This window comes from Lactuca sativa, chromosome 2, assembly GCF_002870075.4.
Source record: "Lactuca sativa cultivar Salinas chromosome 2, Lsat_Salinas_v11, whole genome shotgun sequence".
In the NCBI taxonomy this organism is placed as follows: domain Eukaryota; kingdom Viridiplantae; phylum Streptophyta; class Magnoliopsida; order Asterales; family Asteraceae; genus Lactuca; species Lactuca sativa.
In genome coordinates this window covers 116,778,296-116,850,384 of record NC_056624.2, presented here as the reverse complement: position 1 = coordinate 116,850,384, position 72,089 = coordinate 116,778,296, and the positions used below count along the sequence as shown (strand labels likewise).

The 72,089-nt window shown below is 35.2% G+C and overlaps 2 protein-coding genes and 1 long non-coding RNA gene across 8 annotated transcripts; 2 read left to right on the top strand and 1 right to left on the bottom strand.

Annotated features, from left to right (window-relative positions):
• The first annotated feature begins 37,675 nt into the window (after positions 1 to 37,675).
• On the top strand, positions 37,676 to 41,192 carry LOC111884579 (probable magnesium transporter NIPA1). 6 transcript variants are annotated; one of them, XM_052768396.1, is made up of 8 exons: positions 37,676 to 37,693; positions 38,636 to 38,692; positions 38,945 to 39,035; positions 39,249 to 39,409; positions 39,510 to 39,637; positions 40,240 to 40,377; positions 40,460 to 40,552; positions 40,653 to 41,192. In XM_052768396.1, exons 2-8 carry the CDS (start codon positions 38,683 to 38,685, stop codon positions 40,836 to 40,838), a joined length of 807 nt encoding a protein of 268 aa, XP_052624356.1. In that variant the 5' UTR covers positions 37,676 to 37,693; positions 38,636 to 38,682; the 3' UTR covers positions 40,839 to 41,192. The 6 variants fall into 6 exon arrangements, with proteins under 6 accessions (XP_052624356.1, XP_042755092.1, XP_023736654.1 ...); XM_042899158.2 differs by lacking the exon at positions 37,676 to 37,693 and adding an exon at positions 37,767 to 38,436 and having other exon boundaries at positions 39,282 to 39,409; XM_023880886.3 differs by lacking the exon at positions 37,676 to 37,693 and adding an exon at positions 37,770 to 38,436.
• Positions 41,193 to 46,039: 4,847 nt separating this feature from the next.
• On the top strand, positions 46,040 to 48,642 carry LOC111884581 (uncharacterized). The gene is made up of 3 exons (XR_002847828.3): positions 46,040 to 46,284; positions 47,300 to 47,353; positions 48,437 to 48,642. It is a non-coding gene; the product is annotated as an uncharacterized LOC111884581 (long non-coding RNA).
• A 15,390-nt stretch (positions 48,643 to 64,032) lies between these two features.
• LOC111884562 (coronatine-insensitive protein 1) lies at positions 64,033 to 66,230 on the bottom strand. Its single transcript, XM_023880869.3, has one exon. It carries the CDS (start codon positions 65,948 to 65,950, stop codon positions 64,181 to 64,183), a length of 1,770 nt encoding a protein of 589 aa, XP_023736637.1. The 5' UTR covers positions 65,951 to 66,230; the 3' UTR covers positions 64,033 to 64,180.
• Positions 66,231 to 72,089: the final 5,859 nt, after the last annotated feature.

Here is a 72,089-nt window from a genome sequence, read left to right as displayed (position 1 = left end):
TGATTGGGTTCAAGCAATGCAAGACGAACTGAATGAATTTGAAAGGAACAAAGTCTGGCGCCTCATTCCAACTCCTCCGGATGCTTCGGTTGTTGGTCTTAAATGGGTCTTTCGAAACAAAATGGACAAGGAAGGTAATGTCATAAGGAACAAGGCCTGTCTGGTGGTCAAGGGATACTGTCAGGAGGAAGGAATTGATTACGAAGAGACATTCGCTCCAGTAGCTAGGCTAGAATCGGTTAGAATATTTCTGGCCTATGCTGCTCACAAAAACTTTGAGGTTTTCCAAATGGACGTCAAATGTGCATTTCTCAATGGAGAACTCGAAGAAACAGTGTATGTGGAGCAACCTCCTGGGTTCGTGAACGAAAAGTATCCAAACCATTGCTACATTCTGGATAAAGTTGTATACGGACTAAAACAAGCTCCGAGAGCCTGGTATGAAACGCTTACAAAATTTTTAAAGATGTCCAAATTCAAACAAGGTTCGGTTGACCCAACCTTCTTTCGCAAAAAGGAAGGTAACCACCTTATGATAGTTCAAATTTATGTCGATGACATCATCTTTGGCTCCACGAATCCCAGCTTAACAGTTGAATTCCGAAAGTTGATGGAGACTAAGTTTGAAATGAGCTCAATGGGTCCTATTAACTTTTTCCTTGGTTTAAATATAAGACAGGGACCCGAAGGCATCTTTATCAATCAGGAAGCTTACACGAAGACTCTCCTAGCGAAGTTTGGAATGATGGGAGACTCAAAAGTCAAAGTCCCAATGGCATTCGGCACCAAACTTACCCCTTCACTAGATAAACCAGCTGTCGATATCACGCTCTATCGTCAAATGATAGGATCATTGATGTATCTAACTGCTAGCAGGCATGATATCATGTTTTCTGTGTGTTATTGTGCTCGATTTCAGGCTAACCCACGCGAACCTCACATGCTGGCGGTGAAGAACATCCTACGCTATCTCAAGCGAACCACCTCCTTAGGTCTATGGTATCCATCCAAATCAGGCTTCTTTGTTCAAGCCTATTCTAATGCTGACCTTGGAGGATGTGGACTCGACCGCAAAAGCACAACTGGTGGCTATCAATTTCTTGATGGGAAGTTGGTCAGCTGGCAATCCAAGAAACAAATGTGTGTGTCGCTGTCTACTGCCGAAGCGGAATACATTGCCGTTGCATCCTGCACATCCCAAGTGATTTGGATCCAGAGTCAACTTCGTGACTATGGACTCAATATGAAGAAGATCCCTCTATATTGTGACTCTGAAAGTGCAATTAGGATCTGTCATAACCCAGTACAACACTCCAAAACCAAACACATAGCATTGAGGTATCACTTCATCAAAGATCATGTGGAAGATGGAAATGTCGAAGTTCACTTCGTAAGAACCACTGATCAACTGGCTGACGTCTTTACCAAAGCTCTTCCAGAAGCATCGTTTAATAAAATATTGCAAGGGCTAGGAATGATGGAATCAGAGTCAGTTCCTCACACTACCTCTCAACCTCAAACGTAAGAAGCGAAACCAACCGAACGTTCGGGTTCGGTTCAATCATCTCACTCGCTCATTACTTCAAAGGTAGTTTTTCTGTGTTGTATATTTCTTGTGCAAAATTTGTTTTTCTTTGTGTAAAAAGTTTTTCCAAATGGCATATCTAAACTCCTTGATTTCTTCTAAATTTTCCAAAACCGAAACCTCCTGAAGGTTCGGGTTTGGTTTTTCAAAATTTTGTGGAACCGAAACCAACCGAAGGTTCGGGTTCGGTTATTTCAAAATTTTGTGGAACCGAAACCAACCGAAGGTTCGGGTTCGGTTTTTCAAAATTTTGTGGAACCGAAACCAACCGAAGGTTCGGGTTCGGTTTTTCAAAATTTTGTGGAACCGAAACCAACCGAAGGTTCGGGTTCGGTTTTTCAAAATTTTCTACAACCGAAACCAACCGAACGTTCGGGTTCGGTTTTTCAATCTTCTTCCAAGTTTTTTTTAAAAATCGTATTTTTTTTTCTTTTCCATCTTTTCAATTTTTGTTTAGTCTTATTTTTTTTATTTTATTTTTTTAAACTTTTTAAATATCAAAACTTCAAAAATATTTTTTTTCTTTTCGTGTGCTCATTCGCTTATGGGGATATATATTTAATGGCTTACTTAAGTGTCCCTAGAAGCATGTTGCTGTATGTGTCCCAAGCCCCATAAGATTTTGAATAATAGCCTTCATGACCTGGTAAACACAAACCTTGTCTTCCCAATAAGGCTAACTCATTTATTCTAATCGTGAGCTACCTCACTCTCTTCTCACATGAGTTCAGAGTCTCCTGCTTGGTCCTTATTTTCGCAAGCAGAGGTACTATGTTTTCTTTCACCATCCCCATTACACTTCTCCATTACATTCGTTTCATCACTGTAACCCTTGAGACTCTCAGAATCTACCACTGAGGTTTATGGTTACACAACATCTGTGTTTATGATCTTAGTTTCGTGCCACTACGAGCTGAGTGAAACCCAAAATTCAACACCAACGAATTGACGGTGACCAATTAAATTGATCAAGTTTTCACCAATGAATTGACATATGTACCTTCATGGAATCTCATTTTCTTTGCGTGATTCCAATGAAATTGTTACACACCATAACATTTCTTCCCAGGGGATCCAGTTTTAAATTTTATTTGAGATTTCATAATAATCCAAGCCACTACAAAATCAACTCCAACCTACTTGTTCAACAGACTACACTGGTCTCACAAGTACTTTGTTCACATTCGTTCTTATATCAAGAATTGAATTGTTGAATCAAAGCGAAGCCACCCTTAATTAGCCTTATTAAAAGAAACCTTTCAACATTTATTAATAAATGTTTGATCGTAATTCAACGGGATTCCACACTAACACTTCGGGGTCTCTGTTGACCTTGAAGGAAGAGATTCGTGCCCGGGATCATCAATTTCGTGTCATTATTCACATCACAGATCATCCTAAAAAGAGTTGCTTTATTTCTTTATCTTTTACACTCCTTGCACGAAAATCCTTGATTTTCAAAAAAAAATTCCGTTACTAATTATTTTACAGGCTGGATTATTACTGGATGGTTACAAATGAAGTTGTGGTAAAAAAAAATTAGCCACATGGGTCTTTAATTGATAACAGCTGTTTAAAAGAGGATAAGACAAAAAGCTGCTGACTCGGCGGAAGTTAAAAGGATAGAAATTCAAACGACGGTAAAAAGGAGGGCGCGTGAATTTGAAACGGCCGCGCTTTTTCTGACACTTATGGACGCGTGTGCGATATTGAAGCGTCATCCATCTGGCATTAATGGCGCGTGTGGAAATGGAAACGGTTCCTCTCTCTGAACCGACGCTTATTGGGCGGCGTGATCCTAGGAATCTAACACTCTCTCTCCTACGTGATCATCGCACGTCCCAACTGTCACCAATCAGTCACTCCAAAAACCCGCTTCGTATTTCCATAAGAGATTTGAAACGATTTTTCTCTCTCCTATCACCTACTATAAAAACCCATCAACACCACCTTTTACCTCTTTACTGCCCCCATAATTCCCAAAGCAAAAATTCTCCCAAAACCTCTCCCGTTCTTCTTCTTCTCCAAACCTGCAACAATGGCTGAATCTTCATCTATTCATGCAACGTCTCAGATTCTTCCCATCAGACCCCAGCAATGCCTTGTCATCGATCTGAATCCACTGGCGTATGATCCATACATGTCGCCGGTCATCGAATGCCTCAAGTACTCCCAGCTTGCTCCGGCATTGTCCAGAATTGAAACAGTGCCAATGGTGGCTCTATCTCAGGTCTATGTGACGGCCTACTACGACAAGGGCGTCGACCGGGTATTCTTTGAAGTGGGAGATCACAAGACTTCAATTTCTCGCCCCCGTTTCTGCACTTTGTTAGGGTTTGCCGCTGACCCATCGCGAGTTAACCCGGAGACGATTCCGGTTGGAATGTTATACAGCATGTTCTACAACATGGGCTACACGGAAGTTCTCACCTCCGTCGCCAGGTTCAAGAAGTCCGGCCTACCGCCCCAGTGGAATGGGTTATTTACAGTTCTCTTCAAGGGACTGTCAGAGAGGAGCTCAGGATCTGACGGTGCCAGTCGTCTTTTCCTTTCTATAATGTACAACGTGTACAATGGGATAAACCTGGATTATGGGTTTGTCCTCTGGCAACAGCTGCTTCAGAGCCTCTCTTCCACTTCTCGACACTCCGAGGTGTCGCTGGCCCGGTTCTGGATCTTGATCACAAGATGGGCCATGGACAGGTTTGAGGTCCCAACTGCTGATGGTGCATCGATGTCTTCTATTGGTACGTTCCATACCAAGAAGATCATCGTCTCGGATGCATCAAAATTCTCATTCATTGGCTCCATCCCGGAGACTATGTATGGAAGTGTGCCCTCAGACAGCAGTATGATCAGGGCGATCAAGGAGTTAGGGCCATCTGGTCCGAGGGAACTGACACCGGACATGCTACGATCGATTCATGATGCCGACAAACCGGTGGCCAGGGGTAAGAAGGCAGACAAGGGGAAGAAACCAGCCAAAGCCCCAAAACCTTCTCCCAAGAAGCGCAAACAACTGAAGGCTGCTTCATCCCCACAACCGAAAAGGAGGAAGACCCAACAAAAGCGAAAGCTAGTCATTCCCTCCTCCTCAAGTGAATCCGAAGGTGGGAGTTCGGACTCTGAGGGATCCCAAGGAGACGAATCTCCTCAACGAGGCAGCACACCCCCTCGGTCCCCAACCCCGGAGATGGAACTTCATCAATCCCCAGTTCCTTCCCCTCCACCCATAATACCTATTTCCATTCCCACCATAAACCCCACAATTCCCCCAACCTCTATCCCTATACCTCCACCCATATTCACCACATCAACCGAAACACCACCTGTCACTGAAACCCCTCCAGTAACCGAACCTCCTCAAACCGAAACACAACCACCACCCGAAACTAACCCCCCACCCACTCAACCTCAACCAACCAAACCCATAACACCCCCAACTTCACCACCACCTCAATCTCCAGAAGACGCCTCCGATGGCGACGATCAATACCTTGGTGGTGATCACATGAATTTTGACTCGGTCTACTATAGTCCGTTTCAAGTTCAAAGTGATGAGGAGGATGATGCTCCAGTGACAAAGAAGCATCTTCGTGAGCTTAACGAGAAGATTGATCAACTTCTCGCCTCCTCTTCCAACCAGCAGTCATCTTTGTCTGAAGCTGCCCTTCAGAAGATAGTTGATGCCTTCTCCAGGGCTCAACATGATTCAGTGGCCTCAGCAACTGCTGCGATAGATGCCTCCACTCGAGCCTGTGAGGCAGCGACCCAAAAAGTCGATAAACTATTCTCCGACGCTTCTGACCTGCTGAAGTCCTTGCAGGAAAGCGCCGACGCCACAAAGACAACTCTGGAACCGATTGTTCAGCAATTGGCCAAGTTCGTCTCAACGGAGTTGACTTCGTTCGCTACTCTCAGACAAACTCTTAGCGACGACAACTCGGCACTTCGTGCCTCCATTGATGCCCGCCTGGCAAAGCTACAAGAGGATCTTGCAGCTGAGAACTCTCTGATGGACTTTTTGGCGAGTAAAACAACCACCCTAAAGGTCAAGAGCACACAACTTTCCAACTCTCAAGAACAATTGGAAGCTCTTCGATCCGAGAGGGAGGTCATAAAGACGTGTGTTTCGGATGTCCACGCAGCTCTCTCAAACATCCTGGAAGCACACGACCCCATCCTTAACCACTCAGTGAGGCGTACCCTCGCTGAAAAGCTCTCCCTGGCCATGGACCTTTTAAGCAAAATTGCAGGCCTATCGAGTTTCGTGTCCATTCCGAAACAAGGGGGAGATGAGAAGAAAGGATCGAAACCACCTCCTTCCTCCAAAGCTACTCACACAACCGAACCACCCCTAACTGGTCATGCCTCGGGTTCGGGTGTGAAGAACAAGGGTAAAAACATAGCTGAGGGAGGAGATGAAGATGAAGATGAAGATGAAGACAAGGAGACCATTGCCGACATGTTGAAACGGAAAAACAGTCGCAATGCTGAAGACGATGCCAGTCGTGTGGCGCGTGAGGCTGAAGAAGCCGAACAAAAGCAAAAAGAAGCCCACGATCTCCTTGAGAGCCGAAAGTTGCTCTTCCCTGCCTGGACCAGGGATCGTTTGATAAAAGAGGCCATAGAGACTCCAAGCATACTATGGCTCGAGCCGGTGATATCGTTCGACTGCAACAACACTATCGATTCGCAGTTCGATATGCCACTGACTCGAAAGGCGTTCATCTTCCACGCCTTCTCTAACATCTTTGAAGTCCCGCATCCGAACGATGAGCTTGACAGGGAGCTCATTGACTTCTACCTGGAGGCCGCTCGCCCTCAATACCTTACATGGAGCGCCCAGAAGATTGTTAATGTTCGGGTGCTGAAGCCTTTTGCCGTGGGGAAATTTACAAATGTCAAGTTCAAGCTCATCCGAGGATCAGCAAGAACTGCTCACATCATCACCCTGGCGGATCTGCCGAATCTGAATCCTCATGACTGGATAGTCTTGTACAATATCCTGCTGACTAACGAAGCCGAATATGGTCCCATCTTAGACCATGTCAAAAGGATGTTGGCTTGCTACATCATGGAGGTTGCCCAAATGGATCAGGAGGTCGCCACTGTTTTCAAGAAGAAACCGAAAGTAGCACCAGTGGGATCGGCCAGTGATCTAAACACAATGCAAATGGGTAAGATAGATCCGAGGCGAAACTCAGTGATGTTCACCAGAGCCGAAGGACAGAAATGTCTATTCGCTTTAGCTGACAAGCACCTTTACACCACAGCCTGCTTGGAACACGTCTTATCAATCATCAAGCAGTGTAAGGACAATTCGGCTGATGACATCAAGTACTTCAATGATATGATCAATTGGTACATCCGGTTTAGACAGACCATTCTCTCCATAACCAAGTGTTTGTTTAGTACCGTGAAGAAGAAGGTACCAGCTTCAGCTGCCGGCCCAAGTAAGAAGTGAAAGTCTCGCTCCAAAATTGACGCAAAGGGGGAGATTGTTGGGCTGAAGATAGTTTTGATGTTGCGTCTTTTGGGCTCGTTAGAATAGCCTTGTATTTTCCGGTTTGGGCCTGTCCAACCGTGAGCCTTTTATGTATTGTATATAAGTTAAATACTTGCATGCATATTAGGTTAAGTTTTCAGATTTAAGATTGCAGAGATTATCGATTTAGCGATTCTTCAAGAGTATTATATTTCCTGTAATCGTTCTTGTAATCTTCTAATCCTTTACAGTTGATGTTCTTAATCGAGCTCTTCTAAGGATTTTATTTAATCATTCGACACGATTGATTCAAGCTGTTTTGTTCTTAATATTATGTTCCACTTTGTTATTTTTATTGCGTTCTTGCAGTTTCATATTCATATACTTGTTCAAGATCTAATCGATCTTCATAGATTAAAAGTTGTTTTAATCTCATCATTAACCATACTTGATTATCACGAATTCGCCTGTCTTGGCGTTTTCAGGCGTCGAATTGATTAAGGTAAGGTTTGTCACCCTAGACTGGCTTAGTCTAACTGTAGCAAACATCTCAGGTGTGGGGTGTCACCCTGTATAGATCTATACACAAACTCTCGCTCTCCCTCTAGGAGACTCTAGTTATAACTACAGGTTACGATTGTACACTCGAGAGGTGTCAACCGACATGTCTCACTAGTGTCCTTAACTGATTTTACGTGAATATGGTATTATATTATATAATGTTTTTGTGTGCGTTTTATATTTGAAAAGCCCAATGAGTATGTATATGAATGTACGAGGCCCAACAAACATGTAGGAGGACATTAAGACCCAATAACAATGTAATTTATAGTATAGGCCAAATAAACATGTAATGTATAATCCAGGCCTAAAAGCATGTAAATGGGCCACTAAGGCCTAATAAAATGGATTATACATATTAGGCCCAATAAACATGGAAATTTACATATTTAGTCCATTTGTATATAAATTAACATTTTGGCCCAAGTATATATATATATATAAGGTGATGTTTTTGGCCCATTATTATAAAAATTTACGTTTTCAGCCCTTTTTAGAAAACAATGGCATTTTCGGCCTATTTATTAGGGCTGTGCATGGGTCGGTTTGGGTCGGTTTTCGACCCACACCCAACCCAACCTATAAATGGTCGGTTTATGGTTTTCAGAACCCAATAGGATCGGTTTCTGGTCGGTTCGGTTTCTTGGGTTCTGAGGTCGGTTTGGGCGGTTTTTCGGTTTCTTGGGTTCAACCCATACATTCACGGGTTTTGGGTTTAAACCCATGAGTTTTGGGTTCTTACCCCTTTTCCATAAATGCAACAACAAGTTAAATACTTCAAAAACACCAAATTTACGTTAAATACTTCAAAAAGCATGAGTCTTACAACAAGTAGTCTATTATAAGTTACAACAAAAGCCTGAAATAGTCTATTACAACAAAAAAAATAATCAAGTATAGGACGGTTTCTCGGGTTGGATGGATCGGTTTCTTGGGGCGGTTTGTTGGTTTTAAGTATGGGTCGGTTTGTCGGGTTAAATGGGTCGGTTTCTGGGTAAAAACCAAAACCGAACCCGATTTTTCGTTTTTTAAAAAATTCAAACCCTAACCGTCGGTTTTACTTCGGTTTCGGTTTTTTCGGTTTGGGTTTGCACACCCCTACTATTTATATATATAATTTGCATTTTCATCCCTTTTTAAATAAAAATGACATTTTTGACCCAAGTTTTGTAAAAATGACATTTTAGGCCCAAATCCAAATAAAGTGATGTTTTCAGCCCATAAAACCGTAAGTTTACATTTTTGGCTCGAATATGTGTTAAATGATAATTTAATCCAAAAAAATCATAAATTAACAATTTAATCCCAAATAAACCGTGAAGGCCCACATTAAGGCCCATTATATGAAATTTGACACTTTTGACCCTTTTAACACTATGATTATCATAAAGAACCATTTTTATGCATATATGACTCTTTTAGTCCATGTAAAACGGTAAGTTTCATAAAAATCCCATTCTTTTTGTTTATTTATCAAAATTGTCCCTTTTACAAGCACTAGTTTAGTCTTTCAACATCTATAACATGTATAATACTTTTATCTTCAAGGTAAGTTATATAGAGTGGTTTGGTTCACAAATATCATCAAGTCTTTGTTAGAGTTTTCGAGATTTATGGAGTTTCATCACAAAATCACAACACATAACATAGAAACACACATAAACATGCATAAATACATAGATCTAGCACATAAGCAAGGGATATGAACTCACATTGGGGTTTGGATTCGGTTTTGATGAAGAGTTGAGAGGAGATGATGTTGTTTTCGGCCTTGAGTGCTTCTTTGGAAGGAGTTTCGAGCTTAGATGCTCCTAAGAAGCTAGAACACGAAATGAACCTATGTAAGGAAGAGTTATTAGCTTAAAAATGGAAATCAAGGACTTATAAATGATTAAACTTAGCAAGTAGCGGATACTTATTGAAAAACTCTTGGAATCACACCCAAGATCACGAAAATGGCAAAGAAATGAGGGAGCTTCTCCTTGAGCTTAAGAGGATTTTGTGAGAGAGTTTGAATAATTTTGAAGTGAGATGTGGACAGAGGGGGGGGGGGGTCTCGGCCGATAATAAGAGAGAGAGAGAGAGAGAGAGAGAGAGAGAGAGAGATGCTGAGGTGATGCTACATGGAAGACCACCATGCAAAGATTATGTGTCACTTGCTAGATTACTCTCCTTTCCCCCTTTTTTTTGTTTTTTTAATTGGACCGAGAATGGGCTAAAGAAAAATGGAGATGAAATGGTTTGGGCCCTTCCTTAGTTTAGTTCGAATTTATGGAGCCCAAATAATATTTTTCGGCCCATTGGGCCCTTTTTGTGGGTCTACGACCCAAAGGTGGTGAAGGGATGAAGTTTACGACCCATTAGGGCTAATGAATCATTTATGGCCCAACATGGCCCATTAGAGATAAAATGAACTATTCTAGGCCCACATGACCCAAAATGTTATAGTTTCATGAATGCGAGTTCCATTAGAGCCCATATAGGGTTCCTAGGCCCAAAGTAGTTGAATTGAAAGTTTATTGGTCCATTAGGCCCAATAAGAGGATCCTAGTCCATATTAACTTGAACCGGGATTTCTAGGGTTTTCAACCCATAGTTGACTATATAGAATGCATTTCACTAGGTTTTGAACTTAAATCAAGAGTTTGGATTCAAATGGATGGTTTTGATTAAGCATAGAGTATGATTTTTACTTAGAATACATGCCTTCCAATAGATGATGTTTACATGAGAATAGAATTTCCTAGCTAAAATGCTAGTTGTGACATCGACCAAGGGAAAATGGGTGTCCCATGACTTACCAAAGTCTATGACACATGCTCTCAACATGTCTTCCAATGTCTGAATTGTCCTCTCAGTCTGCCCATCGGTTTATGGATGGTAAGTTGTGCTTATATCCAACTTAGTTCCAAGAGCCTTTTGCAGTGACTGCCAAAATCTCGAGGTGAATCTACTATCTCGATTGGAAATAATGGACACGTGCACACCATGCAAACGAACTATCTCTTGGATGTAGATTCGTGTAAGTCTCTCCATCTTGAATGTTTCTTTGATTGGCAGGAAGTGGGCGGATTTAGTCAATCGGTCGACAATTCCCAGATGGCATCGTACCCAATCGGAGACTTGGGCAACTTAGTGATGAAATCCATCGAAATCCTTTCCCACTTCCACTCAGGTATTTCTGCCTGCTGAAGTAGACCCGAGGGCTTTTGATATTCCACTTTCACCTTGGCACAAGTCAGGAACTTGCCCACGAAAGTAGCGATCTCTGCTTTCATGTTTGGCCACCACTAGAGCTTTTTGAGATACAGGTACATCTTATCCGAACCTAGATGAACGGAGTATCTAGTCCTGTGAGCTTCGTTCATGACAACCTCCCTGTAACCACCGAATTTTAGGGTGAAAATCCGGTTCATGAAATAGTAAAATCCGTCTCCTCTGATCTCTAAGTTCTTTTTCATTCCCTTCAATGCTTCATCTGACATGTTCTCTGGTTTTAAGGCTTCCAGCTGAGCCTCTTTGATTTGAGCGGACAGATGGGAATGCATGGTCATTGTCAATTCCTTCACTCTACGACCTGAATACTACTTCCGACTGAGGGCATCTGCTACCACATTGGCCTTGCTGGGATGATAACATATTTCTCATTAATAATCACTGAGTAGCTCTACCCATCGTCGTTGCCTCATGTTCAACTCTTTCTGATCAAAGATATGTTGTAGGCTCTTATGGTCGGTGAAGATAGTACACTTGGTTCCGTATTGATAATGTCTCCAAATCTTTAACGCAAATACCACTGCTCCCAACTCCAAATCGTGAGTTGTATAATTGACTTCGCGTGCTTTCATCTGTCTCGAGGCATAGGCAATAACCTTTCCTCACTGCATGAGCACACAGCCTATGCCCTGATTAGATGCATCGCAGTAGACCACGAAGTCCTCCGTCCCCTCAGGCAAGACAAGATAGGTGTGTTGCATAGGGCCTGCTTTAATGTTTGGAACGTAGTGTCTTGCTTTTCTCCCCAACTAAAGGGTACACCTTTCTGAGTCAGGGTAGTTAAAGGCTTAGCAATCCTGGAGAAATCCTGGATAAACCTGCGATAGTAGCCAACGAGACCCAAGAATTGACGGATTTCTGTGGGTGTCTTCAGTGCTGACCAATTCTCAACTGCCTTGATTTTGGAAGGGTCCACGTGTATGCCTTCCTCTCTAAACAGGTGACCAAGAAAAATTACTTTTCTAATCCAGAATTCATACTTTGAAAATTTGGCATAAAGTTTCTCCTCCCTTAGAGTTTCTAGCACTAGCCTCAAGTGTTGTCTATGATCTTCCTCACTCTGAGAGTAGACAAGTATATCATCAATGAACACTATTATGAACTTGTCTAGGAAAGGGCGGCACACCCAATTCATCATATCCATGAATACCGTTGGTGCGTTGCTTAGACCAAAGGGCATTACTACAAACTCGTAGTGACCATAGCGAGTTCGGAATGCTATCTTGGGAACATCATTGTCATGGACTCGCAACTGGTGGTACCCTGATCTCAGGTCTATTTTTGAGAAATAGTCGGCTCCTAGGAGTTGATCGAAGAGTTTGTCGATTCTGGGTAGGGGATAACAGTTTTTGATGGTAAGATTGTTTAATTCACGATAATCTATGCACATCTGAAAGGATCCATCTTTCTTTTTCACAAACAAGACCGGGGCTCCCCACGGTGAGGAACTTGGTCTGATGAATCCCTTGCTGAGTAGTTCATTGAGTTGGCTGGATAATTCTTGCATTTCTGTCGGCGCTAGACGGTATGTGGATTTAGCTACAAGAGTAGCTACGGGAATTAAGTCAATACGGAACTCGACTTGGCACTCGGGAGGGATTCCGGGAAGATCTTTGGGGAATACATTAGGAAAGTGGCAGACTTTAGGGATGCTCTCGAGGTCTTTAACTTCTTGCTTCTCATTAACGACATGGGATAGGAATTCATGGCATTCCTTTCGTAGATATTTATGGGCTTTGATGCATGAAATGATACGAAGTTTTGAGCTGAGTTTATCACCATAGATAATAAGAGTTTCACCAGACGGCAGATTGAGGCGGATGGATTTTTCATAACAAAGGATATCAGCATGATTGGGGCTCAACCAATCCATGCCGATGATGATGTCGAAACTTTTTATGAAAACTGGCATAAGGTCGATTGGAAAGGAATGGTCGTTTAGGGTAAGTGTGCAGCCGATGAATACGTTGTTAGTGCTCTCCTTCTTTCCATTATCCATCTCGATGGTAAATGTTTCGGTTAAATGTTGGGGTTTATGCTTGAGTAGATGCTTAAATGCATGACTAAGAAAACTTATCTCCGCACCAGAATCGAAAAGAATGCATGCATAAGAGTTGTCAAGGAGAAATGTACTTGTAACAACGGTGGGATCAGCAACTGCCACCTCCTGTCCCATCGTTTGCACTCTCCCTGTGTTGCCAGTTGTTGTTGCCTTGGTACAAGTCCTCTTGAAGTGCCCAATCTCCCCACAGCCATAATAGGCTTCACCAACGCCCTCTTCAGGAGCCTGATTGGTTGGTTGGGCTGGTGTCTTGCAAAATCAAGTTGTGTGTCCCTTCTTACCACAGCTGTTGCATTGCAAATCACAGCAGGGTCCGTGATGATGAAAGTTGCACTTTTCACACCTTGGAAGAGTACCAACATATCTACTGGCAGGTGCTTGAGCTGCAGGAACAGCGGCAGGAGTGGTAGCAGCATGAACCGCCACTACTTGTTGTTTCTTGGAGGGCTCCTGCGAAGACTGGCCCTTACGCTTGTTCCAAAACTTTTTCTTCCCACTACTCGCCTTTGGTGGTTCGGGAACGGCTGCCATTACATCAAGATCAACCCCGTGGTCTATAAGAGTTTGCGCTAAGCACTTGGCGCTATCAAATGTGAGAGGTTTAGCAGCCAAAACACTTCCTTGAGTTGGGGGCGTCAATCCCCAAATGTACCTCTCTATTTTCTTGTTTTCCGGGTGACCATCCTCGGTCAGAGAAGAGCCAGATCGTAGAATCTAGTTGTATAGGTGACAATATCGGAACCCTTCATCTTCAGGTTCCAAAGCTCGTGCTCCAACTTCTACATTTCGCCTCTTGGGCAGTACTCAGCAAGCATAAGTTCCTTTAAACTCTCCCAACCCATGACATATGCTACCGGCAGAGTTAGGGATTTGACCTGGCTATTCCACCAAGTCAATGCTCTATCGGTGAAGGTACAGGCGTAAAACTTCACCTTGCTGTCCTCAAAACAAGCACAAATCTCAAAAATCGATTCGATCTTCTCGAACCACCGGGTTAGGACAATGACTCCTCCATTGTCGTTGATGGATTTGGGCTTCGCATTCATGAAATCTTTGTAGGAACACTCCTTCTGGTGTCCCTGACCACCCTCAAGATTTTGGGGATGGGTACCACTTCCGGATCAGCTAGAGCTACCAGGATTCATTTGCGTCATCGCGGCAGCCACAACTGCTGTAACTGCTACCTAGAACATGGCAGGATCGAACTGAGGAGGTAGTGGCTGAGGATCTGTTGGAGGGTTGTTTCTTTTTCTGTTAGGTCTCTTCCTGGGAGGCATCTTTCTCTAAAAGATACAAGAGGAAAAATGACGATAAGCCTTTTATACTGATCAAGAATCGGATATCTTTGAGAAAGATATATCTAAATCCTACAACGATAATAGAGATCTACAATAAAGGTTTACTAACATAAACAAGGAATTGTAGGTCTTTCGTTTATAAGGATTACTATTACTAGTGATAACGCTGTGTAGTGTTATAGAACCATAAAAATACTCCTATAGTATTTTAACTATGTGCTTCATTTGTATATGATCTGGTGAGTTTTAGACTTGTCGCAACACCACAGTCACTCCCAAACACATGTTGGTTATATCTTGGACAAATATAGTTGATCAGGTTATATTGGCCCCACATATGACTACATAACTATTCAAGTTTAACCGCAGTGTCCAACTCGCCCTAAATACTTTTATATAGTTCTTACTATGTTAGCTTCTTGTACATATGTATACTTTTATACTTTTGTAAAATACTTCAATTTTTAAAGTATATTTTTAGTTTCAGAGCGCTTCGGCCCTTTAGTGTTTATAGTTTTATACCATGTAAGGTTCGGTATACTTAGTTCACTATAAACAATAGCTCTGATACCAATCTGTCACACCCCCAAACCGGAATGGCGGAAACTTTTGGGGGTGGATGACGTCATATGTACTATCACAACAATTGCATCATAGTAATCAAAGTAAACACAACCATTACATTGAATATATATATATATATATATATATATATATATATATATATATATATATATATATATATATATATAAAGGTATTTACATATGTTTGATTCATATTTATATACATCAAAAGAAGCAAAATAAAGACGTGACTCTATATGCTCCGTCTTCTCAAAAGTCTGGTGAGGTACATGTCTATTGATTTCCTGAGAATACAAACAGTTTTGGAAAGAGTAGCAGCATTAAGCTGGTGAGTTCATAAGCATGATTTTGTAATGAAATTTTGTTAATGAATCAGTGAAAAATGTTTACATGTTTTCAAGAAAATTCAATATTTTCTAACATATGAGTTTGTTACAACGTTCCATAAAGTACTAGTTGGATTGCCTATTTACCACCGGATGAATTGTATAATATTGTTATGAATGTAAAACCCTTTTTGTATGAAAAATCCAAGATATCACCAGTATGTATAGTAGTTTCATTACAGAAAATAAAACTATGAGTTGAAATCCCTGGAATCCTCCAGTTGTATTATGAAATAGTTCTATTAATGAAAATAAAACTAAAGAAGAATGGAATCCCGTAAACAAAAAGGTTAGTTTATATTGTTGTGAGTCGTATAACCGTGCTTGATATGACCTAGTGACCTTTACGATGTTCTTCAAGTGTCGGATATATGACATTTGTCACCCCAAGCATGCCTGCCTAACTGTAGCTAGCAGTTCAGGTGTGGGATTGTTAGTCCCAAATAGATCTATTCACAAATATCACACTCTCCCTCCAGGAGACTCTGGTTATACTATGATAGGATTTAGTTAAGTACACCAAAGGGTACAATTTTAAAGTAGAGTCTCACAATTCTGTATAATCTAGTTTATGTGCAGTTCTGTATTGACCTATTGTATTTAAACCCATGTGTATACTTTATAGAGTAATAATTATACTTAAATAATTATGTAACAAAGTATCATTGTTACCCGAGAATATTATAAACTACGTATGTCATAGTTTATATGTTTAGCAATGTATAAACTCTGAATTTGTAATGTTGTATATTGAAACCCTAAACTATACCTATTATAGTTTGCATGAATATTATGTATTTGGCTCATGAATTGATCTGAAAACAATGCAATTTGGCAGTAAGTCGAAAACGTCCCTTATGCTCAGCATAATACAAAAGGGATAAAATATCTAAATATTTTTATGAAATGTGGAAACCGTGTTACTATATCCATTGCATCAGTTTTAAGTGTTTTCAAAATCCTTTTGTATAAATTCACAAATCATTTGTGTTTACCTTTTACTCTCCCCCTGAAAACATTAAAAATCATAAAAATATACGGGTATGAACACACAATTGGTTGCGTGAAATGTAGGACAACAAAACTAGAAATGAAGACCCTCGGATTGATGTACGTGGCACTTAACGGGATCCTAATAACAATTAAATACATATATATATTTCATTAGCGAAAACATTATTTATAGTGTAGGAAAAACACTTGCTTTTGGTTTAGGAATGTTACCAGGACTCGATTGAATCGGGGAAAGCGGGTTTTCAGCCAAGTTCACCACTTAGGAAGGTTTGCGGCCGTAAAGGGCATTACGACCGTGAACAGCCACTTGAGGTATTTACGGTCATGAATGGTGTTCTTGAAGGAAATATGAATTTTTGAAGGGTTTAAGGCCGTGAACGGTTTGCGACCCTTGAAGGTTTGAAGATTTGATGGGTGTACGTGTGACATCCCCATTTTTTCGGCAAGAAAAAGACCGATTTTGTTTATGCTTTATAAAAATCAGAGTATCTCTTTTAATAAAAATGTTGCGGAATTTGTTCCCAGAAAAACACGATAATCGCGTTATCAAAGCATTTCTAAAGAAATATATTTTTATTCACTTTTAAAACATTTGGGATGTCATCGTCAATACAGAAACATAAGCATAAACAGAACTGACATTCATTTACTCTAGTGATCTACATCTCTTTTAAATCTCTCAGTGTAATGTGACTTCATATCAACACTTGTGATATAAATAAAATGAGTGGGTCAGGTTGGGAAACTTGGTGAGTACATAGGGTTTTCAACGCACAATAATATAATTATTATGTTTAAACAATCAAACAATCAACCCAATTGCCCATCCGCATTATCTTCTTTATTCTTAAGGATCTACCCTAAGAATCGGCTATTTCTCATTCATTCATTCCTAAGGATCATCCTAAGGAAACAACATGAAGTCCATTGTTGCCAATGACACATTGGTCAAGCGCAGCTGCTAATCTTGTCACTTAGGCGCAGCTGCCAGAATTGGGACATTTTCTATGAGGCGCTTCTGCCGGTATTGACCTTTAAACGCTACTGTCATGGTCATAAGGCTCCCTATTAGGCGCAACTGCCGATACTGTCCTTAGAGCGCAGCTGCTAGGACGTTTACCGTATATCTAAAACATCTACGGGATTAGGGGGCTAGAGAGAGAGAGTCTAGAGAGAGAAAGAATGGTTTGGAAAGGTGTGAGAATGAATGGAACCTGACACCTCTACTTATAGTGTGAATTCCTGATGGACTCACCGAGTAGGAGGAAGTACTCGCCGAGTTGGTGCCATGTGTCATCATCTGATGGCTTTCCTTGGAGAGGAAGCAATGGCTGTGATCGCGCCACGTCACCCAATATCCCGTATCAGCCTTCAAACTTAGAAAAATCATAACTCTTGCATAAGAGCTCCGTTTTTGACGTTATTTTATTCCACGCATAGGTAAAAACAATATCTACAACTTTCGTTTAGACTCTGTCGGCTAATTCTCGACCGATCTCAAATTTAACAGTAGGAGGCGTTTAGACTGTTAAATGACCGCGAAGAATTCGTAACTCCTTCATACGAACTCCGTTTTCGTCCATATTTTTGCCGTTGAGTTCCTACTAATGAGATCTTCAAGTCTCATTTAGGTCGTGTAAGCCAAAAACCGCTCGAACTAAAATTCGAGTTTCGGGTTGTGCACTGCTAAGCCGAATCTTAGAAAAATCATAACTTCTTCATACGAAGTCAGATTTGGGCGTTCTTTTTATGGATTTTCTCGGTTTAACATATTCTACGACTTTCTTTTAGACTACTAAGGATAAAAATTCTTCTATCATAAATTCACATTTTATGCTTCCCGGTGCCGTGCCGGTTTTGCCGAAAAACTTAGACAGGTCATAACTTCTTCGTTATAACTCGGATTTTGGCGTTCTTTATATGTACGAAAACCTTGTGACATATTCTATATCTTGGTTAAGATTATTTATTTTAAATAATATTTTGTCGAAAATTCATTTTCGACCCTTATTGCCTCTAAATTGACTATCCCGGATTTGCGGGCGTTACAATTATCTCCCCCTTAGGATGATTACGCCCCGGAATCATCAAAGAAACAGGATAGTATAATGACTCCATATGTTATCTCTTCATCCTAGGTAATAATCGTAACTTCTATGTTGCTTTGAACGAGTATCTAACTCTTGGACTCCTTGACTGCAGGCGGTGCTCGGTCTTGCACCTGCTCGTTAGACTTTCAATCATGACTTTCGTGTCACAACCTCATTATTTATCAGAGACTCCTTCTTCTTCTTAACAAACTTAGGATAACTTAATTTGATTACTACAATTGACCAATGTGTCATATTCTAATGACCTATCATCGTATGTAGCAACGCTTAGACTCAGGTCTCTTAGAGTCAAATTCCCGAATGGAATATGCCTTCCTTCATGGTCTAATGTGATATAATCACATTTTAACATGTAGCATTTCTAGATACCAACTTCTTTAACAACGAGCGCGATACTTCTATTGATCGCTTTGATTTCAATCGTTTGGTTTAAGTCAGACGCTACATCAAACTTGGTTCTCTGAACCACGTAACCTACTCATCGTAGTCGGACTCAATGTGATATGACCACTAGGGTCAGGATAACAACAATCTTCTTAGTCATTACCGAAACAATGGTAACGACATACTTGAATAAAACGTAATCAATTACTAGCTTCTTGGTAACTTTGTGACTTTCCCTGATCCAAGTGTGAGTCTTGTGCTTCCGGTAGTATAAGCCTCTACTACCATTCACACCTACTCATACTCGTCCCAAGTATTGTCTCGCAGTCCCCAAGTCCTAAAATCACAAAACAATTTAACACATACGAGTGTGTCCAAATAATCATAAAAATTTCCCTAAACTCTACTAGGACTTCTTCCATGCGTATCTTCAATCATCAATTCTGCTTCAACTCGGTTGGTGATGGAAATTCCAGATGATAGGAAAACTTTAGGAATTACACCAATCGTTCTATCCTCCCGCCAATCAAATGTGTACATTCAGATGTTCCGTACTTCTCTAGACGTATTGATTTTCTCCGACGTATTCTAAAGGCAAGGTACCTCTCTTATGATATCTTCTGATAGGCATCATTCACTATCATAAGCCTTTTCATTTCCACCATTTACATAATTTGCTACCAGCCTTCACCATGACGTTATTTTCACGGAAGCATGCGTTCAGTGCATCAAGACGAGAATATAGATAAAGAAGATTTAGACGTGTAATCCTCCTTATTACTCCGAAAAGTTACATCCCAGTTCTAATATCGTATTTAAACATTTAGAAACCTGAGAACATAAAATTTCCAGATCCGATCGGCAATAGACCACAGATCCGAACAAATAACAACATATCAGACACAAGCATTTAGCACATAAAAGCATTTTAGGCACAATCCCGAAAATAATCTAGTGCTCACACCTCACAATCATCGCTTAGCATTCTAAGTTTAAGTCTAGAAATAAATCCATATTCCTAGTTCGCTTAAACTAATGCTCTGATACCAAATGTGACATCCCCATTTTTACGGCCAGAAAAGACCGATTTTGTTTATGCTTTATAAAAATCAGAGTATCTCTTTTAATAAAAATGTTGCGGAATTTGTTCCCAGAAAAACATGATAATCGCGTTATCAAAGCATTTCTAAAGAAATATATTTTTATTCACTTTTAAAACATTTGGGATGTCCTCATCAATACAGAAACATAAGCATAAACAGAACTTACATTCATTTACACTAGTGATCTACATCTCTTTTAAATCTCTCGGTGTAATGTGACTTAATATCAACACTTGTGATATAAATAAACTGAGTGGGTCAGGTTGGGAAACCTGGTGAGTACATAGGGTTTTCAACCCACAATAATATAATTATTATGTTTAAACAATCAAACAATCAACCCAATTACCCATCCCCATTATCTTCTTTATGCTTAAGGATCTACCCTAAGAATCAGCTATTTCTCATTCATTAATTCCTAAGGATCATCCTAAGGAAACAACATGAAGTCCGTTGTTGCCAATGACACATTGGTCAAGCGCAACTGCTAATCTTGTCACTTAGGCGTAGCTGCCAGAATTGGGACATTTTCTATGAGGCGCTTCTGCCGGTATTTACCTTTAAATGCTATTGTCATGGTCATAAGGCTCCCTATTAGGCGCAGCTAGCTGCCGATATTGTCCTTAGAGCGCAGCTGCTAGGACGTTTACCGTAGATCTAAAACATCTACGAGTTGTGGTGCAGCTGCCAGTGCTCATCTATAGGGTACTAGGTCCACTGCTGCCAATGTATACCTATAAGGCACTTGGTCCATGCTACTAATGTTCCTCTATTTAAGCTTTTATCCTTCATCATTCATCTACCCATGTTTTACCCAACATATTTTGTAGATATAAAATACTTTATACAGTTTACATCATTTAAAACATGTATAAAATCTTTCGCCGGCATAGACAGCAAGTATTCAGACAATATGCACAAATAGCACATAATTTATAATAAAATACTTCATATCTATGTGTAAGATGAAAGGGACCATGCACTCACCTGAAAGGTGGTGACTCAGCACTCGGATAGCGCTTCGGTACTCTCAAAACAATTTCCCTTCGATAAAACCTAATACCAATACCACTAGGGCTTAGTCTAACGATAACCGCGACACATTAGTAGTCTAGATATGATTAATATTATATAAGCGTTAAATAACACTCAATATAACTCATAATAATAGCCCAAATACTCATTATAAGTTCCTAATAACGTTACTATATTAAAACATAAGCTATACAAAAGATAGGGTAGGCATAGCTCATTTACAGCGGGTTATCTCAAAAACCGGGCTTCGTTGGAGCAGCGTTCTCGAGCCGAAAGGCTCTTTTCTCGGGACTCTGGGAGCCTCGGGGCTTCCTTCAGGTGCTAGGGGTTTACCTAGGCTTTTAGGGGGATTAGGGGGCTAGAGAGAGAGAGTCTAGAGAGAGAAAGAATGGTTTGGAAAGGTGTGAGAATGAATGGAACCCGACACCTCTATTTATAGTGTGAATTCCTGATGGACTCGCCGAGTAGGAGGACCTACTCGCCGAGTTGGTGCCATGTGTCATCATCTGATGGCTTTCCTTGGAGAGAAAGCAATGGCTGTGATCGCGCCACGTCTCCCAATATCACGTATCAGCCTTCAAACTTAGAAAAATCATAACTCTCGCATACGAGCTCCCTTTTCGACGTTCTTTTTTTTCACACGTAGGTAAAAACAAGATCTACAACTTTCGTTTAGACTCTGTCGGCTAATTCTCGACCGATCTCAAATTTAATAGTAGGAGGCGTTTAGACTGTTAAATGACCGCGAAGAATTTGTAACTCCTTCATACGAACTCCGTTTTCGTCCATCTTTTTACCGTTGAGTTCCTATTAATGAGATCTTCAACTCTCATTTAGGTCGCGTAAGCCAAAAACCGCTCGAACTAAAATTCGAGTTTCGGGTTGTGCACTGCTAAGCCGAATCTTAGAAAAATCATAACTTCTTCATACGAAGTCAGATTTGGGCGTTCTTTTTATGGATTTTCTCGGTTTAACATATTCTACGACTTTCTTTTAGACTACTAAGGATAAAAATTCTTCTATCATAAATTCACATTTTATGCTTCCCGGTGCCGTGCCGGTTTTGCCGAAAAACTTAGACAGGTCATAACTTCTTCGTTATAACTCGGATTTCGGCGTTCTTTATATGTACGGAAACCTTGTGACATATTCTATATCTTGGTTAAGATTATTTATTTTAAATAATCTTTTGTCTAAAATTCATTTTCGATCCCTATTTCCTCTAAATTGACTAGCCTGGATTTGCGGGCGTTAAAGTACGGTCGTGAACTCAAGAACAACTATGCTTGAATCGACGAAAATGCTAATGTTATATGCTCCAAAACATGTTTTAAGGTGAATGGAGTGTTAGATGAAGAGAAAACTTGAGATGTCTTGGGTTTTCGGGTGGGGGGTTTTTAGAGTGAGGAAGTGTGTTTGCGGCCAGAAAAGTGTAAATGAGGGTAGCGGTCACGTATATATAGGCTATAAGTATGGTCGGTGGTGGGTTTCAGCCGTGAATGGTTCACCAGCCGTGAATGGGTTTACGGTCGTGATCAGGTTCACGAACGTGAACACCAGTCAGGGCGGAAACTGTTTAGTTTTCAAAGGAAGCTCGGGTTTTCGCGCAATTTTGCTTCCGAATCCTTTATAAAATTCAATTATTTAACTTAAATTATTTTCCAAACCAAAGGAATTTGATGGAAATAAATAAAATATGAATTTATTTAACGGAAAATGGTTAACTTTAACGGAAAAAGGTTCGGGTTGTCACATTAATGCATAGGGGGCATGTGATTGCATATGCTTCAAGGCAGTTAAAGCCTCATGAAGTGAAGTATTCCACACATGATTTGGAATTGCGGTGGTAGTTTTCCCCCTCAAGATTTGGCGCCACTATCTCTATAGTGTTCGGTGTACCATCTACGTGAACCATAAGAGCCTGATATATCTTATGGATCAGCCTAACTTGTATATGTGGCAAAGGATCAAGATGGTTGGATGTAGTGAAAGACTACAATTTTGAGATTATGTATCATCTAGGAAGGGCCAATGTGGTGGCTGACGCCTTGAGTCGGAGGACGGTGAGTGACCCAATTTGGGATGTGTGCATGAGGATGACTGTGATGACCCCAATTTTAGAGATTATAAAAGAAGCGTAGTTAGAGGCCATAAAATAAGAAAATCGGAAAAGTGAGAGGGTGATTGGCCAGATTTCAGCCTTTGATATCGACAACCGAGGGCTTTTGACTCTTCATGGGCGGGTATGGGTACCATATGCGGGTAGGGCCCGACGTATTTTAATGGTGGAAGCCTACAAGTCGAGATTTCCAATGTATTTGGGGGCTACTAAGATGTATCTCAACCTGAAGCATAGTTATTAGTGGCCATGTATGAAGAGAGATGTGGCCTGGTTTGTAGAGCAATGTTTGACCTGCCGGAAAGTCAAGGCTGAGCACGAGTGCCCTCATGGCAAATTGCAGCCCTTAGAGGTTCCCCTATATAAGTGGGAGCAGATCACCATGAATTTTATTACTAGGTTGCCGAAGACTGCGAGGGGTGTTGACACTATCTGGGTGATAGTGAATCATTTGACGAAGAATGCTCACTTTCTAGCCATTAGAGAGAGCTCTTCTGTAAAGAAGTTGGCTGATATTTATGTTCAAGAGGTAGTGGCTCGGCATGGGATGTTGACTTCGATTGTTTCGGATCAGGATATGTGTTTTACTTCCAAGTTCTGGAAGAGGTTTCATGAGGAGTTGGGTACCCGGCTACACTACAGTACTAAATATCATCTGTAGACCGATGGGCAGAGCGAGTAGACTATTCAGGCCTTCGAGGATATGTTGCATGCATGTATCATTGACTTCGGTGGGAGTTGGGACTCCTATCTTCCATTTGCTGAGTTTTCTTATAACAACAACCATCATGCCAGTATTGGCATGGCTCCCTTTGAGCTTCTGTATGGAAGGAGACGTCGGACTCCTACATTTTGGGGCGAGGTTGGACAAAGAGTCATGGGGATCACATAGATAGTGATAAAGACGACTAAGCTTATACAATAAGTTAGACAGAGATTGCTGGTGACTCAGAGCAGCCAGAAAAGTTATGCGGATCGACGATGCTCTGAGCTAGAGTTCTAGGTAGGGGATCTGGTACTTCTGAAGGTGTCACCCTGGAAGGGTGTTATTGTCACACCCCCAAACCAGAATGGCGGAAACATTCGGGGGTGGATGACTTCACGTAGTATCACAACCATTGAATATTGTAAAGAAAGTAACACAACCATCACATATATAATGAAAACGTTTGTTGTTGCGTTATACATATTAGCAAAAGAATATTACAATGAGATGATAAATGTTCAATAATAAAACATCCTTAGTGTTCCTTTCTCCAAAAGCTGGTGGTTACCTGTATTACTAATTCCCTGAGAAATACAAGTGGTTTCGAAAAAAGTGTCAACAATTAAGTTGGTGAGTTCATAAGTGTTTTGCATTGAAAAGTATGTCCTTTTTGATAGTAAATCGATGAACGAGGTTTTCAGAAAATCCAATATTTTCTATAAATGATTTGAAAAGTTTCCCGTATTGGAGTGCATTTGTGTTTCCCATATTTGAATAATAGTGATAAAATTTGTGTTAACGATAAAATGGAAAACTGAAATGCATATATGAAACTCGTAAATCAAACTTGTTTTTATACTTTTATGTGAGTTTTATAACCATGCTATTGACACTGATGGCCTGTAACAACGTTCTTCAGGCGTTGGAACTGTTATGACATTTGTCACCCCAGGCCTGCCGGCCTAGCTGTAGCTAACAGCTTAGGTGTGGGATTGTCAATCCCGTATAGATCTATACACAAGTATCACGCTCCCCCTACAAGGGATTATGGTATATAATACAGGACTTAATAATGCATACATCGAACGTACGTGAAGCTGTCTCACATTATTCGGTATAAACAGATTTACGATAATAAAGGCTGTACTTCTTTTGAAAGCATTTCATTTGTCGAGATGTATATGTAAAATGTATGAATCACTTGAATACTATACTCATTATAGTTTGTCAAAAGTATGTTCCCATTTGGTGATAACAACTTGGTAATATAATATCCCTTTAAACATAAAGTTATTTTTGTATCAAAACTCTATAAGAACGATATTATAAAAATGACACTTTGATTTGTAATGTACTTGTATTCCCCCCTAAAACGTGAAAAGAATTGAAAAGTAGGGGTATGAACTCACTCGTTTCGAAGAGAGAGGCTAGGGTTGAGCAGAACTTCGTCCGCGGATGGTTGCGTCGTCGGGCTCTTCGGGGATCTCTGCAGCGTAAATCTTTCGTCGGGGCTCGAGTGCGGAAACCGAGGTGAGGGAATGGTCTCTGGTGCTTGGAAGGGTGTGAGAGTGACTGAAGAATTGAGAAAGGTGTGCAAAGACTCGAGCTCATGCCTTCTATTTATAGGGCTGGAAACCCTCGTACGCGGCGCGTACTTCCGGAGTACGCTGGGCGTACTCGGTACGCGGGGCGTTCTTGGTTACGCGGGGCGTAGAATGGCGTCATGGCTTACGACTCGGGTCTAGCTAAACATAGCTTGGGCGGGCCGATGGGACTCGACTCTGGGTCTAGTACGCGGGGCGTACTCCCAGAGTACGCGGGGCGTAATCCCTGCTTCCGACTTCTAAATTCCGTAACTTTCGCGTACGAGCTCCGTCTTTCGCGTTCTTTATATCCACGCGTAGGTGAGATTATGCTCTACAACTTTCATTTAGACTTCGTCGGCTAGTTTTGACTTTATTTTTAATGATATATTTTTAATAGGCCGGGCCTCCTAAAGTTCGTTAAAAATTCATAGGTTCTTTATTCGACGTCGGTTTTCGTTTGTCTTTTTATTGTTTTATTATTACTGAGGAGATCTTCAACTTTCGTTTAGGTTGCGTTAGCTAAATAACACTCGATCTTCAATCCGAGTTTTTAGCCCCCTACAACCGTTACGAAACTTTGAAAATTCGTAACTTCTTCATACGAGGTCCAATTTGGGCGATCTTTTTATGCACGTTCACCTTTCAACGAGATCTACGACTTCTGTTTAGATACTTAAGGCTTAAAATGCATTTTATTGAGATTCTACTTTTTACGTCAAATAATGTTTTAACGTCGTGTCGTAAATATACGAGTGGTTAAAATTTCTTCAATATAACTCGGTTTTGAGCGTTCTTTATGTTTTTGGAAACCTTGGCATGATATCTAATATTTGATGCATCCCAACTTAGATACTTGAACACTTTATTTTCGAGGTTAATTTCGTTGTTTTTAGCTTTCGAGTGTTTACAATGCTTTTGGAAAATATAGGGTTGTCACAGTTATCCTCTTCAAGAAGCGGGGCAAGCTGGGCCTCAGGTTTATTGGTCGTTTCTGAGTTTTGACCCGTGTGGGCAAAGTGGCTTATCGGTTGGAGCTGTCGAAGGAGTTGAGGCAGATTCATGATACCTTCCATGTCTCCCATTTAAGGAAGTGTATAACTGACGAGACAGTTGTGGTTCCTTTTGAGGATATTTAGGTCGATGATCGCCTAAATTACATTGACAATCCCATGGTAATTATAGACCGGCGAGTGAAGACCTTGAGGAACAAGGTAGTGGACTTGGTCAAAGTCCAGTGGCAACACCGGAAAGGCTCAGAGTGGATATGGGAACCAGAGTCCAAGATGCATGAGCACTATCATGAGCTGTTTCCTGAGGATGACTTCGAGGGTGAAGTCTGATTCTAGTGGGGGAGAATTGTAGCACCCGAATGTCAGGTATTATTATTTTAGCTCTAATTTATCAAAGTTGCACAATTGGTCCCTTGTAGTAAAAGCTTCGCATTTTAACCGTACGTTGGGCTTACTTAAGCGTACACGCAACGTACTCGTGTGATGCGGGATCGTGGGTGTCTTGCTAATACACTGGGAGTACGTGTGGTACACTGGCCGTTCTAGCCCAGTCATTAAACCCTTATTTTAAGGGTTGCTCCCTATTTAAATCACCTTATGCCTCCCTTGGACTATCCTTATCAGCCACTATCCCCTCCACAAACCCTACTCCAGAGTCTAAGTTGTTTGTGTGAGTTTGGGAGCTTATTAAGTGATTTTAGAGCATATTGTTAAAGAAGGAGGCTAGAGAAGAGGGATTTGTTGCTTGCAAGCTTGTAGATCCAGAAACCATTCCTCATTGTGCATCTTTTTCAGGCATAAAGTTTGTACCTTGATAAGTTTCCTTGTTGATCTTAATGGATGAGTTTCTGAGCTTCTTGTCCCCAAGCTTGGACCTTTATGAGTTTGGAGCACTCCATAGAATATTAGTGGTCCTTTCATGCATTTAAGGGATTGTAGATTCATAAAAATAGTTGCTTGATCGTTTCCTATGGCCCATGCATGAGTAAAGTGACGTAGAGTGTGATGGAAGTAAAGTTTGTTGCATTGGGCCCTTTCTAGCCATGCAAAGGCTTAAAGTCGACGACTTTATGGATTAAGACACCTTAGGATGGTCAGATTTGAGTTGGGTTAAGTGTCTTAACGGATTAAGACATAAAAATTGGTGAATTTGGATCAGATGGAGTACGTCGGGTGTACTCCTGGCTACTCCCTGCGTAGCCAGTTCCACCCCTAATTGGTCCCCGATCACATAGTACGCCTCATGTAAGAGAGAGTACACCCAACGTATGCGCTAAGTAGTTGACTTTCTTTGACTTTTGAATTTTGGTCAAAATTTAGGGTTTTGGACCATGAGAAGGGAAAAATGGTCTTTTTGCCCTTAAAGGACTTAGTTGTGGGATTTAGACACGCGAGTTGAGTTTTGGACCTTAATTATTAATGAGGGTTAATTATTTTGTTGATTAGGCGGAGTCTAGTTCCGGCAGTTCGAGTGTGAGATTTACTTGTCGTCGGCATCAGGTGAGTCTCCTTACTTATTCTTATATGTGCGGTAGAATAGTTGTATTTTTGATGACCAGTTGGGTCTACTATTATTTTTCTTTATGTTTTTTATGTGTGACTAAGACTACGTGTAGTCTCCAGGGTTGCTAATAACCCATAGGGCGTGTTGTTGCCCACTAGGACTGCTGATAGTCCCCAAGGTTGCTGATAATCCATAGTTGTTTTGTGTTGTATGTGGTATTTTGGGGAACTCACTAAGCTTCATGCTTATGGTTGTTGATTTATGTTTTTCAGGTACTTATGAGGACGGCAGGAAGACAAAGTTCTTATTATACACACTCGCTGGGAGCTTTGTTACTGAGAAAGTTTGAGAAACTCTGATCTTTTGTGATAATGGTTATTTTGGATGATTATGTGTTTGATGACTTGGCTTGTGAAACTTTATTTTTGGTAATTTAAAAATGAAAAATTTGGTCTAAAATTTGAGGTGTTACAGTTCAAGTGGAGCCAACAGCAAAAGAAAAGAAGGAAATTGAAGAGCTTAAGATCTAAAGAATGAAGCGACTAAACAATATCATGAGAATGAGAGTGAATAACCCACCTAGTCTTAACAAAAAAGATCCAAACAAGGTGTGGTGTTATGAAACAATTGAAAATGTGGTGTGTTGTGAATGGATGTTTTCGATAAAACATCAAAGATAAGTCATGCCATTGAAGACACATATTTCAGTCAATTGGACTTTCCAATTAATCATGTCATGTTTACTCATGCTCAAATCAAGACTGATGAGAATTATAATGATACATAGGAATTTAATAAGATGAAGATTCATTTTCATGCTGTTTTTGGAAAGAATGAAGAGGATTTTTGGTCCTTGGTGGAAATTTTCAAGCTGATAACTCCTGATATGTTCGAAGGAGTTTTTCAAAATTATCGATATAGTGTTGTAAGGGAAAACAATGTGCTTTGTGGCTTCACTGTTGTTGAATTTCCTTTGATGAATCCGAATGATGTCATAATGCTTACAAAGATTATGGAAGATATGATCATTGGATATGGTCATACTAAGAGCTTCTTAGACTGTTACATTGCTAATCTAGCATTAACAGATTTTGAGTTAGCTAATGTTTACAACAAGAAGTCAAAGGTTACCAAGTCATTAATAGAAGGAATATTCAACATTAATGACTATGAAGATGGTGAAATAACCAATCATCCTTTCGGAGTTATATTTACATGAAAGAACAAGAAATGTGGGAAAAAGAAATTTTTCTTTAGTACTGAAGATGTTGAAAGGTATTCAAATCACAATCTTACAAGTGTTCTTCTTTGTATAAATAATTGCATGAACAATATGAATTAAGATAGAGCAGATATAAGGAAGATGGTTGTCTGGTACATGAAAATAAGAAGATTTTTGCTACAAGTGATCAAGACACTACCCTTTGTTTGAAGATTCAATATTGGTCACAAAGGGAGAGAATATAGAGTTATGTTTGTTGTGATATATCGAATCTTAGGTGGTGTCTTTGTAGCATTGAGTTTGTTAGTGTCGAAGGTTTTCATGACTACGATTGTGTATGTATTTTACTAGGCACATTTGTATGTTTGTTATCACTGTAGAAGTCCTCGTATACATTTTGCATCCGTTGAGTACTCTATAAATAGAGTAGGTACATAAATCAGTTAGTAGCTTTTCTCCATTGTGTGCTTGTACTTTCTCTCTCTACTTTTGTCTTGTACTAATCCGGATATTGAGCTGAATCAAAGATCTTTTTTACATTGTCTGTCCAATTTGTACTCTAATTTACATTTACGATTGATTAAACATCTTTTCACACACACACACACACACACACACACATATATATATATATATATATATATATATATATATATATATATATATATGGAAAATTGCAAAAAAAAAAATTCTTACATATTGACCTCATAATTAATTTAGTCTTTATATTTTTTTTATTCAATTAAGTCCTAAAAATTGGTAATTGTATTCAATTTGATCCTTTTACCTGGTCAACAGTCATCCAACTTTCAATAATTACACTTTTGGCCCATGTTTCAAATTTTATTACAAGTTATGATGAATTCATAACAAAATTATGAAATTTGGGCCAAAAGGGTAAATTTTGGACCAAATTTGTAATAAAATTTAAAATATATCCCAAAATTATAAATTTTGGACCAAATTTGTAATAAAATTTGAAATTTGGGCCAAAAATATAAATTTTAAAAGTTGGATGACCTGTTGACCGACTAAAATGTTCAAGTTGAACACAATTACCCACTTCGTGAATGGCACAAACGTCAACCCAATATTTGGACTTGACGCATTTGAATGTGACGCACCGCGCACGTATGTGGTAAGTAATACGGATTCGAGGATTTATCATGTGTGACGAACGTCAAAGGAACGTCATTTAAGTGGGTATTATTATATTTTCGTTTTTTTATAAAAAAAAAATCTTTTTTTTGTTTTTTTTAAATTTTAATGTCTCTACTACATATTTGAAGTTATTAGTGGGTATTTTTGTTTATGTTTATAAACTAAATATTGGTTCGAGTTTTTAGTGTTTAATGATTATAAAAGTTTTAAATAATATATATATATATATATATATATATATATATATATATATATATATATATATATATATATATATTAACCATCATAATATTTTCCATTCATAAAAGTTTGAATGAAATTATTTTGAATCATAATATTTTGGATCATATCATTTTTGTATCACACGATTTTGGATCTATAATATATGAAATTAAATAAAGTTTTTGTTTAAAAAAAAAAATTTAGATCATTATATAGGTTGAATCATAAAAAATATAACTAAGGATCATAAAATATTTGAATCAAAATATTTTAAATCATCTCTTTTTGGATCATATTGTATTTAACATTTAAAAAAAAAAAAATTTTTTAATATAAAATTTGATATCTAAACAACCTTATTTTTTAAAATTTCTTTTCAAAAAGTTTGTATTATATATATATATATATATATATATATATATATATATATATATATATATATATATATATATATATATATATATATATATGGAGTGGTTCAAATGAGAACCACAAAAGATTAAGAACCTAAGAACCTCATTTAATAACTAAATATACATTGTGAATATTATCAAGTATGTTAAAATCCTAATCTTTGTCTTTTTTGTAAGAAAATGGAAAAATCGTAATTTTTTTAGTCTAATATTTTCGTGCATGCATTCATTTACATTTTAACACAAAACTTTTATAAAATACAACTTTATACAGTCCGTTTACAGTTTAATACATAAAATTCACAACTTAACAGAACTTATTTTACACTAATTCTCAAATTCAAAGAAATCAAACCCAAACTTTACCACCACCAAATTCTGCCACCAACCACCTGTGCCAACATTGCAACAATTCTTTCTTCAAAATGAGATATGTATATAAAGTCAGACAATGACTTGTTAAATACTATATCCATAGTTTAATAAACCGGTTTATTCATCCATTTTGAATTTAATGAAACATAATTATAAAAACTAAGGCATTCTTACATACTTATACAACATTAAAAATAACTATATTTATAAGAAATTAATACAAATTTGTTTACATAAATCATTCATATTTTATTAAAAAAATTATTTAAAAAAATCACAGCAACACGTAGTCAATTCATAATTTAATTTACTTAATTACTGTTTAATATATATATATATATATATATATATATATATATATATATATATATATATATATATATATATATATATATATATAACAATAATACATAAAAATATCATATTCTTTACTTAAAACATACATTTATACATCTAGATCTAAAGGTTGGTGTTTTTTCAAAATACAATTTACATAATATTCACAATTTAAATTTTATATAATTTTGTTGAAATTAGAGAAAATCATATATATGTATAATGATTCTTTCTTCTCATATTTCATAAGCAAATACAAAATTCATAAAAATTTCAAATCTTTATACAACCAATTCACAGCTTAATACAATCATTTCACAGTTTAATACATAAAATTCACAGCTTAATACAATAATTCATAGTTTAATAGACAAAAAATATATATGCACGACTCTATTTTTTTAACTTAATACTAACAGTTATATGTTCATATCTAGAGGCATTTTTATCTATTAAATTGTGAATTTATTATACTAAGCTATGAACAAATTTACAGCTTAACACAACAAATTCACAGTTTAATACAATACATTCACAACTTATTTACAAGTATAATCTCATATTTCAGTGTATAAAAAACTCATTTATATTTTAATACATACATAAGTTATCTCATACTTCATAAACAAACATCAAAAGAAAAATATATACGTGAATCATAAAAGATGATAACTTATCTGAAATCAGCGAAGAAGATGAGTGAGGAATAGAACATATCATTACTCTACCACCATCGCCACCATTAACACTGTCAACTACCATATGTTGCCATCAACCATCGTCACCACAAAGCATCAATGTCAACACCACCAACATCATTCCCTAAAAATCAAATAAGGATTAAAAAAAACCAAAATTCATAATTTAATTCATTATTTCAGACACTAATACACAACTTAATTAAATATTTCAGACACTAATTCAAAACTTAATTCAATATTTCATACACTAATTCACAACTTAGTGCATAAAAAAACACACTCACAATTTAATGCATAAAAACACATATTATACAAAATTCATTATAAATTCACAGCTTGATACATGCACTTCACAATTTAATATACAAAATTCACAGTTTAATATAATAAATTCACTGTTTAATACATAAAAGTTATATATTCACAACTATATTTTCTACTTAAATTTTACATTTATACTTTCATATATATATATATATATATATATATATATATATATATATATATATATATATATAGGCTAATGTTTCTTTCAAAGTTTATTTACACAAATATTCATAATTTAAATTTTACATACTTCATTCAAAATTAGACAATATCATATATATGTGTAATGGTTCTCTTTTCTTATATTTCAGAAGCAAACAAAAAAATTCTAAAAAATCAACAGCTTAATACAGTCATTTTAAAGTTTAATATAGTAAATTCACAGTTTAATACAATTAATTTACAACTTAATACACAAAATCCATAGCTTAGTATAACAAATTCACAATTTAATACATAAAAGTTATATATTCCTAAAAAAAATTACAACTTAATACAATTATTTTAAAGTTTAATACATTAAATTCACAGTTTAATACAATCAATTCACAACTTAATACACAAAATTCACAGCTTAATATGATAAATTTAAAGTTTAAAACACAAAAAATTCATACAAAATATGCTTAATATAGTTATTTTTAAGTTTAATATAGTAAGTTCACTGTTTAATACAATCAATTCACAACTTAATACACAAAATTCAACGTTTAATATAACAAATTCAAAGTTTAATACACAAAAATTATATATTCACGACCGTTATCTCAGCCTAAAATTATTTTAAGATTTTAATTCACAATTTCATGAAGCATTTTAGGACCCTCGTTCACAGTATTTACAGCTTAGAAGTTTACTTGATTTTGTTAAAGCATTTCATCAAACATAATGTGTACACCACACAAATTCACAGTTTAATAGAGCATTTCGGGAATCTTCATTAATAGTATTCACAATTTAAAATATATTAACTCACTTGGTCACAATTAAACTTAACATTGACATAACTAAATAATAATTAAAATATTAAAACATCACAATTCACAACTTAACAAACCTAAATTCATTTTATTTGAGAATAAACTAACATAATAACATACATTATAAATTAAATTCACAGAAAAAACTAACTATATAAAACTTAAACTTTGAATATTATTTTTATGCAAATATTATAACAAATAAAAAAAGAAACTTAAGTTCACAACTTAATAACGGTTAAAACTAAAATTTTATATATATATATATATATATATATATATATATATATATATATATATACACACACACACACACACACATGACAAATGAGATTTTAAAATATTAAATTCACGCTTTTTGAAGGAACAATCGAAACAAAACTATTTTTTTCATAATAGATATCAAAGAAGATGCAAGATTTTTAGAATAAAATGGATTACATTATAATTATAATATAGATATATTCTTAGAACAGGTATTATTAATAATTATAATATAGATATATTCTTAAAAAAAATAAACTCAAAACAAGTATAAGTAATAATTATAATATAGATATACCTTGTTGTGTAGACCTGCAGCAAGGGCTGTGACACCCCCAACAGCCATAACTATCTTGTTCTGATCAGTTAATATTGCACGCAACCCCCCTGCAAAACAGACATGATTTAAAAGGTTTTATACATTCAAAAAATAAGAAATAGAAACCAAGATTTTATCACTACCTCCAATGTGCTCAAAGGTAGTGTTAATGGCAGAAACCCATTTTTCTCTTTCTGCATTTACACGTTCTACAAGCATTCGTTTATTCACATCTTCTGCTAATTTAGCCTCATGGGCTCTTGCTTCTGCTTCAGCCATAGCCCTAACCCTAATTGTTTCTCTTCTATTTCAGCTTTTTCTCTTTCTATTTGTCTACGTTGTGCTTGGATTTGCTCTTCTATTGCTCTTCTAGCTTGTTCTTGTCTAATTGATGATTCTTCTTGCATTTTAACAAGTTCTTGGTTTCTTGTTCTATGATTTTCATTTTCAGCCTGCAAGATTTTGAAATTTATTTCATAACTTCATGAACTAAACCAGAAAAATATGAATTTCAAAACATGCTTGCATTCTTTTTCGTGCCAGTTCATCTTCATAGCGAGCCATCTGTGATTTTATTTGAGCTTGTTGTTGAGCTAGCTTTTTTGTATTAGATATGTATTAGAACATAAAAAATTCAAGAACAAATCAAATATGAAGTTATATTACCTTATTTCAGTGAAACTCCACTTCATTTACAAAATGCTTGTCGAGAAGGACATGTTTTGAAATCAAAACAGAGTTAGAGGATGAGATAACATGTATCAATGAAGCTAGTGAATACGACATTAAGCATAGGAAACGACATAGATCGTAGGGAAGGAATCGATTTGACCATAGGTTGCAACAGCTGAGGTCTTTGGTGGTTGGAGGTGAAGAAGGTAACAAGAAGTGGTCGGAGATGAATCCGATGTGGAGGAGGCAGATGTGGTGGATCTCCAGCACTTATCGGAGCTCTAGATCTGAGAAAGGAAGTTATCGATGTTACAGCACCGAAGATCAAAGAGAAATGCAGAAGGCGACGTTTTCTGGCGTTCTAGCTAGTTCGTGGTTGGAGACGAAGCATACATTATAGATTCAGAGGTGTAGAAGGCCAAAATCGACAGTAGGTGGCATCAATTGTTACAGATCTGGAGGTGGTTTGATGTTGTTGGCAACGGAGCTTCATCGAATCAACGAAGAAGGAGACGAATTGGCGGTTCAGCACTCACCGGAGTATAGATCTGAAGAAAGAAGGTTATCGGTGTTAGAACACCGGAGATCAAAGAGAAAGGAGGAAGGCGGTGTTTTACAGATCTGTAGGTGGTTTAATGTCAGCTGCAACAGAGGTTTTCTCCTATTGTGATTGTTGTTTTCTATTGAATTACAGCTTATGCCATTCCGTGTTTTGACAAGTATTTTCCTTAATTAGTTGGTTCTTAGGTTCTTAATCTTTTTTGGTTCTCATTTGAACCTTTACCTATATATATATATATATATATATATATATATATATATATATATATATATATATATATATATATATATATATATATATATATATATATATATATTCGTATTTTTTATTTTAAAAAAAAAAATCAAAACCCAAAACAATAAAACTTTCCTAGTAATGGATTGATGGGGTAAAGAGTTTTGCTATTAAACAGGCCATGTCATCAAAACCCAAAACAAATAGAACTTGCCTAATGATGGGCTAAAGGGTTTTGGCATTAAACATGATGGGCCATGTCATTGGACCTAGCCTGAAAGGCTATAAAGATTCATGAGGTTGTTTTACTAGTAGTTAATACTTAATGGTAGTTATTTAACTTATTTCACATGAAAAAACGTACACACACTTGTTCATTGTTCTTCATTTCTTATAAACAGGTTGTGAAAAATCAAGACATAGTTTGTAGGCATGCAATATTGTTTACGTCTAACAATACTCACATAATGTAAATTGTCCCCTACATAAGTGTCCTATTTCTAAAGAAAAAAAAATGAAAATCCAATAAGAGATGTTTCAGATTTAATATTAGACATCACATTCATTGTTTTTAACATTTCACTCCACTGTTCAAGATATTTTAACACATACCAACTTATTCAGGAGCATGATTATGGACTAAACACAAAGTTAAACTATGATTTAAAAAAAAATCTAATCTAGATGTTAGACTCTTATTACAACTATGACATCCTTCCATATGATATAACCCTTTATTCTTCTTAGATAAAGTATCAACTATCATTTATTTGCACAATATCATTATACTAAATAAGTAAAAATATTATCTATTCTGAGTACTATGTTATAAAATACTTATGCATCTATTCAGAGCTTATACTTAAAGCAAATAAATATTTATTTTGATAGGGTAGCATTAAGGAAGTGATTTTTTATAAGAGTTGTCCTTATTGGGTAGACTACAAGTTATTCAATGATCAATTTGGTCTAACGTTTTTGTTCCAAACATCTATCAAGTTTTAATTATTCTTATCTAACCAAACAAGCATTGAAGTTTACAAAAAAAAAACAACGGATTTCACCTACATTTTATAATAACAAAGTCATTTTCTTGAAAAAGATGTTTGAAAAGCATCCCTAAATCGAATATTTTTATTTTTAATATTATGCTATAAAATAGTTGTCATGCAATGCAACTATGTTGCTTATGAACCTAATTACATGGCGATGCCTAACCTCATGAACTATATGGCCGATTCATAGGCGTCATTACCAAAGAAAAAAAATAGCAAATATAAAAGAAAGTGTATTTATAGCATTAAAGTCCAAAGAAAATTATTTGACCTAACTTGATTGATGTTTCTTTTCCATTATAATTAACAATTGATAAATTCAAATCTTATATTTTATACATTCTACAATGAATAGCAATTATGTTTCACTACCATATAATTGTTTCTTAGATCTTAAGGAAACCCAAAAAGATTTAGGACATCCACATTTACCAAATATGAATGTCTTTTAGAAAGTTTCAATTGCCAAAAGCATTTAGGTTTTATGGACATTGGGTAGTCATAATCACATGGTTTTAATCTTTCAAATACTTTGTTAGGTACAAGTATAGTTTGAAACTCTTAAAATACGATATCTGACAGTTATCTATCCGTATATAACATATCAAATTCATAGAGATATGATATTGGGATTCAATTTTGTTTCCATTTATGGTCATTAAATATAAGAAATTAATGAAAGAGGTTTATCTTAATAGATATTGCTTTTAAATTGCAAAAATATATATTTTTTCTTTTCAAAAACTACATAACATTACAATTCATGACCCGTTAAACTTTATTAAGAGCCTTTATATCCTCCTTCTAGAAAACCAAAAAGTATCAAACACTAATATTTCTTTTTATTATTTTTATGTCTGAAATCATGTATGAAAACGATTTTACATACTCGAATAGAGTCTTCCAACATCTTACATGTCTCATACTCTATTTTCATTGTTGTTTATATATAACAAATAGAACTTCATTAAGGCTAAGAAGGAATTACCATTGAAGCCTTTCTCTTCGATGCTTTTCTCATGAAGAATGCAAAAAAGGTATCTTTCTATGCTACAATCCCGTTATACACATGTCAAGTAAACAAGCATACCACATTACAACATTATTTGACCCGGCCCATTTACTTCTTCCCGTTAAGATCATACTTTCAAAACGATAACAAAGTACAATTTTGAACAATTTATCACTTTTTTTTCACTCGTTTCTTCAAGCGCATGCAAATAGACGTACTATTCGAGTGTTTGTTGCTCTGTTGCTTCCTTCGTCTTCTCTTTTTCATCTTTCTCTCTTCTATTTTAGAGAAAGAGACACGAAGCTTTACTTTTAAAAGTTCAAACTTTTCAAAACCCTTTACACTAAACATGTGATCAATCACCTTCCATATGAATCGATAACGAAAAAGATTCCTTTTACAAGATACCCATTTTGACAAGACACCCAAAAAGGTGAAATTTTTATGTTGGGAGTTCAATTTTGATTCTTTAAAGTAGATATCGATCGATACATAGAGGAAACGATTGTGATTGTGAACTCGTTCGTGGGTCTAGACGATTTAATTTCTTGCTCAAATCGAAATTCGAAAACCAAATCGTTAATTTAGGTTTTGGATATTCTCATATTCTCATATTCTCTCCATTTTTTTACCTAAAAATGGGGGGAATGTCGTCTGATAATATACATGGACTTGTATTAGCTATATCTTCAAGTTTATTTATTGGATCTAGCTTTATTATTAAGAAAAAAGGTCTCATGAAAGCTGGTGCTACTGGAATTAGAGCAGGTTTGAGGTTTCCATTCCTTCCTCTTATATTTCATTTTTTGATAATGATTCGCTGTTTTTACTTGTGTAAACTCTCTATAGGTGTATATCGAGAAATAGGGTTTACAATATCGTGAAAATATTTGTATTATAATGTGTGAATTGATTATTGATCAATCGAGAATGATGTATATCGATTCGATGGCAATTTTGTAAATAGGTGAAGGAGGCTACACATACTTGAAGGAACCATGGTGGTGGGCTGGGATGGTGAGCAGTAAGTTCTATCACATCACAATCACAAAATGCATATTATTTGTTTTTATATTTATTTTCCAATTTTATCATCTTGAAAACATTTTAGTTTTTTTTTTTGTTTAAACAATTGTATTTTGGTATTCGAATTAAGTTAGACTTCTACGATTTGTTACAAATTCTGATGAGATGTGGTGTATTAGACTATTAGTGCTAATATGATCATAGTTTCATTATTGTTTTTGATTTTTTTTTTTTTTTTTTTTTTTGGTAGTGATAATAGGCGAGGTAGCAAATTTTGCTGCCTATGCATATGCTCCAGCAATTCTCGTAACCCCATTAGGAGCTTTAAGTATGATTATAAGGTATTCGATTATGATTTATTATTATTATTATTATACGTATCTTGATTTATAGTTGTTGTTTTTTACTTTTTACATATATATATATATATATATATATATATATATATATATATATATATATATATATATATATATATATATATATATATATATATATATATATATATATAGATATATATATATTTAAATTTAAAAATTAAATTATGTTATCAGTGCAGTGTTAGCCCATTATTTTTTGGATGAAAGGTTGCATATTTTTGGTGTAGTCGGGTGTGCATTATGTTTAGTGGGTTCAACCGTAATTGTCTTGCATGCCCCACAAGAGACCCAAGTTGACTCGGTTAAACAAGTCTGGTTCTTTGCAACCGAGCCAAGTACGTGATTATAACATTATTACTTTTACTACATTTAACTATGCATTTGAGCAAAAGTTTTTTGGTGTTTATTTTAACATGGAATTTAAGGTCTTAACAGGATTCCTGGTCTATGCCTTTCTTGTTTTGGTTTTTGTTGGTGTGCTTATTTACCGTTATGTGCCGTTATATGGTGGGACCCATTTGGTCATATATGTCGGGATTTGCTCTCTCATGGGCTCCCTCACGGTTCGTGTTGCCTTTCTTGTTCTTTATCGCGTTTGTTACACAGTACATGATAGGACAGGTTGTACTGTGTTTGGTGTGTCAATACTGGACTTGCACCGGGACCAATGTCAATAGGACAAAAATTGTAATTTTTTGTCTGATACAAAAGATGGAACAAGGTGGGAAAGGGTCTCGCTCTCGATCTCTCGTATGTGAAAAAGACGTAAATACCCTCCTCATCTTCATCATTGAAGATAGTCCTACAAAGCTTGTGTAGTCCTGTCGAGTCCTGTCCCGTGAAACGGGACAGGACTGGTGGGGACCGGACATTAGAAGCTTTGTAGGGCTATCTTCGATGATGAAGATGAGGAGGGCATTTATGTCTTTTTCACATACGAGAGATTGAGAGCGAGACCCTTTCCTGCCTTGTTCCATCTTTTTGTGTCGGACAAAAAGTTACAATTTTTGTTCTATTGACATTGGTCCCGATGCAAGTCCAATATTGACACACCAAATACAGTACAACCTGTTTTGTCATGTCCTGTCCTGTGTAACAAATGGGGCCTTATGGATTGGTGCCTCCATCCATCCTTTTTTCATTTTTTTTTTTGGTGGGAATGTAGGTTATGTGTGTGAAAGCAGTGGGAATTGCCATGAAGCTATCATTTTCTGGAAGTAACCAATTTATATACTTCCAAACATGGATTTTCACCTTGCTACTATTCGTTTTCTGTCTCACACAACTCAACTACTTGAACAAGGTAAAATCAAACAAAAGTTCATCAATGGAATCTTGTTTACAAAATACAATGTTTACTTAATCAAAAATTATGTAATTTTCAGGCACTAGATACCTTCAATACTGCTGTCATTTCACCTGTATATTATGTCATGTTTACAAGCCTCACCATTTTAGCCAGTATGATCATGTTCAAGGTGATTTACATTTTACAGTAACTATTAGACCTCGAATAACTTAAAAAGGAAAAATGTTTTGAACTTTTTAATGTTAATTTGCTTCTCGTTATATTTACAGAATTGGAATCATCAAAATGCGACACAAATTGTGACAGAATTGTCTGGTTTTGTGACAATTTTTTCGGGGACTTTTCTTCTTCATAAAACAAAGGATATGGGAACTCCAGTGGTGGTGGAATCACCTAAGCTTTCACATTCTGTAACTAGAAGCACAAATGAAAGCCCCAGGCGGCCGGAGGTGTGAATCTCACCGGTTGTTAGCGGTGGTGGTGGTGGTGGTAGGCCGGAATATTAACCTCCGGTGGCCGGAATTCTGACATGTTAGATTGCTAACGGTTGTGGGTGGTTTTGTGGTGGATTAGAGGCATATGGTGTCAAGATGCTGTGAGAAATCAGAAACATGAGAAATCTGTTCAGGAATTTAGCGACATTTTCTTACATTTTTATTGGTTATTTTGATTATTTTTTTTGTGGTTTATGATGTTTATATTCTGGCGAATTTGTAGGTATTAATTTGTAGGTCTAACTTTTCAAATTTTTGATATTTGATTTAACAGATCGATCGACAATGATGCAATTAAGATAGTTGGTTTTCAAATACTATACTAATAGTTTTCGTCTATATTTGAAGTTAAGAAAGGTACGACATTAGAAATGAATTGTGAAAGCTTGGTTTTTTAATAAAGAAAAGTTACATTTTCTGTATATAATTCAAACGAATTTTGGATAAAAGATGACAGAGAAAATGTTTTTATTATACTTTATAGTTTGTTAGCTTTTATATTTATTTTTAAAATGACAGACAAAACAATATATAATGTCTGTAACTTCACTTTTATATGATTTTAGGTTTTTGTAGTTAAATAATCTACTTTTGAACTTTGGTGTTAATGATGTTTCAATAGAAGCATAATCATCAATATTTGGGGAAAACAGCTCTTTACACAGCAATAGAATGTAATAATTGTGGGAAAGGAATGAAAGCATTTAGAGGGAATGATTAATTGTATTTGTTGTTGGTTTAAAGAATAGAAATATTAGTTCTGTGAATTGATTGTTGAAGCCGATGGAATAGACATTAGGGATAAAGGAAACATGAACCTTGATGGTGGGGCTTAAGTGACAATGTGACAACGTGACAATATGAAGAGAAATTATGATATGCTTCTCCTAGAAATTCAGGAAAGCCTCAAACTATAACTTTGTGAAAGATTGTAAATATATGTATTTGTTAAAAATGACTATTTTGTCATTGTTAATTTTGTTCATTCCATCCTTTGTATGCCATTTTGTTTTTTATGTTTTTTACTTAATAATTATTTATCAATTTTATTAAGCTATTTATCAATTGAACAACACAAAAACATAATAAAAGGGTAAAATTGTCATATTTAGCATTTAATATATTCATGCAGAGATATAATCAAACAATATGATTTCAATCAAAGACATATTTAGTCAGAGCTTCAGACCAATTCAACCCATTCAAGTCTTTACTCAGTTATATTTAATTCAGTCATGAACTATCAAACAACCTTTTAGTCGTTCTAAAAAAAATTAATTTTTTTGCAGCATTTATTTTAAATAAATAAAAATACAAGCCAATATTCAATGAAAAGCACCAACGAAAAACACCACTTTTCAATTTTAAATATATGGTGAAGGTCATATATGTATATATTTTTTTGAATATGAACTTCCATAACAAGAGTTTCCGGTCCAGCTTTCGTGCACAGAATAATCTCATGTTGCGAACATGAGGCTATGCCTCTTGTCCTAGAGTCACTGCAGGCGAACCTCCATGATCAGAAGGGTTGAGGATATAAAAATGGGTGAATAGGTTATCCACCATATATTTTATATGTCTTACCAAGTCATCACAACCTAAGTGGTTATGGTTAAGGTCATATTTAATCACTTAATTTTTTGTTTTGTGCTTATTTTGTAGCTTAACTTGTTTTATATTTTTAAAAATTCATTGAACTTTTTAATATTTGCTAAAATTGTCAATATAAATGACAAAAACATGTTTTCATATTGTTTTTGTAGCTAACTAAGATTATTGAACTTTTTTTAGCTATTTAAGGTTGAACATTTTTTGATTATGAATAGTCACTAAACTTTTGAATTGTGGCAATTCAATTTGTTTTTTATTTAGTTTTTATAATAATGGATTAAATAGAGCTATGATGCAATATGAAAAAAGAATATGTAAAAACAAAGTTAATATATAAAGTTATAAAAACAGCTTGTGAAAATATATATATATATATATATATATATATATATATATATATATATATATATATATATATATATATATATATATATATATATATATAAAGCAAAGAAACAAAATAAAATTATTAAAAGGTTTGAAAGAAACATGGAAAATGAAGTACAAAAATTGTAATATATATATATATATATATATATATATATATATATAAAGAGAGAGAGAAAGAGAGAGAGAGAGAGCTAGGTTCAAATGTTTCTAGCAACTATTGTGTGCCTAAATGCACCAATGAGAATTCAAGAAATAAAAAATAATTAAATAAATCATTAAAGGGTATTTTGGACTTTTTGTACTTTTAATTAAGGAAATCATTTAATTAAAATATTGCAATTAAGGAAATTAAGTTTTGATTTCTTTTTCTTTGACTATTTAGGCGTCGACCGCCTCAAATCTCTCGACTCGCACCTCCCATATTTCACATTCCATCTTTAATCTTCTCTCATAGGCATCTTTCTCTGATTTCAATCGATGGAACCCTCCCGAGTTCTACAGGGAACATCGGCAATAAGGAAGAAAATGGTCCCAAATGTAAGCATGTTTCTTTTATCCACAACTGTCATTTTTTTTATCCATCTCTATTTTTTTATTTTATTAGAAATAACTTTGTTTCTTTTAGTCGTTTGCGGACCTTAACTCCGATGGTCATATCAATGTCAACGAGAACACCCTCTGCGTTATTTACTTCTCCAATTGCTTCGCCTATCAAGATTCTCAAAATACCTCGCTTTCTCTGGCCATGGCAGAAGGTAACTCAATTTCTGTTCATAACCTTAACTCTGATGGCTGTATTTGATTCGGTTTTAATAGGTGAAGTTGGGGCCAATGAGTGTATCCCCCATGGGGTTTGGAACCTGGGCATGGGGCAATCAGTTACTTTGGGGGTACCAAGAATCCATGGACACTGAGCTTCAACAAATTTTTAACCTAGCTGTCGATAATAGTATTAACCTCTTTAAAACCGCTGATTCTTATGGTACTGGTAAACTAAATGGGCAGAGTGAGGTTCATAAGCGAATTTGAAGGTAAAACTCTGTATAGTGTGCCTTAATTTGGTCAAAATTGACATGTAATTAATTATTTTTGGGAGTCTACGATTTCTTGTTATTTTAGTGTAACATTGGTGATGCATATATATTTGCTAAGTTGTTGGTTGACTGGATGTTCAGGACAGACACAAGTTCGTGATAACATTGTGATCGCCACAAAGTTTGTTGCATATCCATGGCGCCTGACACCAACCAATTTGTGAATGCGTGCAAGTATAGTATACACGTCTCTTCAGTCTTGATTCCTTCACAAATCAGAAATGTTGCACTGAAACACAAGGTACGGTCTCTTCAGTCTTGATTATTACTCTATTGATAAATTTGGTAGTAAATTAGTGAAAATTCTGGGAGGTCGCAAAGATTCTATATGTTAGATTGTATTTGGCTAATATTCTTATTAGGGATGAGCACATAGGATCATATATCGGTTCCATGATTTTGGAGAAAATGGTCCAAAATGTAAGTATGTTTTGAATGGGTATTGTTTTCCATCCTCGTTTGATTTTCATTCCATCAATGTTTTGTTCGTTGGGTATATTCTTGATAATATAAATTCTTTAAGAATGTTACTACACCCTCTCAAGGTAATGACTGACTCCATTCCATATTTCCATTCCATTCAATTCACATTCCTTCATTTGTGATTATTTATTGTTTGTTTGCATGTGAATATCATCGGCTTGGCTGATATGGCAGCAAATCCCTTCCATGCTCTCTTTTTTTTTTCTTTTTTTTAATATTTTAATTAATTGAGTAATACTTAAAGGTTTACAAACTTTAGCTTTAAATGGTTTCAAACTTTATAATTTTTTTTTGCTCTTTCAAAAAAAACTTTATAATTTTTGATTTTCACCTACCATAATATAACTTGTTTGTTTTACCAAATGAATGTTAACCTGAAAATTCTTTCAGAATGAGGGCAATATTCTTTTAGAATAAAGAGGGCTTTAGTTTGAAGAAGGCTACTATTCTTTCAGAATGAAGAAGGAAAATATTCTTGACCTGTAATCCTACAAATTGATCAGACCTAGAAAACCAAAAAAGGCAGGGAAGCTTTAATTTTATTCTTTTACAATGATTGTTCTCTAAGAATGAACTCAAATTTTATTCTTTATTTTTTTTTCATATCAGAATGCAAACACAAGTGTATCACTACAAATTACTTGACAATAGAAATGACTTGAAGACCTGATGGGAAAGGCTTGAAGAATGAATTAAAGAATGTCCACATTTATTGTTTAAGAATGTTGTTATTTTTTAAGAATTATACTTGTTATTCTTTTAGAATGTTATTATTTTTTAAGAATTATACTTGTTATTCTTTTAGAATGTTATTATTTAATGAATCACAATCATACAATGTAATTATTTGGTATATTATTAGTTCAAGAATCGATTTTGTGTGTTATTTCGGAATGTATTTACTAGTTTATAGTTGACATTCTGTCATTTTGACAAAATAAAATCGAAAAATATATTTATTAGTTTATGGTTAAAATTCTATCATTCTGACAGAATAAAATCGGATTTTTAATTTTAAATTAATTTAAAATATTAATATTTTTAAAAATAAATGAATTAATTATCCCTAAAAATCCAAAAATTTCCTTTTTTAATATAGTTTAATTGACTAAAATGCCCTTATGATCAAATTTATGTGATTATATGGTACATGTTATCCTATTCTACTATCATAGACTCTTAGATCATGACATTTGTGTAACATCCTGTATATTAAATAAATAAATAGATAGGGGTTAATATGACTAGAAGCCCTAAAATCAATAATAACATCACAAGGTGTTGGCCTCGAGGAGTTAATTGTCACGATTTTAGAAGTTGCGGGTTAAAAGTTTAAGTTCCGGAGTGATTTGTAAATATTTATGAAGGCAGGGGTTGCTTGGTAAATTATTGGGACTTAATTTGAATAGATTTTGGGAAGCAAGGACTAAATGGTAAATTATGGATTAATTTGTAAAGATTTATGAGGGCAGGGGCTATTAGGTAAGTTTTGGACTTAGTTTGAAGAAGATATGGTAAGGAGGGGCTAAATGTGATAAAAACGAAGGAAAGTTTGGAAGGGAGCGGGATCTATCTGTGTTCTATTTCCCTCCCGTTTATGCGACTCAAGCCTAACCCTAGGGCACGAATCTACAGCCGCCGCCATGGGAGTGCAATCTATCGCCGTTGCAACGCCAGGAGCCGTCGCCGCCACTTCAGTGCTGACGAATGACGCCAACGCGACGCCTGCTACCGGAGGGGTTGTGTGCCATCGGAGAACTACCGAGACCAGTTGAGTAGTTCGTGTGTATGTCGTTGTGCAATTAGTGCGCGAAGAGAAAGCTTAGGTAAGACCGCTAGCCACCCATCTTCTTTCATCTTCTTCGTTTTTGTTGTTTGGATGTTGTGGAACGTCACAGCCTGCCGCCGGTGACCTTATGGCCACCGTTCCTACCCATTCCGGTTATGACAGCCGCCTGTGAGGTTGCTGAGTAAGTGTATGATCGAGTATTTTTGCTATTCTCGGTGTTTGAGGTGTTATATGCAACTTAGTGGATCAGAAAATCCACCACCACCATCTCAAGGTGGTGGTTGCCACCCATTGCCGCTTTCTGCCGCCACCAGCCGCCATGGTTGGTGGTTGTATGCGTGTGAATTTTAAGTGTGAGGATGTTTGAGCACTTTTGGGCGGGAACCACCACCACCATGACTAGTAATGGTGGCCTCCGCCGCCTGCCGCCATGAGCTGCCGCTGACCACCACAGCCCGAGGTGGCAGTGGGTGGTACCCGGCCTAGTGGAACCCTAATGGACCTAAACACTTAATTTTGGACTGGGTTGGTTCATGATTGGGCTAGAAACCCTAATTAGGGTTTAGAAAACCCTAATTTTTGGGTTTGTTAGTTTGGATTTTACCAGGACCCGCAGTTGGATTGTTAGATTGATATTGTGAATTATGTCCAATTTTATTGTGTGAATGGGCTAGTGGAGTGATGGACTTAATGGGTTAAGTGAGAAACACTTAACCCTAATTGTCATTTTATGTGAAAACCCTAATTTTGCTTGGTCCTTTCTTTTGGGCTTTGGTGATTGGGCTATTGATGGGCCACCCAAGAATAATTATGTGGACCAGAATATTTAGATGGGTTGTAGGGTAAGGCCCATATGAGGGTTTGAGCCCAATTTGGAAAATTGGGCCATAGTGAGGCCATTAGTGGACCTTTGTGGACCCATTTGGTATTGGGCCTTGGTGGGCCAAATGGGCTTGAGTTATTTATGGGCCGGATTGGTGGACCATATTTAGACCTAATATGTGAAGGTTTGGTCTTGGATCCTAATGAGATTATTTGTGGGTTTGGCACAGTGTTAGAAGCTGGTGTACAACAACAGCATTTATGGGATCTGTTCGTCATCCGAGGTGAGTCTTCTCACTATACTTACCTGTGTGGTGACTTGTGTGTGACCAGTGGGTCTTATTTGTGTTATTGACCGGAGGGTCTTATTTACACTATTGATCGGAGGGTCTTAATACATTATCGATCAGAGGGTCTTACTTGTTTATAATGTGTTATGTGTTATCATGCATACTATCTTTGTGACTTATGTTGTTATTGTAATCTGTGTATATATTGGTCTTATGTGCTTACTTGAGTTGTGCATTTGTCGGTGTGGTATATACAGTGTTCTAAAAGGCGCGCCATGGCGTGAGGCGTGGCTTCGCCGTTACAAAAAGCTTCATAACGTTGTCGTTAGGTGTGGCGTGTAGCAAGGCGTGATATAGCACGTCATGGCGCGTTATGGCGTGTTATGGCGCGTGTTTTTTTGTTTGAGACACAGTTTTTTGCGCTTTGTTATGTCTTTCCAAATCGGACATACAAGTATTGTGGTTTTTGTTAACTTTTTGTTATTAGTTATTGATCTAACACTTTTAAAAAGTAGTTATATTTAGTATAAATTTATATTTATGTGGTAATATAATTTTAAATTAATACAAAATCGCCGCCTTACATCACGCCTTGAAAAACGTCATGGCTCGCCACGGCTCGTTAAGCTTGAGGATTGATCTTGCCGCCACGTCATGTCTCACGCCATTTAGAACCTTGGGTATATATGTTATATTATGTGATATTAAGACCGGACCGGAGGGTCCAACGAGTTGTGAGACCGGAGGGTCCTCACTGAGACCGGATCGGAGGGTCCAACGAGCTGTGAGACCGAAGGGTCCTCACTGAGACCGGATCGGAGGGTCCAACGAGCTGTGAGACCGAAGGGTTCTCACTGAGATCAGACCGGAGGGTCCAACGAGCTGTGAGACCGGAGGGTCCTCACCGAGACCGGACCAGAGGGTCTAGCGAGCCGTGGGACTGGAGAGTCCCACAGAGATACATTGACCAAGAGGGTCTTCCAAAGTTATAGCCTCGAGTGGCTAATGAGTTGTATGTGGTATTTTGGGGAACTCACTAAACTTCGTGCTTACCGTGTTATGCGTTATGTGTTTCAGGTTTTTCTTAGGATCGCAGGAAGGCGACGGCTCGATTGTACACACGAGATGAAGAATAATGTTTTGGAGGATCCTGAATTATTAATCAAATAATGATAGATTTGTGTTTTGTTAATTGGATGGATTTTGTGTAATGTAATATGAGAATTTAAGTGAATTTAAAACGAAAATTTTATATGAAAATTTTCGGTGTTACAGTTTGATTATATTTCATCCAATGGTCCAGATCTGTGCATTTTGGCACACAATAGTTACTAAAAACAAAATAACCTAACCTTATATATATATATATATATATATATATATATATATATATATATATATATATATATATATATATATATATGTGTGTGTGTGTGTGTGTGTGTGTGTGTGTGTGTGTGTGTGAGGGAAAAGTAAATATACCATAGAAGGTATATAAACTAAGGTAACCAAACATACAATACTACGTCATTTTTGTATCGTATATGCATTGTAATCATCCAAAGTTCTTATAATTCAACTCTTAACTTGATTACTTCCAAAGATTTTAGAAATTTCACAATTATCTTCCTCTAACATAATTTTCATTTGAAAGTATCATAAGTATAGTCTGGTAGGTGTTCGACAAAACGATATGATATAAAAGAAAGTTAATGGTGAAATTTCTAAATGTTTTGGAAGTAATCAAGTTACGAGTTGAATTTTAAGAACTTTGGATGATTACATTTCATATATGATACAAAAACGACGTAGTATGGTAGGTTTTTGGTACCTAACATTATATATCTTCTATGGTATATTCATTTTTCATATATATATATATATATATATATATATATATATATATATATATATATATATATATATATATATATATATATATATATATATATATATATATATATATATATGGTTAGGTTATATTGTTCTAACTATCTATTTTGTGCATGTAAGATTGATTCTGGACCAATCATTTTAGTTATTTTAAGAGATATAATGAGCATTAATTAGAACTTCAGCATTTAATATGCATTAATTACTTTCTTAAAATAACTAAAATGATTGGTCCAGAATCAATTCTACAAGCACATAATAGATAGTAAAAACATTTGAACCTAACTATATATATATATATATATATATATATATATATATATATATATATATATATATATATAAATAGCAGAGTTCAATTGAGAAAAAAAAGGTTGAGAATGGGGGAATCATTCTCAGCCATTTATTTAATTTTGCCGCAAAAGCCTCCGTTGTACCAGCAGAAATGGGAAATGAATAGACATGTGTTTTCCAACAAAACATATTTCCTTAAACTATGCTAATCATTACCTTAATATATATAAAAACATAGGGTTTTTTTGTTTTTTTTTTAATTTTTAGAAGCTATTTTTATCAAAAAATGATTTTAAATATACGAAAATTCATGATTTTTTATTCTCTACAAATAGACATCCATATATATATATATATATATATATATATATATATATATATATATATATATATATATATATATATATATATATTAAAGCACATGGATATTTTAACAGTAACTTTTCCTAATTCATACTTTTGACACTTAACTTTTATTTTTTTTACATTTTTGCCTTAACCTTTTCCATTTCATACTTTTTCCACTTTTAACTTTTTCCCAATTCATACTTTTGCCACTTTAGTTTTATTTCCTTACACTTTTGCCTTAACCTTTTCCAATTCATACTTTTACCACTTTAGTTTTATTTCTTTACACTTTTACCTTAACATGAACCTTTTCCAATTCATATTTTTGCCACTTTACTTTTATTTCTTTACATTTTTGCCACAAAACTTTCACTTTTACTTATTTACACTCTTGGCACTAAAGTTTGATGATTTTTTACACTAACGCCACTAAACTTTGACAATTGTCACTTTTGTGCCAAATTTTTTTTAGAAAACTTTAAAGTATTTCCAACCAATTTTTTTAGGAAACCTTAAATTATTTGCAACCCATGCGAAGCATGGGCTCTTTCCTAGTTGATATAGTTTTAAGATAAAATAAAAAAATATATATATATATTTTTTATATTTTCAGCTATCGTTATTCATAAATAAATAAAAATGCATCAGGTTTTATTACAGTACATTCGTTATTCACTTATGAATAAAAAATATGATTTATTTTTTACAATTTAAGTATCATTCATATATGAATATAGCATATAATAAACATAGTATATTCATATTTAAATATTGGACGATGTATTCACTTGTGAATATTAACATAGTATATTCACTTGTGAATATTAGATGGTATATTCACTTATGAATATTAAATGATATTTCATATGTAAATATTACATAGTATTACATGATATATCACATGTGAATATTACATAGTATATTCACTTGTGAATATTAGATGATATATTCACTTATGAATATTACACAATATATTCACATATGAATATTACAAGGTATATTCACTTGTGAATATATTCACTTATGAATATTTGAAGGTATTTTGACAAATATATATAATTTTCATATGTTATTCACATATGAATAACATACAGACTTGCATATTTGTTTTGTGTTTTTAATAATCATATACAGATTCAGGTGAGAAAACATATTCATATGTGAATATAACATGGTAATTTAGTTTATGCATTTCATCAAACAGTTGGAGTGCATGCAAGTTAACTATTTTATAAATGTTAAAAACATCAAGTTATCAATTCCAAATCATCATATACTTCCGATTTCGACTTTAGATGTGACATCCAATATCTGATCGATTTCTCATTTTGATTTTGACTTCCGAAAATCCGATTGGGAACCTGTGAGTACCGATTCTGAGTCCTTCAATGTCGACTATGACTGTGAGTCCAGAACTCCGATTCCAATTTCATGAATAGCGAAGAAATTCTGATTCCAACTTATTTCGTTTGTGAATCTGGGACATTCCAGTTCCAAATCCGTTATGAACTTTAACAAATGCTTGCAAGCTACGAACATTCGGAGTATTCAACAAAGAAATCGATGAAATTGATGAATTTGAGTTGCGAATCTGTCTTGAATGGCGAACCTCCCAGTCACGAATATCGATGATTGATTAACACTGGATGACATTGATGATGGTTTAGTTGAAGAAATCTGGATGATTGTTGAAGGTTGGAGGAGAAATTTTGATGATGAAGGAACTGTTATCGAATTCTCTATAGTTACGTATTTGAGATTGAAGGTTATTAACATATTTACAAGTTTGCCACCGTGTCTTTTTATGCTTAGATTAAATGAGTGGCTGAGAATAATTCCCTCATTCTCAACCTTTTTTTTATTTTCTCAATTGAACACCTTTCTCTCTCTCTCTCTCTCTATATATATATATATATATATATATATATATATATATATATATATATATATATGTATGTATGTATGTATATATATATATATATATATATATATATATATATATATATATATATATATATATATATGAGTAAATTACACAAATGGTCCCTATGGTTTAGGGTAATTTGCACGTTTGGTCCCTAACTTATTTTTTTAACTCGGAAGGTCCCTGTTGTTTGTTTTTGTTACGTGTTTGGTCTCTGTCTTACCTAAAAAAGACTATTTTGCCATTTATTTAAATATACACACTCTAACACCACCCCTCACATTTCCTTACCTACCTCACCATTTTTCCTATTTAAATAATAGTCTTTTTAGGTAATACAGGGACCAAACGCATAACAAAAACAAACAGTAGGGACCAAGCGCGTAACAAAAACAAATAGTAGGGACCTTCCGAGTTTAAAAAATAAGTTAGGGACCAAACGCGCAAATTACCCCAAACCATAGGGATCATTCGTGTAATTTACTATATATATATATATATATATATATATATATATATATATATATATATATATATATATATATATATATATATATATATATATATATATATATATAAAGTCAAAGAAACAAATTATGAATAAAAATGTAAAAATGAAAATATAAAAAAATTATGAAAAAAACATATAAAAATAAATGAGCATAAATGATAAATAAACACACAATTAAAAGTTAATTGGGTAAATATATTCTTATTCTTTCAATATGATATAAATCCAATAATTTTATGATATTTTACAAGATAATGTTAAAAAAATTGTAAGATTCTAGCGTAAATCGTATCTTTAATTATATGTGTCTAAAATTAAAAATTCGATGTGTAATACATGTTTTTAAACTATTTCTAAATGAAATAATAATGGAAAAAAAAATATATGAGTAGTTAAAGACAAGAGTCGAAGGAATTTCTCACTCGTTTCTTTCGTTCTTTCTCTCTGAGCTTCGAATATTTCAATTATATTCTGTATAAACGGAGCAAATCACAGTTCAAGAACACATCAGCTGACACTATAAATCCGAAATCTTTCAAACCCTAATCCTCCAATCGCAACTTATAACCCCCAATTTTACCATCAAAAGGTCAGTATTTCACTTTCAATTCTTCATATTTCTGTATACTTACATGTAAATATAGAGTAGGGTTTCTTCAAAATCAAGATTTCTCGTAAAATTCGGATACTTTTTGTTGTTGAATGAGTATAAACGATGCCTCCTCCAAGAAGAAAGAAATGGACGGAGGCAGAAGAAAGAACCCTAATCGATAAGTACGGAGAAATGGTTTCTGATGGAAGTTTATCCAAAATGAAAACCCGAGAAAAGAAATACAAACCGATTGCTGTACACGTGAATTCCCTTCATCATCTTTCTGATCCGATTGCGTATCCATGGGAATGGAGCTGGAAAGACGTCTCAAATAAAGTCCAGAACATGCGACACCAGTATTCTCTCGTGAAGCAGAAGATTAAACGGCCGGATTCCGGCGATCTAGTGGTGAGCGGCGGCGAGGGTTTTGATTGGGTCGAAGGTTTGACTCATTGGTCAAATTTCCTGAGATACAAAGAGATTTTCGGCGACATTTCACTTCCATTTGATGGAAACAACGGATTTGATGAGAGTAATCAGGAAATGGAGATTGTTGAGTTTGGGAACATTGGAATTGAACCCAATGGGGTACTGGCTTTGGAATACTACGAAGAAGAAAATTACAACGATAACAACAACAATGGTAATGGGAATGGAAATGGGAATGGGAATGGGAATCATGATTACGGAGAAATTGAGAGGAATGGGAACAAGAAGCGAAAAGTTAAAAATCCCGAGAAGAAGGCATGGGGGTTTGTAGCAAACCAATTGGCACAACTCCGGGAAATGGAAGCTCGATTTGAGCAACGTGAGGAGGAAAGAGAGCGAGAGCGGAATCGGAAAGAGTTATTCCGGCGGAAACAATACGAAGAAAGGAGGAAACAACGGAATCAAGAATGGGAAGCGATGGAGAAGGAGAGGGAAGAGAGGAGGAGACGAAGAGACGAGGAGGTGACACGGGAAAGGGAATGGGAGGAGAGGGGAATCAGGAGAAGGTCGGAATGGAATCGGAGAATTGATGAGATGTTGAGTCAACATAGAGTGGAAATGGCACAAATTCATGGAAGGATTCTTGAGGAACAACAAAATGTTACAAGTCAATTGCTTGGGATTGTTTCACAATGGAATGGTTCGGATAATACGAGTGCTAGCAATCATTATTTGTCACAAATGATGCAAAATTTGCAACATGTTGGAGGCATGGTTGATGGTGATGATGCTAGAGTTGAAGGACATAATCAAGATGATCAATTTATTGTTGATGGATGAAATTGAAAATAAAAGGAAATAGGAAAAATAATAAATTATGGAATAATTTCAAGTTTCAATATAGTTTAGATATTGTTTGTTATATATATTCTTTTTCTTGTAATAGCAATGTTTCTTTTGAGATAACCCAAATTTCGTTATTCATATTATTATAACTCTTTGATGGTATTTGAGGTTTTTGTGCTTTATCTTAATAGCATATGTCTCATTTCTGTTGATTTTGTTACTATTTTGACACGAAGAAAAGGTTATAAATTAGAGTAAATTACACGAATAGTCCCTATGTTTTGGGGTAATTTGCGCGCTTAGTCCCTAACTTAGTTTTTTAACTCGGAAGGTCCCTACTGTTTATTTTTGTTACGCGTTTGGTCCTTACTGTTTGTCATTGTTACATGCTTGGTCCATGTCTTAACTAAAAGACTATTATTTAAATAGGAAAAAATGATGGGGTATGTAAGATAAGGTGAGGGGCCGGTTTGGGGGTGTGTTTATTTAATATAAATTAAAAATTCAAGGCGAAAATAGTCTTTTTAGATAAGATAGGGATCAAACGCATAACAAAAACAAACAATAGGGATCTTCCGAGTTAAAAAAAGAAGTTAGGGACCAGATGTGCAAATTACACTAAACCATAGGGACCATTCGTGTAATTTACTCTATATATTATAGTGAAAATTACCAGAAGTTTCATGATTTTGTTATTATTTTGAAATGACAAAAAGGTTAAATTATATTGGACATTACGAGAAATTGTAACGTAGGTGCTTTATGTCATCTATAATGTCAAGGTATTTAAAAATTTTATCCTAATGACACACTTGCGTTTATATAGGTGAAATGCGAGAAAAACTTAATATATAATCTAATTTTTGTTGAATTAATGATTCGCAACCAGATAATCTAAGAAAACCGTTTGCATAGTTATATGGAATTGAAAAGACTGCATAAAATTTACGATTTTTGGAAAATGTAATTGCTATTGCTGAAAATTGCTACCATTTTACGAGATATTGTGATATGATTAATTTCCGAAACCTGGAATTGCTTCTAAATTTGGACACCTTCGGAGAAGAAAACAGTGGTCATCCGAGTCAAATAATCAAATAAATAGAGCATAAAGAAGATTAGGTTTTGTTAATGTGGAAATAAAAGGGATGATTATAGGGATTTCAGGTTGGCTCATGTAATTCAACTTTAATTTTAATTTAAAGTGAAATTGTCTTACATTTTACGTGTAAATGAGTATCTAAACATATTAGTTATAATTAGGTGTTTTTTGTTTTTTCTGAAGCAAAATGTCTGCACTCTGCGGAATACATCTATAGACCTTGCAGTATAAGAGGTGGACCAAATGTCTGTAGTTTGAAAAAAGAAAATTGCTTGTTTTTTTAACATCTGCAGGCTACTAAAATAAACTAAAATCTAAATAAACTGATTTTTTTAAACTACAAAGTGATTTTTTTAATATATTTATGACTTTGTTATAAATAATTAACAAATCTAAATCAACTTTTATGTATTATTGTATAAAAATGAAAATAAAAATGGTATAAATTAACGTATATATTTGATAAAAACCAACAATTTTGGTCGCAAAGTTATGTCTAAACATTGTAATTAAGAATCAAAGAATTTGATATATAAATGAATTGAAATAAACTTTGATTTTTTCAATTAAATCAATTAAAAACGTGTCATAATTATTTTTTCTAAGATTGGCGTGTTTTATAAAATAATGTTTTATAAAATTTGGCACAAAAAATATAAGAATATATTATTTTTTTCACATTATATATATATATATATATATATATATATATATATATATATATATATATATATATATATATATATATATATATATATATATATATATATATATTAAAGCGCATGGCAAGTTTCAACAGGAAACTTTCCATGTTTATAATTTTAACATTATATTTTTACTTTTTCTTAATTTTGCCACTAAAGTTTCAACAAATTTTTCCTTTTTACAATTTTGCCACTTTATTTTTATTTTTTCATATTTTTGTCACTAAACTTTCACTTTTACTTCTTTAAAACCTTTTTTCTTTATTCTTTTATAATTTTACCACTTTATTTTTACTTTTTTATAATTTTGCCACTAAAGTTTCAACAAACTTTTCCTCTTTATAGTTTTGGTATTTTATTTTTACTAATTTCGCCACTAAAATTTGAACAAACTTTTCCTTTTTATAAATTTGACATTTTATCTTTACTTCTTTATATTTTTGCCACTAAACCTTCACCTGTGCAACGCATGGACCTTTTCTTAGTTTATATAAACAACTTCAACGACCATTATTATAATAAATTTTTATTTATAAATTTGTCAAAAATATCATGTTTGTGTCGTCCAACTTTTTTTTTAAGTATTCTATTTTTTTTTTCAAATTGTTTATCACTAATAAAGTTGCAATAAATATAAACTAAAAAAAATAAAGTATATGTGTTTTTTTAGGCTAGAAGATATTCAAAGACTTTGGTCCACATCTGCGCCAAGAAGAAGGCGCGCATACATTTTTAGGTCTGCAATCTTCAAAAAAAAAAACAAACAGTCCGCGAAGGCTAATGTCTGCACGTGGTCTGCGCTGTGCAGAAAGAAGAGGCCAAAAAGATTTGCGGACAAAAAAAAACACCGCCTTAGTGTTTATTCAATAGCTTTTGGGCATATTGGAAATTTATATATGTAATATAATAATAATAAATATTTAACACTTAAAATTTTGTCCAGGTCTAGTTAATTTCAACTTAAAGTGCAATTGTCTTCCGTTTTACGACTAAATGAGTACCTATGATCAAGGCTGTCAAGATCAGGATCTTAGGTAGTATCGTTTTTGGGTTTCACAATTTGCAAAATCAGAATCAGGATCATAAGATCCCACAAAATAAGACATAATTTAATTTATAATTTTAAAACATAAAAAATATCTCAAACATTCATTTTTCCGTTCAAAAGCTATAAAAACTTCAATATATCATACATAACTCATAACACAAAATGATAAACGATAAACTGGTAAAGTGTAAAAGACATAAAGTGATACGTTATTTTTTTATTAATTTTCATAATATATATATATATATATATATATATATATATATATATATATATATATATATATATATATACACACACACACACACACACACACCATGGGAATGTAGGATTGGACCGGATCCCGATCCTACGATCCTGTGATCTTACCCAAATACGATCTGTACGATCCTACGATTAAAATTGTGATTTTAACAACCTTGTCTACAATTACTTATTAGTTGCACCTAGTTTTATTCAATAATTTTTGGGAATATTGAAAATTTAGATATATAATTAATTGTATATTCATAATAACACAAACATTTAACACTTAATATTTTGTCCAATCCAATTAAGTTTAACTTAAATGCAATTATCTTGCACTTTATGTCTAAATGAGTACATATAATTACTTAGTAGTTACAATGAGTTTTATTCAATATCTTTTGTGTAACATCCTAAAAATATAGATAAAAAATTTGTTTTTAAATTCATTACATTCATAAGAAACCGATACTAAAGTATTCAAAAGAGTCACATTGTAACATAATATCATAGTACAAATCCCAAAATCACTAGTGCAGAATAATTGTGGAGTGATGTGGTGCGATCATGTCAGACCATTTCCCTTCGAACTAGAGGTATCTGAAACAGAAACTGAAAACTTTAAACATAAAGCTTAGTGAGTTCCCCTAACATACCACATACTAATCAAACATACTGAACAAACATAGTGCCAAGCATATATGGGTGCTATCCTGCCCCTTCGGTCTATTTCAACCGGATACTACCAAACATATCTAGGTGCTGGCCTACCCCTTCTGTCTATTTCAACTGGATACTGCCAAGCATATATAGGTGATGACCTACCCCTTCAGTCTATTTCAACCGGATACCAAATCTATTTTATCCCTACCACTACCACATAATATCATAACAAAAATCACTAAGTCATCATACAAATACAAACATGACTGACAATTAGCACAAGACAATCATCATGCTATAACATAACTAATGGGTCGGCCTTGGTGCCTTCGACCCACGACTACTGCGAAGAAGACTCACCTCTCGATCGGAAATCAACTACTGTCGTCCGCTCTAACAGCTACACCGGTGCTACTCCACACCTAGATAATCGCACAAGACAAACCTTAGTTTTTCCCTTCAGCACCAAGAGTTGACCGAAAGTCAACATAGGTCAAAAGTCAACGCCTAGGGTTAACGGTCAACTTCCTTCCTTAGCTCGTCCTCACGTCATGGCCACTAAGGCTTACATCGTGATAAAAGACTCGACCTGGACTCACTCATCAAATTGACTCGGCTTCATTTGCCAACAAGGTTCTCAGATCAGGACAGTCGCCTAGCTCACATTGTGAGATTCCATTTCTCATGTCGTGAGATCTGCTCAGACCAACTTGGAGCATTAAGCTCTTGATCCGTTAATCATACATTGGGACTTTCCAGAATACCTTTTTTGACCCTATGGACCATAAAAATCATAGATTTTCAGTAATGCGTGCCCAGTACATGACTTAATCACTAGCTAGGTCAAAAGAAGGGTATTAAGATCAAGACTCAAGCTTGGAGTCCAAAACCTACATCAAAACTCAGATCCAAAGACTCTCATATAGAAAATGTCCAAATGGTCCATAAAGTTTCTAACTTTATGGACCTCATGCAAGATAAAACACCCAACCATGTGAAGAAAGGTGCCAAAGCAAATCCAAAAGAGAGAGTCTAGCTTGCCAAGATGAACCACCACAAGAGCTTCCTTCCACCTCAAGTGACCAAAAACTCCAAGTAAGCTCTTCAAAATCACCAACAATGGCTTAAGGACTCAAGGAGGTCGAAATTAGGGTTTTTCACGGGCTAGAGAGTGAAGGAGGCTGAGGATGGGCGATCCCATCCTTCTCATTCCATTATATACTCGAAATTTAGGATTCAGAGTCATCGGGCTTGGATCACGTTGTGAGAACTATACCTCACGTTGTGAGCATCAAGAACATGGGTCAAACGGTCAATGGTCGTCCTCACGTCGTGACCACTATGGCTCACAACGTGAGCCTCCTCCTAAATATCATAACTTTAAAAATTAGGTACCTCAAGGTTTTAGATGCTACATTTTGGGCATATATGAAATTTATATATATGTAGTTAAGTGTATAAACATAATATCAAACATTTAACATTTAATACTTTGCCTTGGTCAGCTAATTTTAACTTAAAATACAGTTCTCTTGCATTTTATTTCTAAGTACCGAAGATTACTTAGTAGTTACACTCATTTTTAAGACATCTTTTGGGTATATTCGAAATTGATATACATAATATCAAACATTTAACACTTAATACTTTGTGTAACACCCATATAAATCATGCCAAATTTAAACTTTTCCAAAACACTTAAAACCATTTAACATTACATAATTTGTTTTCAAAATAATAAATATCAGAGTATCCCTGTATCAAATCATGAGATCATAACAACAGGAGGAATGGTACGATCATGCCTTCGCCTTTCCACGATCACCAGAGGTATCTAAAACAACAAACTGAAATTGTAAGCCCGAAAGCTTAGTGAGCTACCCCAAGAATATCAATACCCACGATAATATACATACAATCATAAACAACATACTATGGGTCCAGTCAACCATCGGGTTGGAATACCCCAGGCCCACAACCAACAGATTGGAATGCCCACATACTATTAGTCCAATCATCCTCGGGATGGAATACTCACGGCCTACAACCAACAGGTTGGAATGCCCAGGTCTATTAGCCTCCGCACAAAGCAGATAAGCCTCAACCGCCAAACAAACATGTGCACATATATAATAGATAATCACATAACAGTCTATAGACAACAATTGATCAAAACAGACCTTACCACATAACACATAATACCATCATGTCTATTAGGATACAGTCTAATAGATCATACTAGCATATTGCATAATACCACCCTATAACAAGGACATTGATCTAACCAGGTCACTAAACATAACATAAACTCATCCTAACTACTAGGATGCAAACCAATAAACATATCATGCCATAACCAGATACAATCCATAAGGATTGGCCTTGGTGCCTTAGACCCTATTGCTAAAGTGAGGATAACTCACCTCACTAGTAGTGCTAAAATACTGCAAATCTCTGACTGTTGTCTCACTGGGAATCCCAAACTACTACACAATAAACACCAAAATTAATACCCAAAATAACCTTCTTGACTAAATGTCCACACCATTCATTAAGTCCACTCACGTTATTGGGCCAAGGCCCAAATACCCAATCCTTGACTTGAAAGTCCATATAAAAGCCCATTATCGGCACAATTTACCAAATTGGGCCCAACCCCATTATCCACTATCACTACCTGGCCGAAATTATTTTATTTACAAAGTCCAGTGCTGCCTAATTCTATTTAGTCCATAAACAGCCCAAAACCTGAAGCCCAACAAAGGACGTACGCGGGGCGTACTCCTCTAGGTACGTGGGGCGTACTCATCCAATTGTTGACCACCATCGTGGTGGTTGACCCAGTACGTTGGGCGTACTGGATTTACGTTGAGTGTACTGGACAACTTGTCAAAACCTCATTAAGCGCTTAATGGCTTAAGCACTTAAGCCCAAACTTCAGATCCAGAGACCTATCATGCCTAGGATCCATAAAGTCATGAACTTTATCACTTTGGACGTCCATAAAGTTCTTAGTTCTTGTTCTTAATCCATTAAGACCTTATTTTCCATGCATGGGACACATTCAACTTATGGGACCTCATTTTTATCATTCAAGGCCCCTTTAAGAGCCCAGAAGGACGGTCCTTTTTGTCCAAAACACAGCATGCACCAACTTGTGGTTTTTGAGACAAGAAATGGGTCTTTTAAAGCAAATGGAGAGATCTAATCATATAAGCATAAAGTTTGGAACTTTATACCTTCTGGAGCTTCTTGAGCACGAGCTAACTTCAGATCTACAAGCTTGGTCTCTTCCTTCAACTCTTTGATGCAAAGATTCCTCTTAAAGCAATCAAGAACACACAAATGAGCTTAAACCCACAAAAGGGAAGGCTAGGGTTTGGGAAAGACGAGTTGATCTATGGAGGCTGAGATAAGAGGGGTGTTGGTTCTCATTATGTTCCTTATATAGGCCCCAAACCCTAAATATTAGGGTTTCACCCAGACATTAGTACGCCCACCGTACACAAGTGTACGCCCAGCGTACTAGCGGGCTTTAATACGCTTAGCGTATATACGCGCAATGTACTCCCTTTTTGGCCCAAGTTTGCAAACTTGGTCCTTAAACTTATCTTGGCTCTTCACTTCCTACCCCAAGGACTATAAATGACAAGGAAAAGATAGAAGAGGGTTCGGGAATACCTGCCAAATCTCAGGATGTTACACTTTTCTTTGTCCAATTATTTTTTACGTCTAAATAATTACCTGCAATTACTTAGTAGTTATACTCAGTTTTAAGAAATATCTTTTGGGCATATTGGAAATTTATATATATAATCAAATTTATATAGATAATATCAAACATTTAACACTTAATATTTTGCCTTGGTCCAGTTAATTTTAACTTAAAGTACAAGTGTCTTGTACTTTACGGTCTAAGTGAGTACCTACAATTACTTTGTAGTTACACTCATTTTTAAGACATATCTTTTAGGCATATTGGAAAGATATATATAAAATTAAGTGTATATACATAATATCAAACATTTAACACTTAATACTTTGCATTGGTCTAATTAAGTTTAACTTAAAGTACAATTGTGTTGTATTTTATGTTTAAATGAGTACCTACAATTACTTAGTAGTTACACTTTTAAGACATGTCTTTAGGGCATATTGGAAATTTATATATATAATTAAGCATATATATATACATAATATCAAACATTTAACACTTGATACTCTGCCCGGGTCTAGTTAATTTTAACTTAAAGTACAATTGTCTTGCGTTTTACGTCTTAGTGACCAAGTGAGTACCTATAGTTACTTAGTAGTTACACTAATACAATTGTCTTGCATATTACGTCTCAATGAATACCAACAATTACAAGATAGTCATGCTCAATTTTATTCAATAACGTTTGGGCGTATTGATATTGAAACAAGAAAAAGTGAAGTGTTCAATATTAAGAATAACATGTTTTTATAGCAATCTACTTTTATGTGTTCTTATTACAATATTGTATGTTGAAAAATCAATCAAATTACTAACAATATCATCCAAATTTAAAGTAATATTATGTTAAACTTAAAAAAATCCAATGTCCTAATAAGAAAACAAAAAAGAATATACATATTTGATAGATTTTTTTAAAAGACAATGCCTTAACAAGAAAAGATTATTACAATATTGTATATGGATGAAAGTGGATCCAAACTCGGTCCGGGTGGACCTAGACCCGGAAAACCCAAAAACCGGTTAACGGGATTATGTAAGACCAGAAACTGGACCGATATATAGGAATCGGTTCTGGTTCGATTTCGAGTATGGTACTGGGTAAAGTGGGTCAAGAATCGAAAAACCTAGAAACTTCATAGTGGGGTGGAGCCGGGTAAAATGAGTTTAGAAGGAAAACCAAAATTTTTTGATAATTACTTAGTTGGTTGAACTTTGAAAATTTTGATATTGATATCCTAACTTCAAAGGACTATAAGTCATTGATGATGAAACAAAAAATTGAAAAAAAATAGTCTAAAACGATATAGAAACTCTAAACTACACTTTGGTAAAAACCAAATATCAATCTGACTTTAAAGAAATAAAATATGCATGTTTTAAAATTTTCATATAATACAAAATACAAAAATAAATAGTTGAAAAGTTGAAAATTTTCAACTTTGATATCCTGACTTCATAGGACTGTAAATCATTGAATATTAAACCAAAAAGTACAAATTATAGTCTAAACTCATGTACAAACTTTAATCTACAAGTTGTAAAAAACCGCATGTCAATCCAACTTCAAACGAATTAAATATGTTTGTTTTAAATTTTCACAAAATACAAAAAACATTGAAAAACTGAAAACTACCAGCTTTGATATATCGACTTTGAACAACTGCAAGTCAACGAATATAAAACTAAAATTGACAAATTTATAGTCTAAATTCATGTACAAACTCTAAACTACACGCTGAAAAAAAAACACATATCAATCCGACTTCAAACGAATCAGATATGTATGTTTTAAACTTTTCACATAAACCGGTTCTAACCCTAAAAGTGATTCCAGTTCCTAAACCTAGTTTATTCAACCCTAATGGACCCAAACCCGGATTATTTAGAACCCGAATAAAGTCATTCTTTAAACTCAGACCTACATATTCTGGTTCTAACAGTTCTCATTCCTACTATTGTAATAGAATAAAATTAAAGTAGAATGCTATAACAAGCAAATAAATAAAAGGACATTGCTATTTTTGCATTTAACCAAAAAGAAAAATCTTGTGCCTCTTTACCCATCTTAAAAAATTAGTGATATCATATTAGAATACATTTCGTAATGTTTGTGAAATTACAACTCTCTATATACAAACCAACAAGAGCATATAATAATGTGACCAAAATTGCATAAAACGTTGGCGAATATGAATAAAACCAAGAATATGAATAAATTCTAATACTAATTTTTCAAAAATACCTTCTTTTTAAGAACCTCTCTTATATCTTTTTGTTACAACAACTTAAACATTATATTATTAAACAATAAATATAACCACACACTTCGATCAACCCAGAAATATATAAACTCAATAAAACTTTAACAACAAATTTAATATTAATGAATAGTATAACACCAAATCACAATATTCCATGAGATAACAATATCATAACCCATAAGATAACTTTATTGTCTAAAACAAATAAAAAAATAGAAATTTTTTTCATAAAAACCTGATTATTATTGAAGATGATGATTCAAAGGTGGGTAAAGAGGAAGAACAGACCCTGGAAAATCAGTCCTCTGTCCAGCAAGTGAATAATAAGCAAGCAAAGAAGGTGGTTGTCTTTGCTCCATATTTCCATGTGCCACGTCATCATCATGTCTTTCAGAACTAATCAACTCCATATTCCAAAATGCCCTTGCCATTCCCAAAATCCCACAACCATTTTCACTCACTCTATACCCTTGAACCCATAAATACCTCAAAGAAGCTAAATTCATCACAAATGAAGAAAGTGCTTCTTCACTAAAAGCACATCCTCGCATTTCAAGCTTCTGCAACTTCGGACACCCTTTTGATAACTCCAAAAGCCCCAAATCAGAATCCCCTGAAAACCCTAGAAGCATGTATCTAACATTTCGTGCGTATTTACCAATATACCCCAACCCGACATCGGTTAAACCACCAGGTCGAAGGTAAATTCCTAATCTTTGTAGTCTCGTGCATCCGTTGAGTAATGCTCGAACCCCGTTGTCCAAGGGTAATTCGGTAATTTGATCTTGTTTATCGAGTAGGATGATGCGGAAATCGTAGAGGTTTTTCAGGTGAGTTCCTATACATTCGAATGCTTCGTTTGATATGTCTGTGACATTTACGTGTAAGCATTCTAATTCCAGGCATCCTTGTGCTAGAGAAATCAAACCGGTTTGTGAAACTAAACCCTCTTCGTCGTCGCCTCTTTCGATTTTGATCCTGCGAAGCTTCTTGCAGAATTGACTGATGATTTGTAGGCCTCTGTCGCAGATTACATCGCGGGTGTCGAGGATTTCTAGGTTTGGACACCTTTGGAGAAGAAAGCAGTGGTCGTCTGTGTCGAATAGAGCGTAGAGAAGATCGAGTTTTGTTAAGCGGGAAGTGAAAGGGATGATTACAGGGATTTCGGGTTGGCTCATGTAATTCAACGCCATGGAAGTTAGAAGTGGAGGGAATTTCAATCCGGCGTAGATTTCAGGTTGATCGCTGAAAGCGCCACCACCGAATTCTTGTAATTTCACTGCGTAGTTGAAGAAATCGGAAAGGTCTGTGAGGTCGCATTCGCTGATTTTCACTGATACTAACGATTCGCTGCAGTTTTTTGCGATGAGTTCTAGGTCTTTGAAATCGAACTTGACCAGATCTGTCATGTAGAAGTTTAACGATTCCATGGCTGTGTTACGCAAAGCTAGCTCATGTAACCATTCGCCGTCCTTTTCGACGATTAAGCTCTCTTGTAGATACAGAATTCTCAAATTGTTACACCGCTTACCTATTTGGAGTAGTCCGTCAGTTGAAAACCCTGAGCACAAATCAAGCTTCAAAACCCTAAGTTCTTGACCACGGGTTCGGGTTAATAAATCGATATCGGAATCACGAACAATCATTCGCCGGAAATGGATAGATTTCAAGCAATTTAATGAACTCGAGATTTCTCTAACCCACGGCGTGACGTAACCACCCCAATCCTCGGGGATCAGATCGAACATAGCTGCTCGTGGCTTTCCTTTTATGGTTAACGACTCGAGAAGGGGAAACCGTTGACGTAGACGGAGAGGCGTCGTGGCGTAACACATAGCGATGGTTACATGCTTCCGGGTAACACCGTCGAGCTCGCACCATTTCCGGCAAACTAAAGAGACGGAGCTCCGGTCACGGCAGTCGTGTATGTACGGTACTACGCAGTTGAATACCGTATCGGTAAGCTCGCTTGAATCTGTTTCCGATCGAAACGCCTTAAGATCCTCCTGCATATTCTTCAAATTCAAAACCTGAAACTAACTAATCGAATTGAAAAGAACGAAAACCCTAAAAGGGTTCCACTTCCACTTCCACTATTTCTTCTTTGTAGAAACAAAGCCGAATCATTTCAAAAACATGAATCAGGAAATGAAACAGTGAAACTAGGGTTGTTTTAGCACGAACGGGAGTCCTGTCGCCGGCGAAAACCAGGGAGGATGCCGTTGTTTTTGAGATAAGGACGGCGGAGCCAATCAAAGACGATAAAATTTGTTAGAAATAAATATGGATTTTGTTCGGCGGTTAAAGCGGACAGAGAATCGGGCCGGCATTATAAACCCTTTGAGAGTGGTCCCCACCATTTAACTACAAGCATTTACTTACACGTATTTTCAAATGGACCCATATATTTTACGAAAATCTACAAACCATTGTCGAATTATGTCGACTGTATAATTAACAAAATAATGTTATTATTTTGGAATTTAATTTCATACATTTCGGACATCGTATATGCTCGACTTCGGTCCAAAATGTACAATTATGAAGTTACTAATATCAACATTTGTACACCATTTCTTGGTATTTTTGTAGATATTGTTTTAGAAATTGTTTAAAATAGTTTGGCATCTATATTTCTATTAGTGAAATGAGTATATGTAATGAGTTTATTAGAGTGCTCATTTGTAGTTGGAGATGATAGGTATTGTATTGTTCCAAATTACACATGTTATGTTTGTGGATTTAACTAACTATATTGATTTTTCTATGTTGGTTAAATTGGTAGCTTTGAAGTCCATGAGTTAGATATGTTTGTCCTTTTAATGTTCCATATCAAATATAGTTATGCAAATTATTGACGATGGAGATATATATTTTCAAAGTATTGTGATTGGTATGCCTCTTGACACGGTACACGGTACAGTTGTTTGTTGTTAATTATTTTGTCGAAAGTGGTGATAATCGATTCGTAGGAAAAAATTGTTCCGGTGGCAATGGATGGTCTGGTACCGAAACAAACCAAACATGTAATTTATTACCTATGACACTAAGTCATATGAAGCTGGGGAATGCAAACAAGTTTCTTATGACAAGCTTGTACGTGAGGGTGATGTTATGTATAAAGGTAAGAATGTTGCTCTTGATGCTAAAGTGTTTGATCGATGGAAAATTTTAAGTGTTTTTTTTTATTACAATGATGATGACACTCAAATCTTATGACGAGGAAATTGTGCCTTAACAACATCGTAAGGATAATTACTCATATTATTTTTCTTATTCCAAATAAATTAAACTACTCATTGGAGAATGTCAGATCCATTATCGTTGCCCAAATTTTCTACCCAAAAAAACGTAAAGTTTAACTACAACACAACCCCTCTTCGCATATCAAGTTGTTACAATTGTACAAAATCAAAGATCTTAAGCGGGCATTAGGAACGAAATGTGTTGAGGATGATTTTAAATTACAATCAACAAATCTACAAGAGAGATATTTGAAGCGGTTTGCTTCGATAAAGATTGTAAATGGCGCCAAGACTCTAAAATATAAGATTACATAAACTTTTCAGTTTTCAAGTCCGAATATTAGCAAAAAAACAACACTTACTCAAACACACGGTTGCGTCCCCAACATCGCCAAGCCAAAAAGAAAATGTTGGGTCACTTCTTAAATGATATATTAGATGTCAGTACATGAAATATGTTGCATGGAAAGCAAGCTTAAAGATATATAAATGACTGTTTTATTGTTCATATTTTGTTCTGACAAACAAGGAGAGCGAAAATATATGCTCTTGATCTATTGAGAGTGCCTCCTAAAGAAGGATTTCTAAGAATCCATGTATAATGTTACAAATTATATATAAAAAAGAATCCAGGGATGATTCCACACATAAAGACAGATGACAACAATCAATTTGAATACTTTTTGGTTGATACGTGTTGCACGAAAATAATATTATTCAAACTTTAATTGTACTTGTTATAAACTTTTGGGATCTGATTACTAATCTAATTTTTTTATATATTCTAATTTTTTTTTTTTATATTAGAGCGTTTCAATCTTGCTTACATCTTTGTATTGTCATTGACGATCCCCACCTTAAAGTGAAAATACATGGGATGTTCCCAATAGTAACCATGAAGGACAATAACCAAATCTTGTCACTTGCATTTGGAGTTGGAAAAAAAGTGTGTTGCTCTCCTTTGTGAGGCGCGTCGCGCCTCTGTTCAAATCCCGAAAATGTTTGTTTCGGTGTACGTATTCGTGTGCAATATGGAAACATGGCCACTGCATCGTGGTAAAGACCATACCACGTCGTGATGTTGTAAAATATATAAATATTCGAATTCTCAACTATAATTGTGGTGTACCCATTGGTAGCCTTAGGCTGCGACTTTTACTTGACTTTTGACATCCATAAGCCCTAGAGGGTCGATTTCGAAGCTAGATAGTTGATTGGAGCATGGATTTAAGGATTCAAGCGCTATTCGCATTGGGATTTCACTTCGGGCTTGGTTGATGATCGTGTCTCACAATCTTTTGGTGATGTTTTTCTGCTTTAGTTTTACCGATTATGGTGTAAAAACATTTTCTTTCACTAGATGTAGATTGTAACAATTGGTAAAATTAGGTCAAAGTTCGTCGGTCGAACCACTGCGAAACCCTATGTATTAAAGATCAGTTGTATGTAATTTTATGTTTATAATGTATATTAAAGATATTATACTCATAATTGCTTTCAACACGTCTCAAACTGCTCAACAAACTATCTATAGTTAAGAATCAAGTCAAAAATCACAAAAATTGATAATAATTGTGACAATAAAAATAATTTTTTTGCATTGAGTATACCTAGGACCAACTTATGATCAAATTGGATAGATTATACTCTCAGGACTTCATGGAAATAAAAAACGTCAAAAACAGGGGTCATATGTAGAAGTTACGTTCATTTTAAGAAACCAAATCAATACAATATTTATTTTCTTAATAAACAAAAACTGAATTGATCCCTTAAGGTACTTTCACACCTGATATGGAAATTCCGAAAACGTTCTTGAAATTATACATATGGATAATATTTGATTTCATAATCGTAATATTTTTAACCTGTGAATTTAATAAAGTCGCAAAAGCTGTCGAATCAAAACCAATTAATAGTGAAACTTTAAACGACTTTTCTCGGAGTTCTACATATCGGATTTAGGATCCGTCTGGATTTTTGGAATCCTTGAATCTAAGACTATCATTCGTCACCCTCGGAAAAATTATTAGATGTTGGAATTTGGACATGCAAATCGAGAAAGCTATTTTAAAGCATTTTCGATGTCATAAGTGTGAGATCAGTCATTTGTACCTCAAGTCATACATATTTTACTCTAATGTCCAGCTATGACTCCATCCCTAATTCCTTTTCCTTCTCATATGTATACCACCCCTCTCGCAATAATACTCATAAGCACACTCATTGGAAGAAAGTCTTGACCTTGCTTGTGTTTTTCACTCAATGTACACCAATTATGAAGCATAAAATACCAACCATAACTGAGTTTTTCATTCACCTTCATCATCCTCATAAATCACTCACACACTCACCTTTCTTATCTGTTTCTTCTCCTTCAATCAACTGCTAAAACACCACCAGAAGTGGTTGTTTTTTGGTGAACAAAAGAGGCACCAACCTCTCCTCTTCTACCCCTTCCCCTGTCGATGGAAACAACAAAACACCCCTGGAATCACTATTCTGATCTGCTTCCTCCCTCCCTCCTTCTTCTCCAATTTCAATTGAGAAAACTCCACCGGAGGTGGAGCTTCTTCCAACAGTCAAGAGGACATTAGGTCCCTCCTGTTTTCTCCTTCTTTCGCTGACTCCATAGCAGCCAAACACCCTTGGATTACCTGTTGTTGTTGCTTGTTTTCTTCCATTGAACTAGCTCTCCCCGTCCCTTTCGTATCTAACTGTTGGAGTAGAAGAGAAGTAGTCGAGAAGCTGCTTGAGTAGCCCTTCTTTGCATCTACAGACGCAAACTTGCTACTTCTGTTCTTCACCTTCTTCGAATCTATCAAGCACCGGAGGTGCTTCCCATTTTCTGCTTTCATTTTTCCTTCTCGATCAGACAAGGACAAAAAGCCCCAACCCCTCTTTTGTACCTATTTGATCTAAACAAAAAAAATCAATCCCTCCACATGTTTAAATTATTACAAACCAATCCCTATAGTTTAAATTATCACTAAACTATCCAGGTGGTTTGTCTTAAACTCAAGAAGGTGTAAATTGTGGTTTCTCACATCATGCCTCACAAAAGCGAAGCAAATTCAATTTTAAATTGAAATCACGCATCGAGGGTGAGTTTTATAGCTCATTTTATGTTTTTAATGACTTTTGGGGAAGATACATACTTATTTTGTTAAATATGAAAATATGATGTTATTATGTGCTATTTCATATTTAGGTTGCATAACAAAATTCTTGAATTGTCAGTTTGATCATTTGGCGGCATATATGCATAAAGTTATGTTATAATGAAATGAACAGTATATGTGATATATATGTTATATGTATTATATGTCATAACTAAATTATTAGAAAAATAACTAACTTCTAAAAGCTTGCATGTCACTTTTATGTCATCTTTATGAAAACTGATATGTTTCAAACACTCATAATTTTCCATGAACATACGAAGGTTTTAAAATCATGTTTTAACCAAATAATGACAACTTACAATGATTATTTGTTGTTTATTATGAAAAATTGACAAATAAATACTTTTGGATAAATGAAATAAAATCTATCATCTAAATACATGATTTGTGTTAAAAATATGTGTTTAGTGTATTTATATAAAAAATTTGCTCAAAATGACCAAAATATGGCAAAAGAGTTGTGATTATACATAAAATTGGGTTTTATATAAAAAGTTTGTCAAAAAAGAGTAGTAAAGGACTTATATATATATATATATATATATATATATATATATATATATATATATATATATATATATATATATATATATATATATATATATATATATCATGATTTAATAATGACCAAATTACATATTTATAATATTACTAATATATAAATATGTGATCAAATCATTAATTCATGTATAAACTTTATATATACATATATATATATATATATATATATATATATATATATATATATATATATATATATATATATATATATATATATATATATATATATATATATATATATATATATATATATATATATATATATATATATATATATATATATATATATATATATATATATATATATATATATATATATATGAACAAAGGACACCATTTCATGAAAAAAATAGTATTTAACGACATTTGAAATAAAATATAATAGATGTGAGTTATCATGGTTTTTGGTTAATAACTGTTTTGTTAGTATATTTATGTTTTTGAACTATGTGATTTGGTTGATTTCATATCATTTAAATATAGATTTATTCAAAACACACTCCTTACTCTGTTCAAATTGTAATGTCCCAAAAATCCATGGAAAAGTTTCATTTTTAATACATTAATTCATATAACATTCTATTTCCGAAATAATTCAATGTGAAAAATAACATTTAAACATCAGAGTAAAAATCACGACTAATCAAATGCGGAATCAACTTTGGGGGATGTGGTGCATTCATATCAGACCCTTCCCTTTCGAGATGAAAGTACCTGAAACCATAATTATAAAACTGTAAGCACAAAGTTTAGTGAGTTCCCCAAAATACCACATACCATTCATATCAATGGGCCTAGTCCTTCCTAATCAATGTGCCCAACCCAACATACATTTAGGACTAGCCTAACGCCAAGCTTTGACAAAATGTCGCATACTTACATATGTATATAATAATGAATAATAGTAGTATATATATATATATATATATATATATATATATATATATATATATATATATATATATGACAAAATGTCGCATGCTTACATATGTATATAATAATGAATAATAGTAGTCTATATATATATATATATATATATATATATATACACACACACACACATAAAATTGTCGCTTTAAGTCATGCATTACAAACGACGTGGTTCGCCACAACTCAAAAAAGTTTTGAGGCGTGACATTGCCACCAAGTCACGCTTTACA

Bases quoted from the DNA above. Each gene is read 5' to 3' on its own strand.
- LOC111884562 (XM_023880869.3), bottom strand. From the start codon at position 65,950: ATGCAGGAGGATCTTAAGGCGTTTCGATCGGAAACAGATTCAAGCGAG.
- LOC111884579 (XM_023880886.3), top strand. From the start codon at position 38,307: ATGGGGGGAATGTCGTCTGATAATATACATGGACTTGTATTAGCTATA. The intron at 38,437-38,635 runs GTTTGAGGTTTC...TTTTGTAAATAG, and splicing joins TGCTACTGGAATTAGAGCAG to GTGAAGGAGGCTACACATAC. The intron at 40,553-40,652 runs GTGATTTACATT...TTATATTTACAG, and splicing joins CCAGTATGATCATGTTCAAG to AATTGGAATCATCAAAATGC.